Source organism: Prunus avium, chromosome 4, assembly GCF_965620075.1.
Source record: "Prunus avium chromosome 4, drPruAviu1.hap1.1, whole genome shotgun sequence".
Lineage (NCBI taxonomy): Eukaryota > Viridiplantae > Streptophyta > Magnoliopsida > Rosales > Rosaceae > Prunus > Prunus avium.
The window spans coordinates 9,715,674-9,787,762 of record NC_142287.1 but is presented as its reverse complement, the minus strand read 5'-3'; positions in this window follow the sequence as shown (position 1 = coordinate 9,787,762).

Below are 72,089 nucleotides of genomic sequence, written 5' to 3'. Positions count from 1 at the left end.
GCAATTTCTTACACCAATTGATTACGGATTGAGCCCAAAACTTGGGCAACATCATATTATGGTGGGAGGAGTCATTTGGTTAAGTTTGAGTGAAATCCGATCTCCAGAACTACCCAAAACAACAACCACTCCAGGTAGGAACGAACTGCCGTTGAACTTGAATTGTCCAATTTCTTACACCTATTGATTTCGGATCGAGGCCAAAACTTAGGCAACATCATAATATGGTGGGAGGAGTCATTTGGTTAAGTTTGAGTGAAATCCGATCTCTAGAACTACCCAAAACAACAACCACTCGAATGAGGAACGAACTGCCTTCGAACTTGAATTATCCAATTTCTTGAAACTATTGATTTCGGATCGAGCCCAAAACTTGGGCAACAACATAATATGGTGGGAGGAGTCATTTGGTTAATTTTGAGTGAAATCCGATCTCTAGAACTACGCAATACACCAACCACTCCAATTTGGAAAGAACTGCCTTTGAACTTGAATTGTCCAATTTCTTACACCTACTGATTTTGTATCGAGCCCAAAGCTTGGGCAACATCATAACGTGGAGGGAGGAGTCATTTGGCAAAGTTTGATTGAAATCCAATCTCTAGAACTACCCAAAACACCAACCACTCCAATTAGGAACGAACTGCCTTTGAACTTCAATTGTCCAATTTCTTACACCTATTGATTTCGGATCGAGCCCAAAACTTGGGCAACATCATAATAAGTTGGGAGGAGTCATTTGGTTAAGTTTGAGTGAAATCCAGCCTCTAGAACTGCCCAAAACACCAACCACTCCAATTAGGAACGAATTGCCTTTGAACTTGAATTGTCCAATTTCTTACAGTTATTGATTTCGTATCGAGCCCAAAACGTGGGCAACAGAATAATATGGTGGGAGGAGTCATTTGGTTCGTTTCGAGTGAAATCCGATCCCTTGAACTATGGAATACACCAACCACTCCGATTAGGAACGAACTGCCTTTGAACTTAAATTGTCCAATTTCTCAAAACCTATTGATTTCGGATCGAGCCCAAAACTTGGGCAACATCATAATGTGGTGGGAGGAGTCATTTGGTTAAGTTTGAGTGAAATCCAATCTCTAGAACTACCCAAAACACCAACCACTCCAATTAGGAATGAATTACCTTTGAACTTGAATTGTCCAATTTCTTACACCTATTGATTCCTGATCGAGGCCAAAACTTGGGCAACATCATAATATGGTGGGTGGAGTCATTTGGTTAGTTTTGAGTGAAATCCGATCTCTAGATCTGTGGAATACACCAACCACTCCGATTAGGAACGAACTGGCTTTGAAAATAAATTGTCCAATTTCTTACACCAATTGATTTCGGATCGAGCCCAAAACTTGGGCAACATCATAATATGGTGGGAGGAGTCATTTGGTTAGTTTTGAGTGAAATCCGATCTCTAGAACTATGGAATACACCAACCACTTCGATTCGGAACGAACTGCCTTTGAACTTAAACTCTCCAATTTCTTAAACCAGTTGATTTCGGATCGAGCCCAAAACTTGGGCAACATCATAATATGGTGGTAGGAGTGATTTGGTTAAGTTTGAGTGAAATCCGATCTCTAGAACTACCCAAAACACCAACCATTCAAATTACGAACGAACTGCCTTTGAAATTGAGTTGTCCAATTTCTTACACCTATTGATTTCGGATCCGAGCCCAAAACTTGGGCAACATCATAATATGGTGGGAGGAGTGATTTGGTTAATTTTGAGGGCAATCCGATCTCTAGAACTATGGAATATACCAACCACTCTGATTAGGAACGAACTGCCTCTGAACATAAATTGACCAATTTCTTACACCTATTGATTTCGAACCGTGCCCAAAACTTGGGCAACAACATAAAATGGTGGTTGCAGCCATTTGTTTAAGTTTGAGTGAAATCCGATCTCTAGAACTAACCAAAACACCAACCACTCCAATGAGGAACGAACTGCCTATGCACTTGAATTGTCCAATTTCTTACACCTATTGATTTCGGATCGAGCCCAAAATTTGGGCAACATCATAATATGGTGGGAAGAGTCTTTTGATTAATTTTGAGTGAAATCCGATCCCTAGAACTACCCAATACACCAACGACCCCAATTCGGAACGAATTGCGTTTGAACTTGAATTGTCCAATTTCGTACACCTATTGATTTCGGATCGAGCCCATAACTTGGGCAACATCATAATATGGTGGGCCGAGTCATTTGGTTAATTTTGAGTGAAATCCGATCTCTAGAACTATGGAATACACAAACCACTCCGATTAGGAACGAACTGCCTTTGAACATAAATTGTCCAATTTCTTACACCTACTGATTTCGAATCGAGCCCAAAACTTGGGCAACATCACAATGTGGTGGGAGGAGTCATTTGGTTGAGTTTGAGTGAAATCCGAATTCTAGAATTACCCAAAACACCAACCACTCCAATTAGGAACGAACTGCCTTTGAACTTGAATTGTCCAATTTCTTACACCTATGGATTTCGGATTGAGCCCAAAACTTGGGCAACATCATAATACGGTGGGAGGAGTCATTTGGTTAAGTTTGAGTGAAATCCGATCTCTAGAACTACCCAATTAGGAACGAACTGACTTCGAAATTGAATTGTCCAATTTCTTACACCTATTGATTTCGGATCGAGCCCAAAACTTGGGCAACTTCATAATATCGTGGGAGGAGTCATTTGTTTAGTTTTGAGTGAAATCCTATCTCTAGAACTATGGAATACACCAACCACTCCGATTCGGAACGAACTGCCTTTGAACATAAATTGTCCAATTTCTTACACCTACTGATTTCGGATCGAGCCCAAAACTTAGGCAACATCATAATATGGTGTGAGGAGTCATTTGGTTAGTTTTGAGTTAAATCCGATCTCTAGAACTATGGAGTACACCAACCACTCCGATTAGGAACGAATTGCCTCTGAACATAAATTGTCCAATTTCTTGCACCTATTGATTTCGGATCGAGCCCAAAACTTGGGCAACATCATAATATGGTGGGAGGAGTCATTTGGTAAAGTTTGAGCGAAATCCGATCTCTGGAACTACCCAAAACACCAACCACTCCAATTAGGAACGAACTCCCTTTGAACTTGAATTGTCCAATTTTTTACACCTATTGATTTTGGATTGAGCCCAAAACTTGGGCAACATCATAATGTGGTGGGAGGAGTCATTTGGTTAAGTTTGAGTGAAATCCGATCTCCAGAACTAACCAAAACAACAACCACTCCAATTAGGAACGAACTGCCTTTGAGCTTGAATTGTCCAATTTCTTACCCCTATTGATTTCAGATCGAGCCCAAAACTTGGGCAACATCACAATGTGGTGGGAGGAGTCATTTGGTTAAGTTTTGAGTGAAATCCGATCTCTAGAACTACCCAAAACACCAACCACTCCAATTAGGAACAAACTGCCTTTGAACTTGAATTGTCAATTTCTTACACCTATTGATTTCGGATCGATCCCAAAACTTGGGCAACATCATAATATGGTGGGAGGAGTCATTTGGTTAGTTTTGAGTGAAATCCGATCTCTAAAAATATGGAATACACCAACCACTCCGATAAGGAACGAACTTCCTTTGAACATAAATTGTCCAATTTCTTACACCTATTGATTTAGGATCGAGCCCAAAACTTGGGAAACATCATAACATGGTGGGAGGAGTCATTTGGTTAGTTTTGAGTGAAATCCGATCTCTTGAACTGTGGAATACACCAACCACTTCGATTAGGAACGAACTGCCTTTGAAAATAAATTGTCCAATTTCTTACACCGAATGATTTCGGATCGAGCCCAAAACTGGGGCGACATCATAATATGGTGGGAGGAGTCATTTGGTTAAGTTTGAGTGAAATCCGATCTCTAGAACTACCCAAAACACCAACCACGACAATTAGGAACGAACTGCCTTTGAACTTGAATTGTCCAATTTCTTACACCAATTGATTTCGTATCGATCCCAAAACTTGGGCAACATCATAATATGGTGGGATGAGTCATATGGTTAGTTTTGAGTGAAATCCGACCTCTAGAACTATGGAATACACCAACCACTCCGATTCGGAACGAAATTCCTTTGAACATAAATTGTCCAATTTCTTCCACCTAATGATTTCGGATCGAGCCCAAAACTTGGGCAACATCAAAATATGGTGTTAGGAGTCATTTGGTTAAGTTTGAGTGAAATCCGATCTCTAGAAATACCCAAAACACCAACCACTCCAATTAGGAACGAACTGCCTTTGAACTTGAATTGTCCAATTTCTTAGACTTATTGCTTTCGGATCGAGCCCAAAATTTGGGCAACATCATAATATGGTGGGAGGAGTCATTTGGTTAAGTTTGAGTGAAATCCGATCTCTAGAACTACCCAAAACACCAACCACTCCAATTCGGAACGAACATCCTTTGAACTTGAATTGTCCAATTTGTTACACCTATTGATTTCGGATCTAGCCCAAAACTTGGGCAACAACATAATATGGTGGGACGAGTCATTTGGTTAAGTTTGAGTGAAATCCGGTCTCTAGAACTACCCAAAACACCAACCATTCCAATGAGGAACGAACTGCCTTTGAACTTGAATTGTCCAATTTCTTACACCTATTGATTTCGGTTCGAACCCAAAACTTGGGCAACATCATAATATGGTGGGAGGAGTCATTTGGTTAGTTTTGAGTGAAATCCGATCTCTGCAACTATGGAATACACCAACCTCTCCGATTAGGAACGAACTTCCTTTGAACAGAAATTGTCCAATTTCTTACACCTATCCATTTTGGAACGAGCCCAAAACTTGGGCAACATCATAATATGGTGGGAGGAGTCATTTGGTTAAGTTTGAGTGAAATCCGATCTCTAGAACAACCCAAAACACCAACCACTACAATTAGGAACGAACTGTCTTTGAACTTGAATTGTCCAATTTCTAACACCTATTTATTTCGGATCGAGACCAGAACTGGGGCAACATCAAAATATGGTGGGAGGAGTCATTTGGTTAGTTTTGAGTGAAATCCGATCTCTTGAACTATGGAATACACCAACCACTCCGATTCGGAACGAACTGCCTTTGAACTTGAATTGTCCAATTCCTTACACCTATTGATTTCGGTTCGAACCCAAAACTTGGGCAACATCATAATATGGTGGGAGGAGTCATTTGGTTAGTTTTGAGTGAAATCCGATCTCTACAAATATGGAATACACCAACCACTCCGATAAGGAACGAACTGCCTTTGAACATAAATTGTCCAATTTCATACACCTATTTATTTTAGATCGAGCCCAGAACTGGGGCAACATCATAATATGGTGGGAGGAGTCATTTGGTTAATTTTGAGTGAAATCCAATCTCTTGCACTGTGGAATACACCAACCACTTCGATTAGGAACGAACTTCCTTTGAACATAAATTGTCCAATTTCTTACACCTATTGATTTCGGATCGTGCCCAAAACTTGGGCAACAACATAATATGGTGGGTGGAGTCATTTGGTTAAGTTTGAGTGAAATCCGATCTCTAGAACTACCAAAAACACCAACCACTCCAATTAGGAACGAACTGCCTTTGACCTTGAATTGTCCAATTTCTTACCCCTATTGATTTCGGATCGAGCCCAAAACTTGGATAACATCATTATATGGTGGGAGGAGTCATTTGGTTAAGTTTGAGTGAAATCCGATCTCTAGAACTACCCAAAACACCAACCACTCCAATTCGGAACGAACAGCCTTTGAACTTGAATTGTCCAATTTCTTACACCTATTGATTTCGGATCTAGCCCAAAACTTGGGCAACAACATAATATGGTGGGACGAGTCATTTGGTTAAGTTTGAGTGAAATCCGGTCTCTAGAACTACCCAAAACACCAACCATTCCAATGAGGAACGAACTGCCTTTGAACTTGAATTGTCCAATTTCTTACACCTATTGATTTCGGTTCGAACCCAAAACTTGGGCAACATCATAATATGGTGGGAGGAGTCATTTGGTTAGTTTTGAGTGAAATCCGATCTCTGCAACTATGGAATACACCAACCTCTCCGATTAGGAACGAACTTCCTTTGAACAGAAATTGTCCAATTTCTTACACCTATCCATTTTGGAACGAGCCCAAAACTTGGGCAACATCATAATATGGTGGGAGGAGTCATTTGGTTAAGTTTGAGTGAAATCCGATCTCTAGAACAACCCAAAACACCAACCACTACAATTAGGAACGAACTGTCTTTGAACTTGAATTGTCCAATTTCTAACACCTATTTATTTCGGATCGAGACCAGAACTGGGGCAACATCAAAATATGGTGGGAGGAGTCATTTGGTTAGTTTTGAGTGAAATCCGATCTCTTGAACTATGGAATACACCAACCACTCCGATTAGGAACGAACTGCCTTTGAACTTGAATTGTCCAATTTCTTACACCTATTGATTTCGGTTCGAACCCAAAACTTGGGCAACATCATAATATGGTGGGAGGAGTCATTTGGTTAGTTTTGAGTGAAATCCGATCTCTACAAATATGGAATACACCAACCACTCCGATAAGGAACGAACTGCCTTTGAACATAAATTGTCCAATTTCATACACCTATTTATTTTAGATCGAGCCCAGAACTGGGGCAACATCATAATATGGTGGGAGGAGTCATTTGGTTAATTTTGAGTGAAATCCAATCTCTTGCACTGTGGAATACACCAACCACTTCGATTAGGAACGAACTTCCTTTGAACATAAATTGTCCAATTTCTTACACCTATTGATTTCGGATCGTGCCCAAAACTTGGGCAACAACATAATATGGTGGGTGGAGTCATTTGGTTAAGTTTGAGTGAAATCCGATCTCTAGAACTACCAAAAACACCAACCACTCCAATTAGGAACGAACTGCCTTTGACCTTGAATTGTCCAATTTCTTACCCCTATTGATTTCGGATCGAGCCCAAAACTTGGATAACATCATTATATGGTGGCAGGAGTCATTTGGTTAAGTTTGAGTGAAATCCGATCTCTAGAACTACCCAAAACACCAACCACTCCAATTAGGAACGAACTGCCTTTGAACTTGAATTGTCCAATTTCTTACACCTAATGATTTCGGATCGAGCCCAACACTTGGGCAACATCATAATATGGTGGGAGTAGTCATTTGGTTAGTTTTGAGTGAAATCCGATCTCTGGAACTATGGAATACACCAACCACTCCGATTAGGAACGAACTGCCTTTGAACATAAATTGTCCAATTTCTTACACCTGTTGATTTCGGATCGAGCCCAAAACTTGGGCAACATCATAATATGGTGGGAGTAGTCATTTGGTTAGTTTTGAGTGAAATCCGATCTCTAGAACTATGGAATACACCAACCACTCCGATTAGGAACGAACTGCCTTTGAACTTGAATTGTCCAATTTCTTACCCCTATTGATTTCGGATCGAGCCCAAAACTTGGATAACATCATTATATGGTGGGAGGAGTCATTTGGTTAAGTTTGAGTGAAATCCGAACTCTAGAACTACCCAAAACACCAACCCCTCCAATTTGGAACGAACTGCCATTGAACTTGAATTGTGCAATTTCTTACACCAATTGATTTCGGATCGAGCCAAAAAATTGGGCAACGTCATAATATGGTAGGAGGAGTCATTTGGTTAAGTTTGAGAGAAATCCGATCTGTAGAACTACCCAGAACACCAACCACTCCAATTTGGAACGAACTGCCATTGAACTTGAATTGTGCAATTTCTTACACCAATTGATTTCGGATCGAGCCAAAAAATTGGGCAACGTCATAATATGGTAGGAGGAGTCATTTGGTTAAGTTTGAGAGAAATCCGATCTCTAGAACTACCCAAAACACCAACCACTACAATTAGGAACGAACTGTCTTTGAACTTGAATTGTCCAATTTCTAACACCTATTTATTTCGGATCGAGACCAGAACTGGGGCAACATCAAAATATGGTGGGAGGAGTCATTTGGTTAGTTTTGAGTGAAATCCTATCTCTTGAACTATGGAATACACCAACCACTCCGATTAGGAACGAACTGCCTTTGAACTTGAATTGTCCAATTTCTTACACCTATTGATTTCGGTTCGAACCCAAAACTTGGGCAACATCATAATATGGTGGGAGGAGTCATTTGGTTAGTTTTGAGTGAAATCCGATCTCTACAAATATGGAATACACCAACCACTCCGATAAGGAACGAACTGCCTTTGAACATAAATTGTCCAATTTCATACACCTATTTATTTTAGATCGAGCCCAGAACTGGGGCAACATCATAATATGGTGGGAGGAGTCATTTGGTTAATTTTGAGTGAAATCCAATCTCTTGCACTGTGGAATACACCAACCACTTCGATTAGGAACGAACTTCCTTTGAACATAAATTGTCCAATTTCTTACACCTATTGATTTCGGATCGTGCCCAAAACTTGGGCAACAACATAATATGGTGGGTGGAGTCATTTGGTTAAGTTTGAGTGAAATCCGATCTCTAGAACTACCAAAAACACCAACCACTCCAATTAGGAACGAACTGCCTTTGACCTTGAATTGTCCAATTTCTTACCCCTATTGATTTCGGATCGAGCCCAAAACTTGGATAACATCATTATATGGTGGGAGGAGTCATTTGGTTAAGTTTGAGTGAAATCCGATCTCTAGAACTACCCAAAACACCAACCACTCCAATTAGGAACGAACTGCCTTTGAACTTGAATTGTCCAATTTCTTACACCTAATGATTTCGGATCGAGCCCAACACTTGGGCAACATCATAATATGGTGGGAGTAGTCATTTGGTTAGTTTTGAGTGAAATCCGATCTCTGGAACTATGGAATACACCAACCACTCCGATTAGGAACGAACTGCCTTTGAACATAAATTGTCCAATTTCTTACACCTGTTGATTTCGGATCGAGCCCAAAACTTGGGTAACATCATAATATGGTGGGAGTAGTCATTTGGTTAGTTTTGAGTGAAATCCGATCTCTAGAACTATGGAATACACCAACCACTCCGATTAGGAACGAACTGCCTTTGAACTTGAATTGTCCAATTTCTTACCCCTATTGATTTCGGATCGAGCCCAAAACTTGGATAACATCATTATATGGTGGGAGGAGTCATTTGGTTAAGTTTGAGTGAAATCCGATCTCTAGAACTACCCAAAACACCAACCCCTCCAATTTGGAACGAACTGCCATTGAACTTGAATTGTGCAATTTCTTACACCAATTGATTTCGGATCGAGCCAAAAAATTGGGCAACGTCATAATATGGTAGGAGGAGTCATTTGGTTAAGTTTGAGAGAAATCCGATCTGTAGAACTACCCAGAACACCAACCACTCCAATTTGGAACGAACTGCCATTGAACTTGAATTGTGCAATTTCTTACACCAATTGATTTCGGATCGAGCCAAAAAATTGGGCAACGTCATAATATGGTAGGAGGAGTCATTTGGTTAAGTTTGAGAGAAATCCGATCTCTAGAACTACCCAAAACACCAACCACTCCAATTTGGAACGAACTGCCATTGAACTTGAATTGTGCAATTTCTTACACCAATTGATTTCGGATCGAGCCAAAAAATTGGGCAACGTCATAATATGGTAGGAGGAGTCATTTGGTTAAGTTTGAGAGAAATCCGATCTCTAGAACTACCCAAAACACCAACCACTCCAATTAGGAACGAACTGCCTTTGAACTTGAATTGTCCAATTTCTTACACCTATTGATTTCGGATCGATCCCAAAACTTGGGCAACATCATAATATGGTGGGAGGAGGCATTTGGTTAGTTTTGAGTGAAATCCGATCTCTACAAATATGGAATACACCAACCACTCCGATAAGGAACGAACTTCCTTTGAACATAAATTGTCCAATTTCTTCCACCTATTGATTTCGGATCGAGCCCAAAACTTGGGAACATCAAAATATGGTGTTAGGAGTCATTTGGTTAAATTTGAGTGAAATCCGATCTCTAGAACTACCCAAAACACCAACCACTCCAATTAGGAACGAACTGCCTTTGAACTTGAATTGTCCAATTTCTTACACCTAATGATTTCGGATCGAGCCCAACACTTGGGCAACATCATAAAATGGTGGGAGTAGTCATTTGGTTAGTTTTGAGTGAAATCCGATCTCTAGAACTATGGAATACACCAACCACTCCGATTAGGAACGAACTTCCTTTGAACATAAATTGTCCAGTTTCTTACACCTATTCATTTCGGATTGAGCCCAAAACTTGGGCAACATCATAATATGGTGGGAGGAGTCATTTGGTTAACTTTGAGTGAAATCCGATCTCTAGAACAACCCAAAACTCCAACCACTACAATTAGGAACGAACTGCCTTTGAACTTGAATTGTCCAATTTCTTACACCTATTTTGTTGGCGCTAAATCTGAACAGATAGAAATGAGTGCAACTTACAATCGAGGTGGACGATCGAGAGATCGATTGAATATTGGATGCCGATTCTTCCTGTCCTTGGATGCCGATCCTGAATAGAAAGAAGTCGAGATTCGTAAGGTCTATGGAACCGGTGTGGAATCAGCCTAAGACCCTCCGATGCTGAAGTAAGTTTGTTGTTCTAAGAGCTCTTGCTGTTGACCATATAGAAGTATAAGAGTCAAGCTGAAAAGTCTTACCCCTGTATTGTAGTGGAGGGGCCTATTTATAGAGGGCATTTAGTATGCTCGTAGTGCTCATTTTCGATGTGGGACTCGTGGGAGGGCCCTATGAGGTTGACACGAGTCCTTAGATATTTCAGGCGGGTGCTTCAAGGTTGATTCTGCAGAATCGGTAGGGGATACTGATTGTAGGCTGTGTTGGGCTTGTAATGATCTTTTGCTGCTTTGAGACAATATCATCAGTCGCCTATGCCGATTGTCCGAGGCCTTGGGTGCTTGGGCGAGTTTATGAGATCCACGTGTCATTGTACGAGTGGAGGGTCAGGTATGGTACAAACAGTAGTCCCCCAAGTTGCCGATTGAGAAGCTTCTCGGTTGGGGACTTGAATGTGTATTCGGCATTCTGACCCGGACACAATGGTCCCATAGTGCCGATGGTGGTATGTAGTCCCCCATGTGCCCAAGGGAGTGAGCTTGGATAAGAGACGGCATGATGTGCCGATTGTTGCAAGGGGTGAGTGAAGACGCATGAATATGCGGCTGCCGTTCGGAGGTGAGTGAGAACTCATCAATGTGCGCCTGTCGTTCGGCACGAGAGGTGAGTGAGAACTCATCAATGTGCGCCTGCCGTTCGGCACGAGAGGTGAGTGAGAACTCATCAATGTGCGACGGCCGTTCGGCACGAGAGGTGAGTGAAGACTCATCAATGTGCGCCTGCCGTTCGGCACGAGAGGTGAGTGAAGACTCATCAATGTGCGCCTGCCGTTCGGCACGAGAGGTGAGTGAGAACTCATCAATGTGCGACGGCTGTTCGGCACAAGAGGTGAGTGAAGACTCATCAATGTGCGCCTGCCGTTCGGCACGAGAGGTGAGTGAAGACTCATCAATGTGCGCCTGTCGTTCGTTAGTGGAGTTGTGCTCGAAGGTGGCTAGATCTGCCACGTTCGGGAAGTTGAAGCGTCTCTGAGGATTGGAAGCGTTGCAACTGACGTTTGGTCTCCCCCATGCATACGTGACACGTGTCGGCATGGCTGTGAAGAGCCGCGTCGTTTCGTATCCCGATGCTAAATCGGCTTTATAAATGTGAGGAGGAGACGAGAGTTCAAATACTTGAAAATTTTGAGAGCAAAGAGAGCTTGTGAGAGGCGATTTCCGGCAACCGTGCGAAGGCTGAGCAGGCGATTTCCGGCGAGGTTGAACAAGGCGGAGGCGATTTCCGGCTAGCTTGAGCCACCGTGTAAACAAGGTATGTTGCCGTGTTTTCACATTCCCTTAGATCAAAGTGTTGAATTTCAAGAATTTTTGTTTGAACAATGTATGAACGAGCATGAACGCGTATGAACACGCATGAACATAGTGTTTTTAGGAGGTAGAATAGGATTTGGATTCTAGCATAGCCCTTAGTGTACGTTCGTGTGTTGTTTGTAGATGTCAGATACCGAATCCGAGCGTACGCGTAGTCCGAGGGCATTCGAGGATGAGTCGTCCTCGGGGAGCTCTGCCGAAGAGAGTGGGAGTTCTGAATCTGCGAGCTCTTCGAGCTGTGAGATAGTGGAGGGGGCAGGAGAGCGTGCCGAGGCTGGGGGCACTTCAACGAGAGTGCCTGGGGGTGGTGAGCCTTCGACTTCGGGTCGTGAGGCCGATGAGGGTGGCGTCTCTGTTGCCGTTCCAGGGGAAGGGGTGCTGAGGGTCGTCAGGGGTAGGCAACGGATCCCGATGGCGAAGCCCACGAAACCTGTGTTCGGAGTAAATGACTTAGAGCCGAACACACTGACCGAATCCGAGTTGGCTAAGATTCGGACAGAGTACAATATTCCGGAATCGGTAGGGATGCGAATTCCGGAGCCCTTAGAGTCGCTTAGTGACAATGACAAGGGGGTGGTCTTCTTCACGGACGTGTTTAAGCATGGCCTTCGGCTGCCGTTAAGGCATTCGGTGCAGAAGATCCTAGCGGCGATCGGTTATGCACCAGGGCAGTATAACCCAAATTTTTGGATTACGCTGCTCGGGACGATCACGGCGTTCAGCTTGGGCGGTGAGGGGGAGCCAAGCTACGAACAGTTCGCCCAGCTGTACAGCTGTACAGTGATTGTCTCCGGTGATTGTGAATCGGCACCCGGAGTTATCGTTGAGAGGAGGATTCCTACGTCCTTCCAGACAGTCGGTAGGGTAGAACCTGCTGTTCGGCAGGGTTAATAATAATTTTTTTTTTTTTTTTTTTTTGGGTACTGACCGTTTGTATTTTGGTTTCAATGTCCTTGAAACGGCCGGCCGCACCGATCAGAGAGATTGAAGCAATCGAGAGGGTGAGAGCGAAGATTGCCGAAGAAGATCGGTTTTTTAAGGAGCTGCTCTACTTTCGGAATTTGTTCAAGGCAGGCCTGATCGGTAGGGCCGAACATGATCGGAGGGTGAAGGAGGAAGAGGAAGAAGAAAAAAGGCAGAGTAAGAGATGCCGTTCGGCAGGGTCTGTTTTTTCGATTTTCCTATGCTGCCGTTTCCTTTCTGACTTCGTGTTTTTTTTGTTTTGCAGTGGCAGGAGGGAGGCCTATGAGCGAGGCGACGAGGAGGCGTCTAGAGGGGCAAGGGACGCCAAAGACGAAGAAGGTTCAGTCCCCCGGGCCGAAGAAGAAGAGGACGGCAGGGCCAGTGGGAGGGACGTCGGCTGATGAGCAGACGGTGGCTGATCGCCGAAGGGAGAAGAGGGCGGCGGAGCCAGAGGTCGTTCGGGAGGCCCACCTCCAAATGACGGGCAAACGGCAGATCGAGGGTCCCATCGATGTGACGCCGTTGCCGAAACGGCCAAGGGGCCCGAACGAGGGGACATCGGTGCTGATCCCTGATGATGAAGTGGAGGGCGAGGAGGGACCGGTTAACATCGCGTGTCCTCGGAAGGCGGTGCCGTTCATCAACTGTATGATTGACGGTGCCCAGATGGAGCTGGCTGAGCTGGAGCAACTGTCAACGAAGACGTTGCGTGAACAAACCGGTCGGGCCTTCCGTCTCCAGGCAGCGGTAAGTGTAGAATTTGTGGCTTCTCAAGGATACTTCGATTCGGCATGTACTAATGTGTCCGTTGGTGTGGCAGGCTAATATGGACATGTGGCTCTGCGCGAAGCGAGCTGTGAATGCTGCCGAACGGTACCAAAAGAGATTTGAAGAGGGCCGTTCGAAGATCGCTGATGCCGGAAAGATGTTGCAGGAGGCGGACCAGCGCGCCGAGGAGAATGCGGCCAAAATTGCTGAACTGACGTCGAAGCTGGCGGCGACCGAGCTGGACGTGGTGGCTGCCCATGAGGCTAAGGTAGCGGTAGAGGTGGCGATGGATGCGGCCGAGCGGTCGCATGCCAGGGAGCTGGTAGAGGAGAAGGTGAAGGCCGTTGCTGACTACCGATCGTCGGAGGAGTTTACGCGTTTGGTGGATAAAGAGGTCATGGAGCAATGTGACGACTTTCTCTATCGAGTCAAACGGTACAATGCTGGCAAGAAGCTGAACCTGAACTTCCTTCGGGATCCACCACCGCTGCCGGAAGGGGTGACCGAAGAGATGGTGGAGGCCTACAAGGGCGAGGATGCCGAGGCCGAGGAAACCGATGACACCGAATCCAGTAGTGAGGAGGAAGGGAACCTCCCTGCGCCAAACGCAAGCAGTGCGCCGAATGCCGAAGCCTCGACCAATGCCGAGGATGCAAATGCCGGTCCTGGATGTGAAGGTGCAGCCGCTGATGCCGAACCCCAAGCCCCTTAGACTTCCCAGTGTTTGTAATTATTTTGAACATGCCGAATGGCGGTGTGTAAAGACAAATGGCCCTACTGTGGCCTTTTATTTATCAATGTTAAGTTTGCTTCGGGTTTATGTGCTATGTCCCTTAATTCTGTATGTGTGCATGTCGTATGTAGAATATTTTCGATATAATATTGCTGGATGGTAATGCCGTATGTATAGAATAGGGAGTCCGAAAATAAACCGATTACAAAAGTGGATGACCGAAGGTGACGACCAAAGGTACGACCTTTGTGTACAAAGGTGGTGACCGAAGGGGCGTTCACTTGTAGTAATATTTGAGATGTTCTACATTCCAAGGGTGGCCGAGGGTTTGACCATCGGTACCGCGCAAACGGTAAGTTCCTGGGCGGCAGATGGTGACAACTTCGTAGGGACCTTCCCAAGATGGAACAAGGGTGCCCTCGTTGGAGTCCTTGGTGGCGAGGGAGACTTTGCTTAAAACCCAGTCTCCCATTTTGAACGATCGGCGTCTAACGCGCGAGTCGTAGTAGCGAGAGGTGCGCTGTTTGTAGGCAGCGTTCCGAAGCTGAGCCTGGGAACGGTGTTCCTCAATGAGGTCCAGGTTGAGAGTGAGCTGGGCTTCGTTTTGCTCTGGCTCGTAAGATGCCGTTCGGCACGAGGGTGCGTTGATCTCGACTGGAACAACGGCTTCGGAACCAAAGGCAAGGGAAAATGGCGTCTCGCCAGTCGACCGTCGGTAGGAGGTATTGATGGCCCATAGTGCTTCCGGAAGGAGATCGGGCCATGCTCCTTTAGCCGTCCCAAGCTTTTTCTTCAGCGTCTTCTTGATGATCTTGTTGATGGCTTCGACTTGGCCGTTCGACTGTGGATGTGCTGGGGAGGCGAAGAACAGGTTGATGCCAAATCGGTGGCATAGGTGCCGGAACTGAGAGGAGTCGAATTGTTTTCCGTTGTCGGTGATTATCGCATTCGGGAGGCCGAATCGACAAATAATATTCTTCCATACGAAATGTTCAACCCTGGCTGCAGTGATTGTTGCCAAAGCTTCGGCTTCGGTCCATTTGGTAAAGTAGTCGACGGCGACGATGGCGAATTTGACCTGTCCCTTTCCCTGGGGCATAGGGCCGATGAGATCTAAACCCCATTGGGCAAAGGGCCATGGGCTAACAATCGGAGAGAGTGGTTCGGCAGGGAGCTTTGGAACGGAGCCGAAACGCTGGCATTGATCGCACTTCTGGACCAGGGTGGTGGCATCGGCATGGAGAGTCGGCCAGTAGTACCCTTGCCGAATGGTCTTGAAAGCCAATGATCGGGCGCCTGAATGGTCCCCACAGGCTCCCTCGTGAATCTCTCGTAGGATGTAGTTTCCTTGCTGCGGGGTCATGCACCGGAGTAATGGTAAGGAATGACCAAGCCGATAGAGAATCTGATTCAGAAGGAGGTATCGTGCCGATCGGCGGCGGATAGTCTTAGCTTCGGAGTTGTTGTCAGGCAACGTGCCGTTGGCGAGGTAGGCGTGGATAGGATCCATCCAACTTGGATCCTGCCGAACGGCATGTATCTGGAGGTCGGTGGTGCTGCGCCGAGTGAGGATCTCGATCGGCACATGGCGCCCTACGTTGTCGTCGATCGCCGATGCAAGGCGTGATAGAGCATCGGCGTGGCTGTTCTCAGATCTGGGGATCTGTTGAACTTGGTACGCGGTGAAGTGGTGGAGCAATCGGCGAGCGTGTGTCAAGTAGGCAACCATCGAAGTATCCTTGGCTTCAAATTCAGTCAGTATCTGGTTGACGACAAGTTGTGAGTCGCTACAGATCCTAAGTTGCTGAGCGCCCATTTCTTTAGCGAGCCGAAGGCCTGCCAACAGAGCTTCATATTCGGCTTCATTGTTGGAAGTCCGGAATTGGAATCGGATGGCATATTCGATGGTTGTCTGGTCAGGGGCCTTTAGTACCAAGCCAGCTCCGCTGCCCTGTCGGTTGGACGAACCGTCCACGTAGAGAGTCCAAAGGGGAATCGAGGGATTAAAGATTCCTTCGGCCGGGTGGGCGACTGGTACTGTCGAAGACGAATCGGAGGCGGCGTCCTTCGGATCTGGTCCTTCGGACGTGGTCAACTCAGAGATGAAATCGGCTACAGCCTGTCCTTTCTCGGTAGGACGAGGGTGGTAGTGGATGTCGAATTCACCGAGCTCGATGGCCCATTTTACGAGCCGACCTGACGTCTCCGGTCGCTGGAGTATCTGACGCAGAGGCTGATTGGTGAGGACGGTAACGCTGTGAGCCTGAAAGTATGGCCGAAGCTTATGCGCTGAAAGGACGAGAGCGTAGGCGAGTTTTTCTAGCTCGGGGTACCAAATCTCAGCGTCTTGCAAGGCATGGCTAGTATAGAAAATGGGGAGTTCTATGCCGTTCGGCTTGCGAATGAGCACAGAGCTAAGTGCCGTTGCCGAAACCGAGAGGTAGAGGATGAGTTCTTCGCCGGGAAGAGAAGTGGATAATAGGGGTGCTCTGCTCATGTAGGCCTTAAGATCTTGGAAGGCGCGATCGCATTCGGCAGTCCAGACAATCTGTCCTTTGCTTCCTTTGAGGGCTTTGAAAAATGGAGCGCACCGATCGGTAGCCTTGGATATGAACCGGGCCAGAGCGGCGACACGCCCAGTCAGACTCTGAATATCCTTCTGTGTCTTCGGGACCTGCATGTCGAGTAATGCCTTGATTTTTTCAGGGTTGGCCTCGATTCCTCGTTGGCTGATCATGAAGCCGAGAAATTTGCCCGAGGAAACGCCGAAGGCACACTTGCTCGGGTTGAGGCGAATGTTGTACTTTTTTAAGACGCCAAACATGAGCGAGAGGTTGTGGAGATGAGAATCGGCCGTTTTGCTTTTGACCAGCATATCGTCCACATAGACTTCCATCGTGGTGCCAATGAGGTCGGAAAAAATTTTGTTGACCAATCGCTGGTATGTTGCCCCAGCGTTCTTTAAGCCGAACGGCATGACTTTGTAGCAGTAAAGTCCCTTGTCGGTGATGAATGCCGTGTGTTCGCGATCGGCTGGGCTCATGAATATCTGGTTGTAGCCTGAGTATGCATCCATGAAGCTGAGAAGTTCATGGCCTGCCGTGGCATCTACCATCTGATCGATCCGTGGCAGAGGAAAGCTGTCCTTTGGGCAAGCCTTGTTTAAATCGGTATAGTCTTGACACATTCTCCAGGCGCCGTTCGATTTTTTGACTAAAACCGAATTTGCCAGCCAAATTGGGTAGGTTACTTCCTGGATGAAGCCAATGGTCCTCAGTTTGTCTACTTCGAGCCTCATTGCTTCATACCGTTCGGCATCATAGGCCCGCCGTTTCTGCCTGATGGGTTTGAAAGTGGGGCAGATGCTGAGCTTGTGACTGATGACGCTCGGGGCGATACCAGGCATATCGTCGTATGACCAGGCAAAGACTTCTGCATTGGTGCGCAGGAAGGTGATAAAATCGGCCCTCAGTGCCGAACTCAAGGTGGTACCGATTCGAACTTGTCTGTCCGGTTGTGCTTCGGAGAGGGTGACTGATTCTAAATCTTCGGCGGGTTGCGCTTGTGGGGTTACGGCCTCATCTCGGGGGTCATCTGGTTTGTCCGTTCCCCTGCCGTTCGGTATGCCCAAGCTGGTGGCGACCGAGTATGTTTCGCGAAGCGCAGCCCTTGCCGATTCCTTGGTTGCCGAAACGTAACACGTCCGTGCACTCAATTGGTCCCCTCGCACTTGGCCGACGCCAGCGTGTGTGGGGAACTTGAGGAGGAGCATGTGTGGTGACAGCATGGCCTTCATTTTCGTGAGCGCCGTTCGGCCGATGATAGCGTTGTATGCCGTTGGACAGTCGACCACTAGAAAATGAGTGTAGAGGACCGTTCGTCTGGGGATCGGTTCAACCACGTCGCCAGAGAAGCTCAGGAGAGGGGTGATATCCTTGTTCAGATGCCGAGGGTCCACGCCGAGGGCGTTGAAAGCGTCGGCGAATAGCACATTGACTGAACTGCCGGTGTCTATGAGGATTCGGCCTACGTCGAAATCTGAGATATCGGCCCGTATGATCATGGGATCGGAATGGGGGAAGATGATGCCTCGCTCCTCTTCCTCAGAAAAGGTGATAGGTTCCCAACCGTTTCGTTGAATTTTGTCATTGCGTCCTCCCGCTACGCTGAGGATCTGTGGATGCCGAACGGCACGAACGTAGTTTTTGACAGATCGGTTGCTGGCTTCGGCAATGGGCGCTCCTCCACTGATCATATTGATCTGCCGACTCAATGATTTATCCGTTGCTGGCTTGGTGTTTAAATACTGATCCAGCTTTCCGTCATTGATGAGGCGTTCAACAATTTTGCGAAGCGCGATGCATGATTCCGTATCGTGGCCGTTGTACTGGTGGTACCGACAGAAGACACCGGTGTCTTTTTCGCTCTGGCGAGGGAGTTTCCGATTGTTCGGCTTCGGTATCATATCCCCTTCGGTCAGGAGAACATGCTCATAGGTAGTGTTGAGCAAAGTGAAGATTTCGTCTGGCCGATTCCCCTTGTGGTTGCCCTTCTTGTTGTTATCCTGCCGATCCCGGAAGTTGTCGTTCGGTAGGGGGCATGGTTTGCTGAGTGGAAAAAGCGGGGACAGGGGGTGCCGTTCGGTAGGGGGCATGGTTTGCCGATCGATCGACCGGGAATCGGTCGTAGTTTTGCGTTGGAGGCTGATCGGTCGACGCCGTTTTGTTTATTGGGGTCAAAGCCGATCCCTTGGAGTTGAAGTGCTCGGCCTTGGCGTGGATAGCCGCCTGTTTCATTAATTCAGAGTAAGTGGTCCAGTTGCTGCTGTGGACCAAATAACGAAACTGAGACGACCGAAGACCGCTTTTGAAGGCACCGAAGGCCGCCCTGTCGTCATTTTCCGGACATCTGGAGTACTCATGGCTGAACCTAGCCGCATATTCCCTCAACGGCTCGTCGTCCTGCTGCCGAACGGTATAGAAGTCATCGGCGGAATATAGGCGATCGGTTTGAATCATAAAATGGTTGAGGAAGGTTTGCTTCAACTGATTAAAATTGTCAACCGTATCTGGCTCCATCCGATAGAACCAATTCAGGGTGGCTCCGGTCAGGGTGGAGGGGAATAGCAAACATTGGCCTTCGTCCGTCAGTCCCTTGCAACCCAGAGCTGATTGGAAGGTATGAATATGGGTAACGGGATCTTCCACCCCCGAATAGAACGATATGCGGAGTGCTTGGACCTCCTTCTCGTGTCTGAATGTCCGGATTCGATTGGTGAACGGCCCTGGCTGTACCGTTCCCCATGTTGGTGTCCGAGCCTGGTCTTGTTCCTTCTCAATGCGATTCATCTTCTGTAGGAGGAGACGAATAGTCGGATCGGTAGATGGAAGATCGTCACCAAAGGGCTCGACCGCTCGGTTCCCTGTGCGTTGGGCAGTATTGTGACCTCGCCTTCCGTGATCTGCCGTTCGGCTGGGGCTTCTCTCGTAATTTCCTTTTCGCCGATCGTTGTCCTGGTTTGATCGGTGGCTATGGCGTTGCGCTGAGGGCCCCACTGATGAGATTGTGGTTCCTGGAGATGTTGGAACATAATCTGATTCGTCCGTCTCTTCCAGGCCGATCGCGCTGTACCTCTGGCGTAGGGGGGATTTTGGTCCAAGTACCCCCAGGCGTGGATCGTCTAGCTTCGCCCGGACCTGGATGGGTGAGGACTGCCGTTCCCTGCGCCGATCATTGATCCTCTCGCGGCAATCAGAATAAACGCGATATTCGGGATGGCGCTCCTTTGGAGTGGGCACGAACAGTCTTCGGGAAATAGTCAGTCCGTTCGCGGCCTGCTGCTTCCCTCTATCCTGGAAAGTGGGCTTTCGTACGCTTTTAAACGATTTCTCCTGCCGAAGCTGTGTGGTTGGTTCCCGATCGTTCTGCAACTGGGCGGAGAGTGTTTGTTGTTGATGTAGCTGCCTCTGGGTGTCATCCAGTTTAGAGGCGAGAACATTGTTGTGCTCCTGCATTCTCGCCATATCCTGCTGTAGGGTCTCCATGCGAGCCTCCAGGGTGGTCGGTCGAGCAGGTGTCTGAAGCAAGGGAGTTGGACTTGGCTCGCCACCGAGGCCGAGGATGGGGCCATCGGTAGGGAGGGCCGAAGATGGATTCATTTTTTGGTCTCAGAGTTCTTTGTTTTGAGATATGGGTTGATCGATAAGCGATTCCCACAGACGGCGCCAATCTGTTGGCGCTAAATCTGAACAGATAGAAATGAGTGCAACTTACAATCGAGGTGGACGATCGAGAGATCGATTGAATATTGGATGCCGATTCTTCTTGTCCTTGGATGCCGATCCTGAATAGAAAGAAGTCGAGATTCGTAAGGTCTATGGAACCGGTGTGGAACCAGCCTAAGACCCTCCGATGCTGAAGTAAGTTTGTTGTTCTAAGAGCTCTTGCTGTTGACCATATAGAAGTATAAGAGTCAAGCTGAAAAGTCTTACCCCTGTATTGTAGTGGAGGGGCCTATTTATAGAGGGCATTTAGTATGCTCTTAGTGCTCATTTTCGATGCGGGACTCGTGGGAGGGCCCTATGAGGTTGACACGAGTCCTTAGATATTTCAGGCGGGTGCTTCGAGGTTGATTCTGCAGAATCGGCAGGGGATACCGATTGTAGGCTGTGTTGGGCTTGTAATGATCTTTTGCTGCTTTGAGACAATATCATCAGTAGCCTATGCCGATTGTCCGAGGCCTTGGGTGCTTGGGCGAGTTTATGAGATCCACGTGTCGTTGTATGAGTGGAGGGTCAGGTATGGTACAAACATATTTATTTCGGATCGAGCCCAGAATTGGGGCAACATCATAATATGGTGGGAGGAATCATTTGGTTAGTTTTGAGTGAAATCCGATCTCTTGAACTATGGAATACACCAACCACTCCGATTAGGAACGAACTGCCTTTAAACATAAATTGTCCAATTTCTTACACCTATTGATTTCGGATCGAGCCCAAAACTTGGGCTACAACATAATATGGTGGGAGGAGTCATTTCGTTAAGTTTGAGTAAAATCCGATCTCTAGAACTACCCAAAACACCAACCACTCCAATTAGGAACGAACTGCCTTTGAGCTTGAATTGTCCAATTTCTTACACCTAATGATTTCGGATTGAGCCCAAAACTTGGGCAACATCATAATATGGTGGGAGGAGTCATTTGGTTAGTTTTGAGTGAAATCCGATCTCTAGAACTATGGAATACACCAACCACTCCGATTAGGAACGAACTGCCTACGAACATAAATTGTCCAATTTCTTACACCTATTGATTTCGGATCGAGCCCAAAACTTGGGCAACATCATAATATGGTGGGAGGAGTCATTTCGTTAAGTTTGAGTGAAATCCGATCTCTAGAACTACCCAAAACACCAACCACTCCAATTAGGAATGAATTGCCATTGAACTTGAATTGTCCAATTTCTTACACCTATTGATTTCGGATAGAGCCAAAAAATTGGGCAACATCATAATGTGGTAGGAGGAGTCATTTGGCTAAGTTTGAGAGAAATCCGATCTCTAGAACTACCCAAACCACCAACCACTCCAATTAGCAACGAACTACCTTTGAACTTGAATTGTCCAATTTCTTACACCTATTGATTTCGGATCGATCCCAAAACTTGGGCAACATCATAATGTGGTGGGAGGAGTGATTTGGTTAGTTTTGAGTGAAATCCGATCTCTTGAACTATGGAATACACCAACCACTCCGATTACGAATGATCTGCCTTTAAACATAAATTGTCCAATTTCTTACACCTATTGATTTCGGATAGAGCCCAAAACTTGGGCAACAACATAATATGGTGGGAGGAGTCATTTTGTTAAGTTTGAGTGAAATCCGATCTCTAGAACTACCCAAAACACCAACCACTCCAATTAGGAACGAACTGCCTTTGAACTTGAATTGTCCAATTTCTTACACCTAATGATTTCGGATCGAGCCCAAAACTTGGGCAACATCATAATATGGTGGCAGGAGTCATTTGGTTAGTTTTGAGTGAAATCCGATCTATAGAACTATGGAATACACCAACCACTCCGATTAGGAACGAACTGCCATTGTACTTGAATTGTCCAATTTCTTACACCTATTGATTTCGGATCGAGCCAAAAAATTGGGCAACATCATAATATGTTAGGAGTAGTCATTTGGTTAATTTTGAGAGAAATCCGATCTCTAGAACTACCCAAAACACCAACCATTCCAATTAGGAACGAACTGCCTTTGAACTTGAATTGTCCAATTTCTTACACCTATTGATTTCGGATCGAACCCAAAACTTGGGCAACATCATAATATGGTGGGAGTAGTCATTTGGTTAGTTTTGAGTGAAATCCGATCTCTTGAACTATGGAATACACCAACCACTCCTAATAGGAACGAACTGCCTTTGAACATAAACTGTCCAATTTCTGACACCTATTGATTTCGGATCGAGCCCAAAACTTGGGCAACATCATAATATGGAGGGAGGAGGCATTTGGTTAGTTTTGAGTGAAATCCGATCTCTAGAACTACTCAAAACACCAACCACTCCAATTAGGAACGAAATGCCTTTGAACTTGAATTGTCCAATTTCTTACACCTATTGATTACGGATCGAACCCAAAACTTGGGCAACATCATAATATGGTGGGAGGAGTCATTTGGTTAGTTTTGAGTGAAATCCAATCCTTAGAACTACCCAAAACACCAACCACTCCAATTAGGAACAAACTGCCTTTGAACTTGAATAGTCCAATTTCTTACATCTATTGATCTCGGATCGAGCCCAAAACTTGGCCAACGTCGTAATGTGGTGGGAGTTGTCATTTGGTTAGTTTTGAGTGAAATCCGATCTCTAGAACTGTGGAATACACCAACCACTCCGATTAGGAACGAACTGCCTTTGAACATAAATTGTCCAATTTCTTACACCTATTGATTTCGGATCGAGCCCATAACTTGGGAAACATCATAATATGGTGGGAGGAGTCATTTGGTTAGTTTTGAGTGAAATCCGATCTCTAGAACTACGGAGTACACCAACCACTCCGACTTGCAACGAACTGCCTTTGAACATAAACTGTCCAATTTCTTAAACCTATTGATTTTGTATCGAGCCCAAAACTTGGGCAACACTATAATATGGTGGGTGGAGTCATTTAGTTAATTTTGAGTGAAATCCGATCTCTAGAACTACCCAATACACCAACCACCCCAATTAGGAACAAACTGCCTTTGAAATTGAATTGTCCAATTTCTTACACCTATTGATTTCGGATCGAGCCCAAAACTTGGGCAACATCATAATATGGTGGGAGGAGTTATTTGGTTAAGTTTGAGTGAAATCTGCTCTCTAGAACTACCCAAAACACCAACCACTCCAATTAGGAACGAACTGCCTTTGAACTTGAATTGTCCAATTTCTTACACCTATTGATTTCGTATCGAGTCCAAAACATGGGCAACGTCATAATATGGTGGGTGGAGTCATTTGGTTAAGTTTGAGAGAAATCCGATCTCTAGAACTACCCAAAACACCAACCACTCCAATTAGGAACGAACTGCCTGTGAACTTGAATTGTCCAATTTCTTACACCTATTGATTTCGGATCAAGCCCAAAACAAGGGCAACATCATAATATGGTGGGAGGAGTCATTTGGTTAATTTTGAGTGAAATTCGATCTCTAGAACTACCCAACACACCAACCACCCCAATGTGGAACGAACTGCCTTAGAACTTGAATTGTCCAATGTCTTACACCTATTGATTTCGGATCGAGCCCAAAACTTGGGCAACATCATAATACGGTGGGAGGAGTCATTTGGTTAATTTTGAGTGAAATCCGATCTGTAGAATTACCCAATAGACCAACCACCCCAATTAGGAACGAACTGCCTTTGAACTTGAATTGTCCAATTTCTTACACCTATTGATTTCGGATCGAGCCCAAAACTTGGGCAACATCATAATATGGTGGGAGGAGTCATTCGGTTAGTTTTGAGAGAAATCCGATCTCTAGAGGTGTGGAATACACCAACCACTCCGATTAGGAACGAACTGTCTTTGAACATAAATTGTCCAATTTCTTACACCTATTGATTTCGGATCGATCCCATAACTTGGGAAACATCATAATATGGTGGGAGGAGTCATTTGGTTAGTTTTGAGTGAAATCTGATCTCTAGAGCTACCGAAAACCCCAACCACTCCAATTAGGAACGAACTGCATTTGAACTTGAATTGTCCAATTTCTTACACCTATTGATTTCGGATCGGGCCCAAAACTTGGGCAACATCAAAATATTGTGGGAAGAGCCATTTGGCTAAGTTTGAGTGAAATCCGATCTCTAGAACTACCCAATACACCAACCCACCCAATTAGGAACGAACTTCCTTTGAACTTGAACTGTCCAATTTCTTAAACCTAATGATTTCGGATCGAGCCCAAAACTTGGGTAACAACATAATATGGTGGGAGGAGTAATTTGGATAAGTTTGAGTGAAATCCGATCTCTAGAACTACCCAAAACCCCAACCACTCCAATTTGGAACGAACTGCCTTTGAACTTGAATTCTCCAATTTCTTACACCTATTGATTTCGGATCGTGCCCAAAACTTGGGCAACATCATAATATGGTGGGAGGAGTCATTTGGTTAAGTTTGAGTGAAATCCGATCTCTAAAACTACCCAAAACACCAACCACTCCAATTAGGAACGAACTGCCTTTGAACTTGAATTCTCCAATTTTTTGAACCTATTGATTTCGGAACAAGCCCAAAACTTCGGCAACATCATAATATGGTGGGAGGAGTCATTTGGTTAGTTTTGAGTGAAATCCGATCTCTAGAACTATGGAGTACACCAATCACTCCGATTAGGAACGAACTGCCTTTGAACATAAATTGTCCAATTTCTAACACCTATTGATTTCGGATCGATTCCAAAACTTGGGCAACATCATAATATGGTGGGAGGAGTCATTTGGCTAAGTTTGAGTGAAATCCGATCCCTAGAACTACCCAAAACACCAACAACTCCAATTTGGAACGAACTGCCTTTGAACTTGAATAGTCCAATTTCTTACACCTATTGATTTCGGATCGAGCGCAAAACTTGGGCAATATCAAAATATGGTGGAAGGAGTCATTTGGTTTGGTTTGAGTGAAATCCATTCTCTAGAACTACCCAAAACAACAACCAATCCAATTAGAAATGAACTGCCTTTGAACTTGAATTGTCCAATTTCTTACACCTAATGATTTCGGATCGAGCCCAAAACGTGGGCAACACCATAATATGGTGGGAGAAGTCATTTGGTTACGTTTGAGTGAAATCCGATCTCTAGAACTACCCAAAACACCCACCACTCCAATTAGGAACAAACTGCCATTGAAATTGAATTGTCCAATTTCTTACACCTATTGATTTCGGATCGAGCCCAAAACTTGGGCAACATCATAATATGGTGGGAGGAGTCATTTGGTTAAGTTTGAGTGAAAACCTCTCTCTTGAACTACCAAAAACACCAACCACTCCAATCAAGAAAGAACTGCCTTTGCACTTGAATTGTCCAATTTCTTACACCTATTGATTTCGGATCGAGCCCAAAACTTGGGCAACATCATAATATGGTGGGAGGAGTCATTTGGGTAGTTTTGAGTGAAATCCGATCTCTAGAAGTATGGAATACACCGACCACACCGATTAGGAACGAACTGCCTTTGAAGTTGAATTATCCAATTTCTTACACCTAATGATTTCGGATCGGGCCCAAAATTTGGGCAACATCATAATATGGTGGGAGAAGTCATTTGGTAAAGTTTGAGTGAAATCCAATCTCTAGAACTACCAAAAACACCAACCACTCCAATCAAGAAAGAACTGCCTTTGCACTTGAATTGTCCAATTTCTTACACCTATTGATTTCGGATCGAGCCCAAAACTTGGGCAACAACATAATATGGTGGGAGGAGTCATTTGGTTATTTTTGAGTGAAATCAGATCTCCAGAACTACCCAATACACCAACCACCCCAATTTCGAAAGAACTGCCTTTAAACTTGAATTGTCCAATTTCATACTCCTATTGATTTCGGATCGAGCCCAAAACTTGGGCAACATCATACTATGGTGGGTGGAGTCATTTATTTAGTTTTGAGTGAAATCCAATCTCTACAACTTTGGAATACACTAACCATTCCGATTAGGAACGAACTGCCTTTGAACATAAATTGTCCAATTTCTTACACCTATTGATTACGGATCGAGCCCAAAACTTGGGCAACATCATAATATGGTGGGAGGAGTCATTTGGTTACTTTTGAGTGAAATCCGATCTCTAGAACTACCCAAAACACCAACCACTCCAATTAGGAACGAACTGCTTTTGAACTTGAATTGTCCAATTTCTTACACCTATTGATTACGGATCGAGCCCAAAACTTGGGCAATATCATAATATGGTGGGAGGAGTCATTTGGTTAGTTTTGAGTGAAATCCAATCTCTAGAACTACCCAAAACACCAACCACTCCAATTAGGAACGAACTGCCTTTGAACTTGAATTGTCCAATTTCTTACCCCTATTGATTTCGGATCGATCGCAAAACTTGGGCAACATCAAAATATGGTGGAAGGAGTCATTTGGTTTAGTTTGAGTGAAATCCAATCTCTAGAACTGCCCAAAACACCAACCACTCCAATTAGAAAAAAACTGTCTTTGAACTTGAATTGTCCAATTTCTTACACCTACTGATTTCGGATCGAGCCCAAAACTTGGGCAACATCATAATATGGTGGGAGGAGTCATTTGGTTAATTTTGAGTGAAATCCGATCTCTAGAACTACCCAATACAGCAACAACTCCAATTAGGAACGAACTGCCTTTGAACATAAATTGTCCAATTTCTTACACCTATTGATTACGGATCGAGCCCAAAACTTGGGCAACATCATAATATGGTGGGAGGAGTCATTTGGTTAGTTTTGATTGAAATCCAATCTATAGAACTACCCAAAACACCAACCACTCCAATTAGGAACGAACTGCCTTTGAACTTGAATTGTCCAATTTCTTACACCTATTGATTACGGATCGAGCCCAAAACTTGGGCAACATCATAATATGGTGGGAGGAGTCATTTGGTTAGTTTTGAGTGAAATCCAATCTCTAGAACTAACCAAACCACCTACCACTCCAATTAGGAACGAACTGTCTTTGAACTTGAATTGTCCAATTTCTTACACCTATTGATTTCTTATCGAGCCCAAAACTTGGGCAACATCACAATATGGTGGGAGGAGTCATTTGGTTTGTTTTGAGTGAAATCCGATCTCTAGAACTATGGAATACACCAACCACTCCGATTAGGAACGAACTGCCTTTGAACATAAATAGTCCAATTTCTTACACCTATTGATTTCGGATCGATCCCAAAACTTGGGCAACAACATAATATGGTGGGAGTAGTCATTTGGTTAAGTTTGAGTGAAATCCGATCTCTAGAACTACCCAAAACACCAACCACTCCAATTAGGAACGAATTGCCTTTGAACCCGAATTGTCCAATTTCTTACATCTATTGACTTCGGATCGAGCCCAAAACTTGGGCAACATCGTAGTATGGTGGGAGGAGCCATTTGGTTAGTTTTAAGTGAAATCCGATCCCTAGAACTACCCAATACACCAACCACCCAAATTAGGATCGAACTGCCTTTGAACTTGAATTTTTCAATTTCTTACACCTACTGATATCGGATCGAGCCAAAAACTTGGGCAACATCATAATATGGTGGGAGGAGTCATTTGGTTAAATTTGAACGAAATCCAATCTCTAGATCTACCCAATACACCAACCACCCAAATTAGGAACGAACTGCCTTTGAACTTGAATTGTCCAATTTCTTACACCTATAGATTTCGGATCGAGCCCAAAACTTGGGCAACATCATAATATGGTGGGAGGAGTCATTTGGTTAAGTTTGAGTGAAATCCAATCTCTAGAACTACCCAAAACACCAACCACTCCAATTTCCGAACACCCTTTGAACTTGAATTGTCCAATTTCTTACACCTATTGATTTCGGATCGAGCCCAAAACTTGGGCAACAACATAATATGGTGGGTGGAGTCATTTGATTAATTTTGAGTGAAATCCGATCTCTAGAACTACCCAATACACCAACCACCCCAATTAGGAACAAACTGCCTTTGAAATTGAATTGTCCAATTTCTTACACCTATTGATTTCGGATCGAGCCCAAAACTTGGGCAACATCATAATATGGTGGGAGGAGTTATTTGGTTAAGTTTGAGTGAAATCTGCTCTCTAGAACTACCCAAAACACCAACCACTCCAATTAGGAACGAACTGCCTTTGAACTTGAATTGTCCAATTTCTTACACCTATTGATTTCGGATCGATACCAAAACTTGGGCAACAACATAATATGGTGGGAGGAGTCATTTGGTTAATTTTGAGTGAAATCCGATCTCTAGAACTACCCAATACACTAACCACCCCAATTTGGAACGAACTGCCTTTGAACTTGAATTGTCCATTTTCTTACACCTATTGATTTCTGATCGAGCCCAAAACTTGGGCAATATCATAATATGGTGGGAGGAGTCATTTGGTTAAGTTTGAGTGAAATCCGATCGCTTGAACTACCCAATAGGTGTAAGAAATTAGACAATTCGATTTCACTCAAAACTCACCAAATGACTTCTCCCACCGTATTATGATGTTTCCCAAGTTTTGGGCTCGACCCGAAATCAATAGGTGTAAGAACTTGGACAATTCAAGTTCCAACGTAGTTCGTTCCAAATCAGAGTGGGTGGTGTATTGCATAGTTCTAGCAATTGGATTTCACTCAAAACTCACCAAATGACTTCTCCCACCATATTATGTTGCTGCCCAAGTTTTGGGCTCGATCCGATATCAATAGAGGTAAGAAATTGGACAATTCAACTTGAAAGGCAGTTCGTTCCAAATTGGAGTGGTTGGTGTATTGCATAGTTCTAGCGATTGGATTTCACTCATAACCCACCAAATGACTCCTCCCACGATATTATGATGTTTCCCAAGTTTTGGGCTCGATCCGAAATCAATCGGTGTAAGAAATTGGGCAATTTCAGTTCCAACGCAATTCGTTCCAAATTGGAGTGGTTGGTGTATTGCAAAGTTCTAGCAATTGGATTTTACACAAAACTCACCAAATGAATTCTCCCACCATATTATCATGTTTCCCAAGATTTGGGCTCGATCCGATATCAATAGGTGTAAGAAATTGGGCAATTCAAGTTCCAACGCCGTTTGTTCCAAATTGGAGTGGTTGGTGTATTGCATAGTTCTAGCGATTGGATTTCACTCAAAACTCACCAAATGACTCCTCCCACCATATTATGGTGTTGCCCAAGTTTTGGGCTTGATCCGAAATCAATAGGTGTAAGAGATTGGGCAATTCAAGTTCCAACGCAGTTCGTTACAAATTGGAGTGGTTGGTGTATTGCATAGTTCCAGCAATTAGATTTCACTCAAAAGTCACCAAATGACTCCTCCCACCGTATTATGATGTTTCCCAACTTTTGGGCTCGATCCGATATCAATAGGTGTAAGAAATTGGACAATTCAAGTTCCAACGCAGTTCGTTACAAATTGGAGTGGTTGGTGTATTGCATACTTCCAGCGATTGGATTTCACTCAAAAGTCACCAAATGACTCCTCCCACCGTATTATGATGTTTCCCAACTTTTGGGCTCGATCCGATATCAGTAGGTGTATGAAATTGGACAATTCAAGTTCCAACGCAGTTCGTTCCAAATTGGAGTGGTTGGTGTATTGCATAGTTCCAGTGATTGGATTTCACTCAAAACTCGCCAAAAGACTCCTCCCACCATATTATGATGTTGCCCAAGTTTTGGGCTTGATCCGATATGAATAGAGGTAAGAAATTGGACAATTCAACTTGAAAGGCAGTTCGTTCCAAATTGGAGTGGTTGGTGTATTGCATAGTTCTAGCGATTGGATTTCACTTAAAACTCACCAAATGACTCCTCCCACCGTATTATGATATTTCCCAAGTTTTGGGCTCGATCCGATATCAATAGGTGTAAGAAATTGGACAATTCAAGTTCCAACGCAGTTCGTTCCAAATTGGAATGGTTGGTGTATTGCATAGTTCCAGCGATTGGATTTCACTCAAAACTCACCAAATGACTCCTTCCACCATATTATGATGTTTCCCAATATTTGGGCTCGATCCGATATCAATAGGTGTAAGAAATTGGGCAATTCAAGTTCCAACACAGTTTGTTCCGTATTGGAGTGGTTGGTGTATTGCATACTTCCAGCGATTGGATTTCACTCAAAAGTCACCAATTGAATCCTCCCACCGTATTATGATGTTTCCCAACTTTTGGGCTCGATCCGATATCAATAGGTGTAAGAAATTGGATAATTCACGTTCCAACGCAGTTCGTTACAAATTGGAGTGGTTGGTGTATTGCATACTTCCAGCGATTGGATTTCACTCAAAAGTCACCAAATGACTCCTCCCACCGTATTATGATGTTTCCCAACTTTTGGGCTCGATTCGATATCAATGGGTGTAAGAAATTGGACAATTCAAGTTCCAACGCAGTTCGTTCCAAATTGGAGTGGTTGGTGTATTGCATAGTTCCAGCGATTGGATTTCACTCAAAAATCACCAAATAACTCCTCCCAGCATATTATGATGTTTCTCAAGTTTTGGGCTCGATCCGATATCAATAGTTGTAAGAAATTGGACAATTCAATTTGAAAGGCAGTTCTATCCAAATTCGAGTGGTTGGTGTATTGCATAGTTCTGCTGATTGGATTTCACTCAAAACTCACCAAATGACTCCTCCCACCATATTATGATGTTGCCCTAGTTTTGGGCCCGATCCGAAATCGATATGTGTAAGAAATTGGACAATTCCATTTGGAAGGCAGTTCGTTCCAAATTGGAGTGGGTGGTGTATTGCATAGTTCTAGCGATTGGATTTCACACAACACTCACCAAATGAATCCTCCCACCATATTACGTTGTTGCCCAAGATTTGGCCTCGTTCCGATATCAATAGGTGTAAGAAATTGGACAATTCAAGTTCCAACGCAGTTCGTTCCAAATTGGAGTGGTTGGAGTATTGCATAGTTCTAGCGATTGCATTTCACTCAAAACTCACCAAATGACTTCTCCCACCATATTATGATGCTGCCCAAGTTTTGGGCTCGATCCGATATCAATACAGGTAAGAAATTGGTCAATTCAACTTGAAAGGCAGTTCGTTCCAAATTGGAGTGGTTGGTCCGAGTCACCTTATCTTGATTTTGTAGAAGCCAAATATCTAAGTCAAAAGTTAGTTACTTTAACCCAGGAAAAATGGGAAAAAGACGATGCCTCCAAAGTCGTCAGTACGCACCCCCCAGTTGAAACCATAGTAATTAATCACAGGAATGCCAAAATTATTGCAAGTCCATACAAAGTTGCTGAGTCAAAAGATGAACCAGTCAAAAAGGTCATAGAACAAAATAATTATGCCAACACAAGCCTAATAGTAATAGGTAAACAATTAGATAAGATAGAAACAAAAGTTGATAAGTTAATTCCACAGGAAGTTGCCCTTAAGTCAAAGAAAGAAAAGCCTTTAATTCACTTTAACCTAAAGCCTGAGTCTGCACTTAAAGTCAGTCTAGCAATGCGTAAAATAGAGGAAATGTTTCAGGAATTAACCCCAGTTAAACCTAAGCCAAACAAGGATAAAGACAAAGGTAAAGATGAAGAAACTTCAATTAAAGTTTTAAGTTTTGATGTCAATTCCGATAGTGAGTCAATTATGTCTTTAGAATCAAGCCAAAGTCTAGAGTCTAAAACTAGCAATATTTCAAAAATTGAGCGAGCCTTTAGTAACCTACAAGTCAATCAAGATGCCCAAAGTCTTAAAGTTAGTCGTCTAATAGGGAAAGTTAATCCTACAAGTCTTACCAAAAATTGGTATCCTAAGCCTACGCCTCCAGATGTCCAATTCAAAGAAAGAACCCAAAGCCAGTTCTCAGTGTCTTCAGATAAATTATACGAATGGAATATAGATGGTTTGTCCGAACAGGAGATACTTAACAAATTACAGCATATGTCTATGGTAGCTAATAGTTATGCCACTAATCACCAGTTAAGGCAGTCAGAAATAGTTTCCCTTTTAGCAACAGGTTTTACAGGAACATTACGTTTTTGGTGGGATAAACATCTCACAGAAGAAGCCAAATTAGGAATAATTCATGCCTTTATGAAAAATGAAGATGGTTACCCTATTTTAGATGAAAGAATAGGTACCAGCATAGAAGACGGAGTCAATGTCCTTTTATATACAATAATTGAACATTTCATAGGTACGCCCAGTAGTACAACAGCTAGAATTCATGATCAGTTAAGCAATCTACGATGCCCTAAACTAAGTGATTTTAGATGGTATAAAGATGTTTTCATTTCTAGAGTCATGATTAGAGATGATAGTAATCAAGCCTTTTGGAAAGAAAAGTTTATTAACGGTCTTCCCAATTTATTTGCCCATAAGATTAGAACAGTCCTAAGCAATGAGTCAAGTCAAATTAATTATGATGAGTTAACCTACGGTAATATAATTAGTACAATTAATCAAGTCGGTATGAAAATGTGCGTAGATTTAAAAATAGGAAAATCAATCCAAGCCGATAGTAAAAATGCTAAGTATGAATTAGGATCTTCAGTTAGAGGTTAAACTAGTTAAAAAAGAAATTTTAGAGTTAAAACAAATAAGCCAAAAGTTAGAAACTGAGAATTATGCAATTAAACAGGATTTAATTAATTTATTAGAATCCAAAGCAGAAAGTAGTAATCCATTTGGTAAGTCTAGTTCTGAGTCAGAACCTGAGTTGTCTGATAAGGAAGAAAAAGTCATTAATTTAATTAAGCAAATTAATTTTAGGAAATGGTATTCCAGAGTCAGTATTTTTATTAATGAATTTGAATTAAATACAATTGCATTATTTGATTCAGGAGCCGATTTAAATTGTATTCAGGAAGGTCTAATTCCAACCCAGTTTTATAGGAAATCTAAAGAAGTTCTAGGCACAGCGTCCGGAAAAGCCCTTAAGTTAAAATATGAATTACCAAAAGCCCATGTATGCCAAAATAAAATATGCTTTAAGACATCCTTTGTCCTGATCCAGAATATCACGGATGAAGTAATTTTAGGTTTACCCTTTATCTCTTTACTTTACCCCGTTCAGGTAGAATATGATGGAGTCACTTCAAGCCAATTAGGTGAAAAGGTTAAATTGGAGTTTTTAACTAAGCCTGAATTACATAGTCTTAAGTCTTTACAAAAGTCAGCTATTTCTAAGTCAGTTAAATTAATTCAAAGCAAAACAAGCCAAGTTAACTTTTTAAAGGAAGAAATCAAGTTTAAAAGGGTAGAACAACAGTTAGCCAACAAGTCACTTCAGTTAGAAATAGGTAAATTTGAAGATAAATTAAAAAATGAAGTTTGTTCTGATATGCCTAACGCCTTTTGGCACCGTAAGCAACATGTCGTTTCTTTACCCTATGTCAAATCCTTTAATGAAAAGAATATTCCTACCAAAGCCCGTCCAATTCAAATGAGCCAAGAATTAATGGAATTATGCAAAGCCGAGGTCACGGATTTAATTAACAAAGGAATAGTTAGAAAAAGTAAGTCTCCCTGGTCTTGTCCAGCTTTTTATGTTTAGAAAAATGCCGAATTAGAACGAGGAGCCCCACGCCTAGTTATCAACTATAAGCCCCTTAATTCAGTCTTAGAATGGATTAGGTATCCAATCCCTAATAAAAGAGATTTAGTTAACAGGTTAGAGAAGGCCGTTATCTTTAGTAAATTTGATATGAAAAGTGGTTTTTGGCAAATTCAAATTAAGGAATCAGATAGATATAAGACTGCATTTGTTACCTCTTTCGGTCATTATGAATGGAATGTTATGCCTTTTGGATTAAAAAATGCCCCTAGTGAATTCCAGAATATTATGAATGAAATCTTTAATGCTTACAGTCATTTTTCCATAGTATATATAGACGATGTTCTTATTTTCTCTGAGTCAATTGAGCAACATTGGAAGCATTTACATAAATTTCTTCAGATAGTCAAAACTAATGGTTTAGTTGTTTCAGCCAAGAAAATCAAGTTATTTGAGGTCAATGTCAGGTTTTTAGGTTTCAACATAAGCCAAAGTCAGATAAGCCCAATCAATCGAGTCATCCAGCTTGCTGATAAGTTTCCAGACCAAATTCTAGAAAAAAGTCAACTTCAAAGGTTTTTAGGATCTTTAAATTATATTTCTGATTTTTATCAAAACCTAAGAAAATTATGTAAGCCCCTGTTTGATCGTCTCCAGAGCAATCCTCCTGCCTGGACTCCAAGCCATACAGAAATAGTTAAGCAAATTAAGATTCATGTCAAATCTCTTCCATGCCTAGGTATTCCCTCAGTTCATGCTTTTAAAATTGTTGAAACAGATGCCTCTGAAACAGGTTATGGTGGTATTTTAAAACAAAGAATAAGCCCTGAGTGTCTTGAACAAATTGTTCGTTTTCATTCCGGAGTCTGGAGTCAAGCCCAAGTTAATTATAGTACTATTAAAAAAGAAATTTTATCTATTGTATTATGCATAAGCAAATTTCAAGATGATTTATTAAATCAAAAGTTTTTAGTTCGTGTTGATTGTAAGTCTGCAAAACATGTTTTAGAAAAAGATGTTAAAAATATAGCTAGTAAGCAGATTTTTGCACGATGGCAAGCAATTCTGAGTGTTTTTGATTTTCAGTTAGAATATTTGAGAGGTAGTGAAAACAGTATCCCTGATTTTCTTACAAGAGAATTTCTACAGGATAAACAGGCAGAGCCATGTCAAGCAAAGAAAAATATAAGCAGAAAGACAAGCAAAAAATGCAATACAGTCAGACAAGCCAACCAAGCCCAGGCCCAAGCCAAGCCAGAGTCCTTCCAGCTACCCTAATGCCTATGCCAGTCAAACAAGAAGCCAATGCCCAACTTGTGCCCTTTCCAGGTTATATGCCAATTCCAGTTAGAAATAGTTTTAACCCTCTAAGCCAACCTTCTCTACGCCCTAATTATCAAGCAGCATTAACTTCCCAATATGACCCTTTTATTGTTCATCCTCCTATGCCTTCCCAAAGTTAAAGTCCTCAAAGCCCAGTTCAAAGGTCCAAATATTTTCCTAAAAGCAATAGTAATCTTTTTTCTATTGAACCTTATTTAGAAACTTTGAATGACCCAATCAAAATAGCCAAGAAGTTTTTCCCTCCTAATCTTCATTATTTTCAAAGTCATCCTTCCAAGACTTTAAGATTTTATAGGGATATACTTTATGAAACTCAGTCAGCAGATATTAAGCCCATCAAAGATAAGCAAACAGATGCCACAATTTTTCATTCCCTTTACATACGTCAAATCATTATGCCAGAACATTGGAGCAAAAATGTCTATGATCAGTTGCCACTTCAATCAGGCCTTACTTATAATTACGGAGATTACATTGATGCCTTTTATACAATTTTATTTCATCAGCACGAAGATTTCAGTCATTCATGGTTTATGAATTTTGATGCCAAGTTCAAGCCCTATTTTCCTTGTTGGTTTCTCCAATGGTGGAACATCAATGGACCCTGTCGGGAAATCATTCCAGAAGGCCTACGACCCACATTTAATTATTTTAGTCAAAAGCACCAATTAACTAAGCAAGAAAAATTCTTTCCCATGCTTCTTCATTTCTTTGCCAAATACAAGATTCCATGGATTCTAAAATGGAGTTATCAAGCCAATTGGGATTCTAAGCATTTAATCCGCCATTGTGTAGTCAAATGGTGGGACAAAGTCATTTTAAATAATATTATTAATGAAGTCCATGCAAGTTATCCACCTATCCAGATGCCAGTCGCTCAAGCCAAAGAAGCCTCTCCAAGCAGTTCAAATGCCTCCCTCAAAGGGAAATCTAAGAAAGAATTAACTGAATTAGCAGAGCAACTCCTTGCTCAAGTTTCTCAAATGAAGGATGAAGATGAAGACGATGCCAGTCCAAAGTCTGAATCTTCTTCAAGCCAGATGCCCAGTCAACAATTTAGTCAGAAGCCTAAGCCTAGATGGTCCGATTATGTGCCTGATAGTCAAGATCCTTATGATCTCTCTGAAGATTGAAGCCCTCAACGTCAAAGATGCCTCTGCCAAAGTTAAAGTAGCCGAATGCAGAGTTAAAGTCCTTTCACCCATGTGAAAGCAGATGCCTTTCTGTTTCTCCAGAGTTAAAGCAACGATGCCCATGCCTCTCAATTCAAAGATGTGCCCTTCAATTCAAAGATGCCCTGACAAGTTAAAGGTTTTTCATAGATGCCCATGCCTTTCAATTCAAAGATGCCCATGCCCTTCAATTCAAAGTAGCCGAAAGCAAATGTTAAAGTCCTTTCACCCACGTGAAAGCAGATGCCTTTCCTTTCCTTCCAGTCAAAGTTGTCCGACAAAGTTTAAGTTAAATGTTTTTCACTTAAGTTAAAGTCAAAAGTTATTTTGTCTTCTCTTGAAAGCCAAGGCTATAAGTTAGGAGTTTTCTTTCTCAGTTTCCTCAAGCTTTGTTTAGTTAACATTATAAGTTTCTTGCAGTTTTCAAAGTTCTGTCAGAGTTTGTAGACCTGAGGCAACTACAATAGTTGTAAGTGAGAGTGGAGTGTGAGTGTCCTGCGTGACATTGCTTGCTTTCATACACATGCAAAGTTTTCATACACATGCAAAGTCTTCAAGTCATTAAATATACATAAGCCAAATCCAACTCTAAGTCTTCCGTCTATTACTAGTTAAAAATCCTTTTTAATCTAGTTCTTCTAGTTGGATTTGGCTTATGTATTTTTAATGACTTGAAGACTTTGCATGTGTATGAAAACTTTGTATGTGTATTTAATGGAGTGAAGACTTGGAAGAAGAAGGGAACTAGTTAGTTACGGAAGTTGATAGAGAGGATGACTAAATAATTGACTTGGTAGATGACTTGGGCAACTAACAAATAAAAAATAGAGAAATAATGAATAAAATAAATTATTGAATGGATGCAAATTGAAACTAATAAATTAATCATAAACTCAAAAGAAAATTAACGTAGGTGAATAAAAAATTATGAGAGCACTAAATTTAATTAAAATGAGAATACAAATTAATGAAAATAATTGAATTAACATAAATTAGAATTTGAAGGACTATGAAATAAACACAGGAAATAATATTAATTGAAAATATTATTAACTGTGGAAGCTTTGAAAACAAAATAAGAACTTACAGAAATCTTAGTTCAATGAAAGCAAGCAATGTCACGCAGGACACTCACACTCCACTCTCACTTACAACTATTGTAGTTGCCTCAGGTCTACAAACTCTGAGAGAACTTTGAAAACTGAAAGAAACTTATAATGTTTACTAAACAAAGCTTGCCGAAAACTGAAATGAAAACTTCTAACTTATAGCCTTGGCTTACAAGAGAAGACAAAATAACTTTTGAACTAACTTTGACTTTAACTTAAGTGAAAAACATTTAACTTAAACTTTGTCGGGGCATCTTTGAATTGAAAGGCATTCTCTGAAAAGGCTACTTTGAATTGAAGGGCATGGGCATCTTTGAATTGAAAGGCATGGGCATTTTTGAAAATCTTTAACTTGTCAGGGCATCTTTGAATTGAAGGGCACATCTTTGAATTGAAAGGCATGGGCATCTTTGCTTTAACTCTGGAGAAACAGAAAGGCATCTGCATTCACATGGGTGAAAGGACTTTAACTCTGCTTTCGGCTACTTTAACTTTGGCAGAGGCATCTTTGACTTGGAAGGCTTCAATCTTCAGAGAGATCATATGGATCTTGACTGTCGGGCACATAATCGGACCATCTAGGCTTAGGCTTCTGACTAAATTGTTGACTGGGCATCTGGCTTGAAGAAGATTCAGACTTTGGACTGGCATCGTCTTCATCTTCATCCTTCATTTGAGAAACTTGAGCAAGGAGTTGCTCTGCTAATTCAGTTAATTCTTTCTTAGATTTCCCTTTGAGGGAGGCATTTGAACTGCTTGGAGAGGCTTCTTTGGCTTGAGCGACTGGCATCTGGATAGGTGGATAACTTGCATGGACTTCATTAATAATATTATTTAAGATGACTTTGTCCCACCATTTGACTACACAATGGCGGATTAAATGCTTAGAATCCCAATTGGCTTGATAACTCCATTTTAGAATCCATGGAATCTTGTATTTGGCAAAGAAATGAAGAAGCATGGGAAAGAATTTTTCTTGCTTAGTTAATTGGTGCTTTTGACTAAAATAATTAAATGTGGGTCGAAGGCCTTCTGGAATGATTTCCCAACAGGGTCCATTGATGTTCCACCATTGGAGAAACCAGCAAGGAAAATAGGGCTTGAACTTGGCATCAAAATTCATAAACCATGAATGACTGAAATCTTCGTGCTGATGAAATAAAACTGTATAAAAGGCATCAATGTAATCTCCGTAATTATAAGTAAGGCCTGATTGAAGTGGCAACTGGTCATAGACATTTTTGCTCCAATGTTCTGGCTTAATGATTTGACGTATGTAAAGGGAATGAAAAATTGTGGCATCTGTTTGCTTATCTTTGATGGGCTTAATATCTGCTGACTGAGTTTCATAAAGTATATCCCTATAAAATCTTAAAGTCTTTGAGGGATGACTTTGAAAATAATGAAGATTAGGAGGGAAAAACTTCTTGGCTATTTTGATTGGGTCATTCAAATCTTCTAAATAAGGTTCAATAGAAAAAAGATTACTATTACTTCTAGGAAAATATTTGGACCTTTGAACTGGGCTTTGAGGACTTTGGCTCTGGGAAGGCATAGGAGGATGAAGGCACAAGTTGGGCATTGGCTTCTTGTTTGACTGGCGTAGGCATCAAGGTAGCTGGAAGGATTCTGGGTTGACTCTGGCCTGGGCTTGGTTGGCTTGTCTGACTATATTGCATTATTCCTTTATTTTTCTTTTCTTTTTCTTTGCTTGACATGGCTCTGCTTGTTTGTCCTGTAAAAATTCTCTTGTAAGAAAATCTGGAATACTGTTTTCACTACCTCTCAAATATTCTAACTCAAAATCAAAAACACTCAGAATTGCTTGCCATCTTGCAAAAATTTGTTTACTAGCTATATTTTTAACATCTTTTTCTAAAACTTGTTTTGCAGACTTACAATCAACACGAACTAAAAACTTTTGGTTTAATAAATCATCTTGAAATTTGCTTATGCATAAAACAATAGATAAAATTTCTTTTTTAATAGTACTATAATTATTCTGAGCTTGATTCCAGACACCGGAATGAAAACGGACAATTTGCTCTGGGGAATTAGGATTAATTCTTTGCTTAAGAATACCACCATAACCTATATCAGAGGCATCTGTTTCAACAATTTTAAAAGAATTGACTGAAGGAATACCTAAGCATGGGAGAGACTTGACATGAAGCTTAATTTGCTTAATTATTTCTGTATGACTTGGAGTCCAGGCAGGAGGATTGCTCTGGAGACGATCAAATAGAGGCTTGCATAATTTTCTCAGATTTTGATAAAAATCAGAAATATAATTTAAAGAACCTAGAAACCTTTGAAGTTGACTTTTTTCTAGAATTTGGTCTGGAAACTTATCAGCAAACTGGATGACTCGATTGATTGGGCTTATCTGACTTTGGCTTATGTTGAAACCTAAAAACCTGACATTGACCTGAAATAACTTGATTTTCTTGGCTGAAACAACTAAACCATTAGATTTAACTATCTAGAAAAACTTATGCAAATGCTTCCAATGCTGCTCTATTGACTCAGAGAAAATAAGAACATCATCTATATATACTATGGAGAAATGACTGTAGGCATTAAAGATTTCATTCATAATATTCTGGAATTCTCTAGGGGCATTTTTTAATCCAAAAGGCATAACATTCCATTCATAATGACCGAAAGGGGTAACAAATGCAGTCTTATATCTATCTGATTCTTTAATTTGAATTTGCCAAAAACCGCTTTTCATATCAAATTCACTAAAGATAACGGCTTTTTCTAATCTATTAACTAAATCTCTTTTATTAGGGATTGGGTACCTAATCCATTCTAAAACTGAATTAAGAGGCTTATAATTTATAACTAATCGTGGGGCTCCTCTTTCTAACTCGGCATTTTTCTGAACATAAAAAGCTGGACAAGACCATGGTGACTTACTTTTCCTAACTATTCCTTTGTTAACTAAATCCGTGACTTCGGCTTTGCATAATTCCATTAACTCTTGGCTCATTTGAATTGGACGGGCTTTGGTAGGAATATTCTTTTCACTAAATGACTTGACATAAGGTAAAGAAACGACATGTTGCTTACGGTGCCAAAAGGCATTGGGCATATCAGAACAAACTTCATTTTTTAACTTATCTTCAAATTTACTAATCTGTAATTGAAGTGACTTGTCGGCTAACTGTTGTTCTACCCTTTTAAACTTAATTTCTTCTTTAAGAAAATTAACTTGCTTATTTTTACTATGAATTAACTTAACTGACTTAGAAATAGCTGACTTTTGTAATGACTTAAGACTATGTAATTCTGGCTTAGTTAAAAATTCAAATTTAACTTTTTCTCCTAATTGGCTTGAAGTGACTCCATCATATTCTACCTGAAAGGGGTAAAGCAAGGAAATAAAGGGTAAACCTAAAATTACTTCATCCGTGATATTCTGGATCAGGACAAAGGATGTCTTAAAGCATATTTTATTTTGGCATACATGGGCTTTGGGTAATTCGTATTTTAACTTTAAGGCTTTTCCGGACGCTGTTCCTAAAACTTCTTTTGACTTCTTGTAATACCGGGTTGGTACTAGACCTTCCTGAATACAATTTAAATCGGCTCCTGAATCAAATAAAGCAATTGTATTTAATTCAAACTCATTAATAAAAATACTAACTCTGGAGTACCATTTCCTAAAATTAATTTGCTTAATTAAATTAATAACTTTTTCTTCTTTGTCGGACAACTCGGGCTCAGACTCAGAACTAGACTTACCAAATGGATTACTAGTTTCTGCTTTGGATTCTAATAAATTAATTAAATCCTGTTTAATTGCATAATTCTCAGTTTCTAACTTTTGGCTTATTTGTTTTAACTCTAAAATTTCTTTTTTAACTAGTTTAACTTCTAACTGAAGATCCTGGAGGGTGACTTCCTTCTTTCTATTAAATCTTTCTAAAGTGGCATTAAGACTTATCTTAGGAGGCATAGGGGAACTAGACTCTTCTTGACTTATGATTTTCCTAAGTTTCTTTAGGTATTCAGACTTTAACTCTGGATCCTGAACTTTACTAATTAAATCAATTAATAATTCTTCTTGTTCCTCTTGCTTAGTTAAAACACAAATTGATTTATTTAAAATTCTACAACATTTATCCTTGCATCCTAATTGAACTTTTGGCTCACTAGACTTGGAACTATCTGAACTGTAGGCATGTGAACTGTCTGTAGGCATAGGATCTGACTCAGTATTGGCTAACTCTAAGACTTTATTTAACTTAGCTTCTTCCTCGGATGCTAACTTTAATTGTTTAATTGCCTCTTTAACTTTGCACTCATTAGCATAATGACCTTGCTTTTTGCATTTGTAACATCTAACTTTGCTTTTATTTGTGCTTTTCTTAAAGTAATTCTTTTTACCTTGTCGAGGGCTTTTCCTAAAACCTTTTGAATAACCTTTTGACCATCGGTTTTTCCTAGGGGTAAACTTTCTTTTACTATAAAACTTATCATTATCACTGAAAGAATTTCTTTTGCGAGAATAATGGCGTCTTTTACTAAAGCGTCTATCATGGCCTCTTTTTACTTGTCTAGACGGCGGGACCGGTGCTAGACCATATTGCTCACAAAAATTACCTAATTCATACTTAGCATTTTTACTATCGGCTTGGATTGATTTTCCTATTTTTAAATCTACACACATTTTCATACCAACTTGATTAATTGTACTAATTATATTACCATAGGTTAATTCATCGTAATTAATTTGGCCTGACTCATTGCTTAAGACTGTTCTAATTTTATGGGCAAATAAATTAGGAAGACCATTAATAAACTTTTCTTTCCAAAAGGCTTGATTACTGTCATCTCTAAGCATGACTCTGGAAATGAAAACATCTTTATACCATCTAAAATCGCTTAGCTTAGGGCATCTTAAATTACTTAACTGATCATGAATTCTAGCTGCTGTACTACTGGGCGTACCTATGAAATGCTCAATTATGGTATATAAAAGGACATTGACTCCGTCTTCTATGCTTGTTCCTATTCTTTCATCTAAAATAGGGTAATTATTTTCATCTGTTTTAAAGGCATGAATTATTGTAAGCTTGGCGGCTTCTGTGAGATGTTTATCCCACCAGAAACGAAGTGTTCCTGTAAAACCTGTTTCTAAAAGGGAAACTATTTCTGACTGTCTTAACTGATGATTAGTGGCATAACTATTGGCTACCATAGACATATGTTGTAACTTATTAAGTATTTCCTATTCGGATAAACCATCTATATTCCATTCGTATAATTTATCTGAAGACACTGAGAACTGGCTTTGGGTTCTTTCTTCGAATTGGACATCTGGAGACGTAGGCTTAGGATACCAATTTTTGGTAAGACTTGTAGGATTAACTTTCCCTATTAGATGACTAACTTTAAGACTTTGGGCATCTTGATTGACTTGTAGGTTACTAAAGGCTCGCTCAATTTTTGAAATATTGCTAGTTTTAGACTCTAGACTTTGGCTTGATTCTAAAGACATAATTGACTCACTATCGGAATTGACATCAAAACTTAAAACTTTAATTGAAGTTTCTTCATCTTTACCTTTGTCTTTATCCTTGTTTGGCTTAGGTTTAACTGGGGTTAATTCCTGAAACATTTCCTCTATTTTACGCATTGTTGGACTGACTTTAAGTGCAGACTCAGGCTTTAGGTTAAAGTGAATTAAAGGCTTTTCTTTCTTTGACTTAAGGGCAACTTCCTGTGGAATTAACTTATCAACTTTTGTTTCTATCTTATCTAATTGTTTACCTATTACTATTAGGCTTGTGTTGGCATAATTATTTTGTTCTATGACCTTTTTGACTGGTTCATCTTTTGACTCAGCAACTTTGTATGGACTTGCAATAATTTTGGCATTCCTGTGATTAATTACTATGGTTTCAACTGGGGGGTGCGTACTGACGACTTTGGAGGCATCGGCTTTTTCCCATTTTTCCTGGGTTAAAGTAACTAACTTTTGACTTAGATATTTGGCTTCTACAAAATCAAGATAAGGTGACTCGGACCTAGTGGCTTTGAGATATTCTTTCCACTCATTGAAAATTTCTTTTCTTTGACCTTGGGGAAAAAAATCATGATACTTGGCTTTTCTTTCGGCATTTTCAGGGGCTTGGAAATGGGCATCTAATTTTGACCAATGAATTTTAAATGGCTTATGAAGGACTCTTAATTGGGCATCACAATTATAAACATCAAAAGTAGAATCTTGCATATCTGACCTAGTGGGTGATTCTGGTTGTATTGGCTCAGGAGGTGCAGTAGGGGCTTTGTTGTAACTTGGTTGAACTACTTGCTTGGCCTTTCTTAATTCATTAATTTTAAAATCTATTAAAGCTTTGTCGGCTTCTAAATCTCTTTCTGTAATTGAAGAGGACTCTGCGGATGAATGTCTAACAGGAAACTTAAAAGATTGACTAGGCGTAGGTAACTGTTCTAATTGGACTGTTGACTTTACTGGCCTATCAAAACTAATTTTAACCGTACCATCTAAATATGGTTGAATATAATCTAAATCATTTAAACTACGTTGGATTGGCTTAGGGGGGCATTCTGTGGTTAAAAACCAATCTTTAGGTAAACTAACATCTGACCATCTAATCATTTGAGGAACTTTGATATTTGCACAAGACATATGACTTTGAATTAAAAGCGTTTGGTTCTTCGGGCTTTTGCTTAAGGCTTGGAAATTCATATTAGTACCTGTGACTTTATAATAAATTCTATAAATTAAAGCTAAAGGCTGGGTACCTGGTAAAACATTATAACCATGAGTTTTAATATTTAAAGTTAAAACCTTTAAAATATGAGGATCACTAAGGCTTACTGTAAAATCTGGATAACAATCAAAATGAACTGGACCATGGCATAGACTTGACTCAATAATTCCTAAGACTCCTTCTGGTATCAGAGCCGTAAGAGTTGAAAGAGTTGAGTCTAAGTCTGCTACTCATATCGCCCAAGTGGCTGATTTAAGTTTTCTGAGTTAGCAAGTCTCCCAAGTTTCTTTTAATTTAGTAAGCCTCCAAAGTTTCTTCTAAGCCTATTCTTAGTTATCTAGTTCCTTAGGTTCTATCTCTCAAAAGTCCGTAAGGTGAGACCTTTTTACCAAACAGTAAGTCCCAGGTAGAGGCATGAGCGGTTAGGCACGAGAAGGTGAGAGAGAGAAAACCCATAGGTTCTTAGGTACCTTAGAGTCAATCTTAGGAGTTACCCAAGAGTCTTTCTATTTTGGAAGTCATGTAAGAGTCTTTCTAATTTAGTTAATTTAAATTTTCCACGTAAGCAAAATGAGTCGTTTATTTCGAACCAATTCAATTAATTCTTCTAGTTCAAGTACCAGTCTAAGCCAAGTACCAGATATAATTAACGAAGAACAATTAGAATTTGAGTCTTCTAGTTCAGAATTACAGTGTAATGATTGGAATATTCCCAACGTCTCTAGCAAAGAAATTTATAAGCAAAAATGGTCAATCAATGCATTCAAGAGTACTACGCATGTTAAAACAGTAGAACAAGTCTATGCCTTAGGAAAAGAACATAAAACATGTCAGTTACTTAATTTAGATGCAATTAAAACCCATAGAAAAGAAGGTAAATTTTTTTTACATATAGGTCTAGTTCAAGTTGCAGTTAACCCCCAAAACTTGGGCAATATCGTAATATGGTGGGAGGAGTCTTTTGGTTAAGTTTGAGTGAAATCCAATCTCTAGAACTACCCAAAACACCAACCACTCCAATTGGGAACGAACTGCCTTTCAACTTGAATTGTCCAATTTCTTACACGTATTGATTTTGCATCGAGCCCAAAACTTGGGCAACATCATAATACGGTCGGAGGAGTCATTTGGTTGTGTTTGAGTGAAATCCAATCTCTAGAACTACCCAATACACCAACCACCCAAATTAGGAACGAACTGCCTTTGAACTTGAATTGTCCAATTTCTTACACCTATTGATTTCGGATCGAGCCCAAAACTTGGGCAACATCATAATATGGTGGGAGGAGTCATTTGGTTAAGTTTGAGTGAAATCCGATCTCTAGAACTACCCAATACACAAACCACCCCAATTAGGAACGAACTGCCTCTGAACTTGAATTGTCCAATTTCTTACACCTATTGATTTCGGATAGAGCCCAAAACTTGGGAAACATCATAATATGGTGGGAGGAGTCATTTGGTTAAATTTGAGTGAAATCCGATCTCTAGAACTACCCAAAACACCAACCACTCCAATTAGGTATGAACTGCCTTTCAACTTGAATTGTCCAATTTCTTACACCTATTGATTTCGGATCGAGCCCAAAATTTGGGCAACATAATAATACGGCGGGAGGAGTCATTTGGTTAAGTTTGAGTGAAATCCGATCTCTAGAACTACCCAATACACCACCCACCCCAATTAGGAACGAACTGCCTTTGAACATGAATTGTCCAATTTCTTACACCTATTGATTTCGGATCGAGCCCAAAACTTGGACAACATCATAATATGGTGGGAGGAGTGATTTGGTTAAATTTGAGTGAAATCAGATTTCTAGAACTACCCAAGACACCAACCACTCCAATTAGGAACGAACTGCCTTTGAACTTGAATTGTACAATTTCTTACACCTATTGATTTCGGATCGAGCCCAAAATTTGGGCAACATCATAATACGGTTGGAGAAGTCATTTGGTTAAGTTTGAGGGAAATCTGATCTCTAGAACTACCCAAAACACCAACCACTCCAATTACGAACAAACTGCCTTTGAACTTGAATTGTCCAATTTCTTACACATATTGATTTCGGATCGAGCCCAAAACTTGGGCAACATCATAATATGGTGGGAGGAGTCATTTGGTTAGTTTTGAGTGAAATCCGTTCCCTAGAACTATTGAATACACCAACCACTCCTATTAGGAACGAACTGCCTTTGAACCTAAATTGTCCAATTTCTTACACCTATTGATTTAGGATCGAGCCCAAAACTTGGGCAACATCATAATATGGTGGGAGGAGTCATTTGGTTAAGTTTGAGTGAAATATGATCTCTAGAACTACCCAAACCACCAACCACTCCAATTAGGAACAAACTGCCTTTGAACTTGAATTGTCCAATTTCTTACACCTATTCGTTTCGGATCCAGCCCAAAAGTTGGGCAACACCATAATATGGTGGGAGGAGTCATTTGGTTAAGTTTGAGTGAAATCCGATTTCTAGAACTTCCCAAAACACCAACCACTCCAATTTGGAACGAACTGCCTTTGACCTTGAATTGTCCAATTTCTTACAACTATTGGTTTCGGATCGAGCCCAAAACTTGGGCAACACCATAATATGGTGGGGGGAGTCATTTGGTTAAGTTTGAGTGAAATCCGATCTCTAGAACTACCCAAAACACCAACCACTCAAATTAGGAATGAACTGCCTTTGAACTTGAATTGTCCAATTTCTTACACCTATTGATTTCGGATCGTGCCCAAAACTTGGGCAACATCATAATATGGTGGGAGGAGTCATTTGGTTAAGTTTGAGTGAAATCCAATCTCTAGAACTACCCAAAACACCAACCACCCCAATTAGGAACGAACTGCCTCGGAACTTGAATTGTCCAATTTCTTACACGTATTAATTTCGGATCGAGCCCAAAACTTCGGCAACATCGTCATATGGTGGGAGGAGTCATTTGGTTAGTTTTGAGTAAAATCCGATCTCTAGAATTACCCAAAACACCAACCACTCCAATTAGGAACAAACTGCCTTTGAACTTGAATTGTCCAATTTCTTACACCTATTGATTTCGGATCGAGCCCAAAACTTGGTTAACATCATAATATGGTGGGAGGAGTCATTTGGTTAGTTTTGAGTGAAATCCGATCTCTAGAACTACGGAATACACCAACCACTCCGATTAGGAACGAACTGCCTTCGAACATAAATTATCCAATTTCTTACACCTATTGATTTCGGATCGAGCCCAAAACTTGGGCAACATCACAATATGGTGGAAGGAGTCATTTGGTTAAGTTTGAGTGAAATCCAATCTCTAGAACTACCCAAAACACCAACCACTCCAATTAAGAACGAACTACCTTTCAACTTGAATTGTCCAATTTCTTACACCTATTGATTTCGGATCGAGCCCAAAACTTAGCCAACATCATAATATGGTGGGAGGAGTCATTTGGTTAAGTTTGAGTGAAATCCAATCTCTAGAACTACCCAAAACACCAACCACTCCAATTAAGAACGAACTGCCTTTCAACTTGAATTGTCCAATTTCTTACACCTATTGATTTCGGATCGAGCCCGATACTTGGACAACATCATAATATGGTGGGAGGAGTCATTTGGTTAAGTTTGAGTGAAATCCAATCTCTAGAACTACCCAAAACTCCAACCACTCCAATTAGGAACAAACTGCCATTGAACTTTAATTGTCCAATTTCTTACACCTATTGATTTCGGATCGAGCCCAAAACTTGGGCAACATCATAATATGGTGGGAGGAGTCATTTGGTTAGTTTTGAGTGAAATCCGATCTCTAGAACTATGGAATACACCAACCACTCCGATTAGGAACGAACTGCCTTTAAACATAAATTGTCCAATTTCTTACACCTACTGATTTAGGATATATCCCAAAACTTGGGGAACATCATAATATGGTGGGACGAGTCGTTTGGTTAAGTTTGAGTGAAATCTGATCTCTAGAACTACCCAAAACACCAACCACTACAATTAGGAACAAACTGCCTTTGAACTTGAATTGTCCAATTTCTTACACCTATTGATTTCGGATCGATCCCAAAACTTGGGCAACATCATAATATGGTGGGAGGAGTCATTTGGTTAGTTTTGAGTGAAATCCGATCTCTAGAACTATGGAATACACCAACCACTCCGATTAGGAACGAACTGCCTTTGAACATAAATTGTCCAATTTCTTACACCTACTGATTTAGGATCAATCCCAAAACTTGGGCAACATCATAATATGGTGGGAGGAGTCATTTGGTTACTTTTGAGTGAAATCCGATCTCTAGAACTGGGGACTACACCAAACACTCCGATTAGGAACGAACTGCCTTTGAACATAAATGGCCCAATTTCTTACACCTACTGATTTCGGATCGAGCCCAAAACTTGGGCAACACCATAATATGGTGGGAGGAGTCATTCGGTCAAGTTTGAGTGAAATCCGATCTCTAGAACTACCCAAAACACCAACCACTCCAATTAGGAACGAACTCCCTTTGAACTTGAATTTTCCAATTTTTACACCCACTGATTTCGGTTCGAGCCCAAAGCTTGGGCAACATCATAATATGGTGGGGGGAGTCATTTGGTTAGTTTTGAGTGAAATCCGATCTCTAGAACTACCCAAAACACCAACCACTTCAATTAGGAACGAACTGCCTTTGAACTTGAATTGTCCAATTTCTTACACCTATTGATTTCGGATCGAGCCCAAAACTGGGGCAACATCATAATATGGTGGGAAGAGTCATTTGGTTAGTTTAGAGTGAAATCCGATCCCTAGAACCATGGAATACACCAACCACTCCGATTAGGAACGAACAACCTTTGAACATAAATTGTCCAATTTCTTACACCTATTGATTTCGGATCGAGCCCAAAACTTGGGCAACATCAAAATATGGTGGGAGGTGTCATTTGGTTAAGTTTGAGTGAAATCCGATCTCTAGAACTACCCAAAACACCAACCACTCCAATTAGGAACGAACTGCCGTTGAACTTGAATTGTCCAATTTCTTACACCTATTGATTTCGAATCGAGCCCAAAACTTGGGCAACATCATAATATGGGGGGAGGAGTAAGTTGGTTAAGTTTGAGTGAAATCCGATCTGTAGAACTACCCAACACCTCAACCACTCCAATGAGGAACGAACTGCCTTTGAAGTTGAATTGTCCAATTTCTTACACCTTTTGATTTCGGATCGAGCCCAAAACTAGGGCAACAACATAATATGGTGGGAGGAGTCATTTGGTTAGGTTTGAGTGAAATCCGACCTCTACAACTACCCAAAAAACCAACCACTCCTATTATGAACGAACTGCCTTTGCACTTGAATTGACCAATTTCTTACACCTATTGATTTCGGATCGAGCCCAAAACTTGGGCAACATCATAATATGGTGGCAGGAGTCATTTGGTTAAGTTTGAGTGGAATCCGATCTCTACAACTACTCAAAACACCAACCACTCCAATTAGAAACGTACTGCCTTTGAACTTGAATTGTCCAATTTCTTACACCTGTTGATTTCGGATCGAGTCCAAAACTTGGCCAACATTATAATATGTTGGGAGGAGTGATTTGGTTAAGTTTGAGTGAAATCCAATCTCTAGAACTACCTAAAACACCAACCACACTATTTTGGAACGAACTGCCTTTGAACTTGAATTGTCCAATTTCTTACACCTATTGATTTCAGATCGAGCCCAAACCTTGAGCAACATCATAATATGTTGGGAGGACTCATTTGGTTAGTTTTGAGTGAAATCCGATCACTAGAACTACCCAAAACACCAACCACTCCAATTAGGAACGAACTGCCTTTGAACTTGAATTGTCCAATTTCTTACACCTATTGATTACGGATCGAGCCCAAAACTTAGGCAACATCATAATATGGTGGGGGGAGTCATTTGGTTAGTTTTGAGTGAAATCCAATCTCTAGAACTGTGGAATACACAAACCACTCTGATTAAGAACGAACTGCCTTTGAACATAAATTGTCCAATTTCTTATACATTTTGATTTCGGATCGAACCCAAAACTTTGGCAACACCATAATATGGTGGGAGGAGTCATTTGGATAAGTTTGAGTGAAATCCAATCTCTTGAACTACCCAAAACACCAACCACTCCAATTAGGAACAAACTGCCTTTGAACTTGAATTGTCCCATTTTTACACCTATTGATTTCGGATCGAGCCCAAAACTTGGGCAACATCATAATATGGTGGGAGGAGTCATATGGTTAGTTTTAAGTGAAATCCGATCTCTAGAGCTACCCAAAACCCCAACCACACCAATTAGGAACGTACTGCCTTTGAACTTGAATTGTCCAATTTTTCCACCTATTGATTTCGGAACGAGTCCAAAACTTTGGCAATATCATAATATGGTGGGAGGAGTCATTTGGATATGTTTGAGTGAAATCCGATCCTTAGAACTACCCAAAACACCAACCACTCCAATTAGGAACGAACTGCCTTTGAATTTGAATTGTCCAATTTCTTACACCTATTGATTTCGGATCGAGCCCAAAACTTGGGCAACATCATAATATGGTGGCAGGAGTCATTTGGTTAAGTTTGAGTGGAATCCGATCTCTACAACTACTCAAAACACCAACCACTCCAATTAGAAACGTACTGCCTTTGAACTTGAATTGTCCAATTTCTTACACCTGTTGATTTCGGATCGAGTCCAAAACTTGGCCAACATTATAATATGTTGGGAGGAGTGATTTGGTTAAGTTTGAGTGAAATCCAATCTCTAGAACTACCTAAAACACCAACCACACTATTTTGGAACGAACTGCCTTTGAACTTGAATTGTCCAATTTCTTACACCTATTGATTTCAGATCGAGCCCAAACCTTGAGCAACATCATAATATGTTGGGAGGACTCATTTGGTTAGTTTTGAGTGAAATCCGATCACTAGAACTACCCAAAACACCAACCACTCCAATTAGGAACGAACTGCCTTTGAACTTGAATTGTCCAATTTCTTACACCTATTGATTACGGATCGAGCCCAAAACTTGGGCAACATCATAATATGGTGGGGGGAGTCATTTGGTTAGTTTTGAGTGAAATCCAATCTCTAGAACTGTGGAATACACAAACCACTCTGATTAAGAACGAACTGCCTTTGAACATAAATTGTCCAATTTCTTATACATTTTGATTTCGGATCGAACCCAAAACTTTGGCAACACCATAATATGGTGGGAGGAGTCATTTGGATAAGTTTGAGTGAAATCCAATCTCTTGAACTACCCAAAACACCAACCACTCCAATTAGGAACAAACTGCCTTTGAACTTGAATTGTCCCATTTTTACACCTATTGATTTCGGATCGAGCCCAAAACTTGGGCAACATCATAATATGGTGGGAGGAGTCATATGGTTAGTTTTAAGTGAAATCCGATCTCTAGAGCTACCCAAAACCCCAACCACACCAATTAGGAACGTACTGCCTTTGAACTTGAATTGTCCAATTTTTCCACCTATTGATTTCGGAACGAGTCCAAAACTTTGGCAATATCATAATATGGTGGGAGGAGTCATTTGGATATGTTTGAGTGAAATCCGATCCTTAGAACTACCCAAAACACCAACCACTCCAATTAGGAACGAACTGCCTTTGAATTTGAATTGTCCAATTTCTTACACCTATTGATTTCGGATCGAGCCCAAAACTTGGGCAACATCATAATATGGTGGCAGGAGTCATTTGGTTAAGTTTGAGTGGAATCCGATCTCTACAACTACTCAAAACACCAACCACTCCAATTAGAAACGTACTGCCTTTGAACTTGAATTGTCCAATTTCTTACACCTGTTGATTTCGGATCGAGTCCAAAACTTGGCCAACATTATAATATGTTGGGAGGAGTGATTTGGTTAAGTTTGAGTGAAATCCAATCTCTAGAACTACCTAAAACACCAACCACACTATTTTGGAACGAACTGCCTTTGAACTTGAATTGTCCAATTTCTTACACCTATTGATTTCGGATCGAGCCCAAAACTTGGGCAACATCATAATTTGGTGGGAGGAGTCATTTGGTTAGTTTTGAGTGAAATCCGATCTCTAGAACTACGCAAAAAACCAACCACTCCAATTAGGAACGAACTGCCTTTGAACTTGAATTGTCCAATTTCTTACACCTATTGATTTCGGATCGAGCCCAAAAGTTGGGCAACATCATAATATGGTGGGAGATGTCATTTGGTTAGTTTTGAGTGAAATCCGATCTCTAGAACTACGGAATACACCAACCACTCCGATGAGGAACGAACTGCCTTTGAACAAAAATTGTCCAATTTCTTAAACCTATTGATTTCGGATTGAGCCCAAAACTTGGGCAACATCATGATATGGTGGGAGGAGTCATTTGGTTAAGTTTGGGTGAAATCCGATCTCTAGAACTGCCCAAAACACCAACCACTACAATTAGGAATGAACTGCCTTTGAACTTGAATTGTCCAATTTCTTACACCTATTGATTTTGGATCGAGCCCAAAACTTGGGAAACATCATAATATAGTGGGAGGAGTCATTTGGTTAGTTTTGAGTGAAATCCGATCTCTAGAACTGTGGAATACACCAACCACTCCGATTAGGAATGAACTGGCTTTGAACATAAATTGTCCAATTTCTTAAACCTATTGATTTCGAACCGAGCCGAAAACTTGGGCAACATCATAATATGGATGGGAGGAGTCATTTGGTTAAGTTTGAGTGAAATTCAATCTCTAGAACCTCCCAAAACACCAACCACTCCAATTAGGAACGAACTACCATTGAACTACAATTGTCCAATTTCTTACACCTATTGATTTCGGATCGAGCCCAAAAGTTGGGCAACATCATAATATGGTGGGAGAAGTCATTTGGTTAGTTTTGAGTGAAATCCAATCTCTAGAATTGTGGAATACACCACCCACTCCGATTAGGAACGAACTGGCTTTGAACATAAATTGTCCAATTTCTTAAACCTATTGATTTCGAATCGAGCCGAAAACTTGGGCAACATCATAATATGGATGGGAGGAGTCATTCGGTTAAGTTTAAGTGAAATCCAATCTCTAGAACTTCCCAAAACACCAACCACTCCAATTAGGAACGAACTACCTTTGAACTATAATTGTCCAATTTCTTACACCTATTGATTTCGGATCGAGCCCAAAACTTGGGCAACATCATAATATGGTGGGAGGAGTCATTTGGTTAGTTTTGAGTGAAATCCGATCTCTAGCACTATGGAATACACCAACCACTCCGATGAGGAACGAACTGCCACTGAACATAAATTGTCCAATTTCTTCAACCTATTGATTTCGTATCGAGCCCAAAACTTGGGCAACAACATAATATGGTGGGAGGAGTCATTTGGTTAAGTTTGAGTGAAATCCGATCTCTAGAACTGCCCAAAACACCAACCACTCCAATTAGGAACGAACTGCCTTTGAACAAGAATTGTCCAATTTCTTACACCTATTGATTTCGGATCGAGCCCAAAACTTGGGCAACATCATAATATGGTGGGAGGAGTCATTTGGTTAGTTTTGAGTGAAATCCGATCTCTAGAACTATGGAATACACCAACCACTCCAGTGAGGAACGAACTGCCCTTGAACATAAATTGTCCAATTTCATAAACCTATTGATATCGGATCGAGCCCAAAACTTGGGCAACATCATAATATGGTGGGAGGAGTCATTTGGTTAAGTTTGAGTGAAATCCGATCTCTGGAACTACCCAATACACCAACCACCCCAATTAGGAACGAACTGCCTTTGAACGTGAATTGTCCAATTTCTTACACCTATTGAATTCGGATAGACCCCAAAACTTGGGCAACAACATAATATGGTGGGAGAAGTCATTTGGTTAAGTTTGAGTGAAATCCAATCTCTAGAACTACCCAAAACAGCAACCACACCAATTTGGAACGAACTGCCTTTGAACTAGAATTGTCCAAACTCTTACACCTATTGATTTCGGATCGAGCCCAAAACTTGGGCAACATCATAATATGGTGGGAGGAGTCATTGGGTTAGTTTTGAGTGAAATCCGATCTCTAGAACTATGGAATACACCAGCCACTCCGATGCGGAACGAACTGCCATTGAACATAAATTGTCCAATTTGTTCAACCTATTGATTTCGGATCGAGCCCAAAACTTGGGCAACAGCATGATATGGTGGGAGGAGTCATTTGGTTAAATTTGAGTGAAATCGGATCTCTAGAACTGCCCAAAACACCAACCACCCCAATTTGGAACGAACTGCCTTTGAACTTGAATTGTCCAATTTCTTACACCTATTGATTTCGGATCGAGCCCAAAAGTTGGGCAACATCGTCATATGGTGGGAGAAGTCATTTGGTTAGTTTTGAGTGAAATCCGATCTCTAGAATTGTGGAATACACCACCCACTCCGATTAGGAACGAACTGGCTTTGAACATAAATTGTCCAATTTCTTAAACCTATTGATTTCGAATCAAGCCGAAAACTTGGGCAACGTCATAATATGGTGGGAGGAGTCATACGGTTAGTTTTGAGTGAAATCCGATCTCTAGAGCTACCCAAAACCCCAACCACACCAATTAGGAACGTACTGCCTCTGAACTTGAATTGTCCAATTTTTCCACCTATTGATTTCGGATCGAGCCCAAAACTTTTGCAACATCAAAATATGGTGGGGGGAGTCATTTGGTTAGTTTTGAGTGAAACACGATCTCTAGAACTGTGGAATACACCAACCACTCCGATTAGGAATGAACTGCCTTTAAACATAAATTGTCCAATTTCTTATACCTATTGATTTCGGATCGAGCCCAAAACTTGGGCAACAACAAAATATGGTGGGAGGAGTCATTTGGTTAAGTTTGACTGAAATCCGATATCTAGAACTACCCAAAACAACAACCACTCCAATTAGGAACGTACTGCCTTTGAACTTGAATTGTCCAATTTCTTCAACCTATTGATTTCGGATCGAGCCCAACACTTGGGCAACATCATAATATGGTGGGAGGAGTCATTTGGTTAAGTTTGAGTGAAATCCGATCTCTAGAACTACCCAAAACACCAACCACACCAATTTGGAACGAACTGCCTTTGAACTTGAATTGTCCAATTTCTTACACCTATTGATTTCGGATCGAGCCCAAAACTTGGGCAACATCATGATATGGTGGGAGGAGTCATTTGGTTAAGTTTGGGTGAAATCCGATCTCTAGAACTGCCCAAAACACCAACCACTACAATTAGGAACGAACTGCCTTTGAACTTGAATTGTCCAATTTCTTACACCTATTGATTTTGGATCGAGCCCAAAACTTGGGAAACATCATAATATAGTGGGAGGAGTCATTTGGTTAGTTTTGAGTGAAATCCGATCTCTAGAACTGTGGAATACACCAACCACTCCGATTAGGAATGAACTGGCTTTGAACATAAATTGTCCAATTTCTTAAACCTATTGATTTCGAACCGAGCCGAAAACTTGGGCAACATCATAATATGGATGGGAGGAGTCATTTGGTTAAGTTTGAGTGAAATTCAATCTCTAGAACTTCCCAAAACACCAACCACTCCAATTAGGAACGAACTACCATTGAACTACAATTGTCCAATTTCTTACACCTATTGATTTCGGATCGAGCCCAAAAGTTGGGCAACATCATAATATGGTGGGAGAAGTCATTTGGTTAGTTTTGAGTGAAATCCAATCTCTAGAATTGTGGAATACACCACCCACTCCGATTAGGAACGAACTGGCTTTGAACATAAATTGTCCAATTTCTTAAACCTATTGATTTCGAATCGAGCCGAAAACTTGGGCAACATCATAATATGGATGGGAGGAGTCATTCGGTTAAGTTTAAGTGAAATCCAATCTCTAGAACTTCCCAAAACACCAACCACTCCAATTAGGAACGAACTACCTTTGAACTATAATTGTCCAATTTCTTACACCTATTGATTTCGGATCGAGCCCAAAACTTGGGCAACATCATAATATGGTGGGAGGAGTCATTTGGTTAGTTTTGAGTGAAATCCGATCTCTAGCACTATGGAATACACCAACCACTCCGATGAGGAACGAACTGCCACTGAACATAAATTGTCCAATTTCTTCAACCTATTGATTTCGTATCGAGCCCAAAACTTGGGCAACAACATAATATGGTGGGAGGAGTCATTTGGTTAAGTTTGAGTGAAATCCGATCTCTAGAACTGCCCAAAACACCAACCACTCCAATTAGGAACGAACTGCCTTTGAACAAGAATTGTCCAATTTCTTACACCTATTGATTTCGGATCGAGCCCAAAACTAGGGCAACATCATAATATGGTGGGAGGAGTCATTTGGTTAGTTTTGAGTGAAATCCGATCTCTAGAACTATGGAATACACCAACCAATCCAGTGAGGAACGAACTGCCCTTGAACATAAATTGTCCAATTTCATAAACCTATTGATATCGGATCGAGCCCAAAACTTGGGCAACATCATAATATGGTGGGAGGAGTCATTTGGTTAAGTTTGAGTGAAATCCGATCTCTGGAACTACCCAATACACCAACCACCCCAATTAGGAACGAACTGCCTTTGAACGTGAATTGTCCAATTTCTTACACCTATTGAATTCGGATAGACCCCAAAACTTGGGCAACAACATAATATGGTGGGAGAAGTCATTTGGTTAAGTTTGAGTGAAATCCAATCTCTAGAACTACCCAAAACAGCAACCACACCAATTTGGAACGAACTGCCTTTGAACTAGAATTGTCCAAACTCTTACACCTATTGATTTCGGATCGAGCCCAAAACTTGGGCAACATCATAATATGGTGGGAGGAGTCATTGGGTTAGTTTTGAGTGAAATCCGATCTCTAGAACTATGGAATACACCAGCCACTCCGATGCGGAACGAACTGCCATTGAACATAAATTGTCCAATTTGTTCAACCTATTGAATTCGGATCGAGCCCAAAACTTGGGCAACAGCATGATATGGTGGGAGGAGTCATTTGGTTAAATTTGAGTGAAATCGGATCTCTAGAACTGCCCAAAACACCAACCACCCCAATTTGGAACGAACTGCCTTTGAACTTGAATTGTCCAATTTCTTACACCTATTGATTTCGGATCGAGCCCAAAAGTTGGGCAACATCGTCATATGGTGGGAGAAGTCATTTGGTTAGTTTTGAGTGAAATCCGATCTCTAGAATTGTGGAATACACCACCCACTCCGATTAGGAACGAACTGGCTTTGAACATAAATTGTCCAATTTCTTAAACCTATTGATTTCGAATCAAGCCGAAAACTTGGGCAACGTCATAATATGGTGGGAGGAGTCATACGGTTAGTTTTGAGTGAAATCCGATCTCTAGAGCTACCCAAAACCCCAACCACACCAATTAGGAACGTACTGCCTCTGAACTTGAATTGTCCAATTTTTCCACCTATTGATTTCGGATCGAGCCCAAAACTTTTGCAACATCAAAATATGGTGGGGGGAGTCATTTGGTTAGTTTTGAGTGAAACACGATCTCTAGAACTGTGGAATACACCAACCACTCCGATTAGGAATGAACTGCCTTTAAACATAAATTGTCCAATTTCTTATACCTATTGATTTCGGATCGAGCCCAAAACTTGGGCAACAACAAAATATGGTGGGAGGAGTCATTTGGTTAAGTTTGACTGAAATCCGATATCTAGAACTACCCAAAACACCAACCACTCCAATTAGGAACGTACTGCCTTTGAACTTGAATTGTCCAATTTCTTCAACCTATTGATTTCGGATCGAGCCCAACACTTGGGCAACATCATAATATGGTGGGAGGAGTCATTTGGTTAAGTTTGAGTGAAATCCGATCTCTAGAACTACCCAAAACACCAACCACACCAATTTGGAACGAACTGCCTTTGAACTTGAATTGTCCAATTTCTTACACCTATTGATTTCGGATCGAGCCCAAAACTTGGGCAACATCATAATATGGTGGGAGGAGTCATTTGGTTAGTTTTGAGTGAAATCCGATCTCTAGAACTATGGAATACACCAACCACTCCGATGAGGAAAGAACTGCCTTTGAACTTGAATTGTCCAATTTCTTACACCTATTGAATTTGGATCGACCCCAAAACTTGGGCAACATCATAATATGGTGGGAGGAGTCATTTGGTTAAGTTTGAGGGAAATTCAATCTCTAGAACTACCCAAAACACCAACCACCCCAATTTGGAACGAACTGCCTTTGAACTTGAATTGTCCAATTTCTTACACCTATTGATTTCGGATCGAGCCCAAAAGTTGGGCAACATCGTCATATGGTGGGAGAAGTCATTTGGTTAGTTTTGAGTGAAATCCGATCTCTAGAACAATGGAATACACCACCCACTCCGATTTGGAACGAACTGCCTTCGAAAATAAATTGTCCAATTTCTTACACCTATTGATTTCGGATCGAGCCCAAAACTTGGCCGACATCATAATATGGTCGAAGGAGTCATTTGGTTAAGTTTGAGTGAAATCCGATCTCTAGAATTACCCAAAACGTCAACCATTCAAAATAGGAACGAACTGCCTTTGAAATTGAATTGTCCAATTTCTTACACCTGTTGATTTCGGATCCGAGCCCAAAACTTGGGAACCATCGTAATACGGTGGGAGTTGTCATTTGGTTAATTTTGAGGGAAATCCGATCTCTAGACCTTTGGAATACACCAACCACTCCGATTAGGAACGAACTGCCTCTGAACAGAAATTGACCAATTTCTTACACCTATTGATTTCGAATCGACCCCAAAACTTGGGCAACTTCATAAAATGGTGGGTGGAGTCATTTGGCTAAGTTTGAGTGAAATCCGATCTCTAGAACAACCGAAAACACCAACCACTCCAATTAGGAACGAACTGCCTTTGAACTTGAATTGTCCAATTTCTTACACCTATTGATTTCGGATCGAGCCCAAAACTTGGGCAACATCATAATATGGTGGGAGGAGTCTTTTGATTAATTTTGAGTGAAATCTGATCTCTAGAACTACTCAATACACCAACGACCCCAATTCGGAACGAACTGCTGTTGAACTTGAACTGTGCAATTTCTTACACCTATTGATTTCGGATCGACCCCAAAACTTGGGCAACATCATAATATGGTGGGAGGAGTCATTTGATTAATTTTGAGTGAAATCCGATCTCTAGAACTACCCAATACACCAACGACCACAATTCGGAATGAACTGCCTTTGAACTTGAATTGTCCAATTTCGTACACCTATTGATTTCGGATCGAGCCCACAACTTGGGCAACATCATAATATGGTGGGAGGAGTCATTTGGTTAAGTTTCAGGGATATCCGATCCCTAGAACTTCCCAAAACACCAACCACTCCAATTAGGAACAAACTGCCTTTGAACTTGAATTTTCCAACTTCTTACACCTATTGATTTCGGATCGAGCCGAAAACTTGGGCAACATCATAGTATGGTGGGAGGAGTCATTTATTTAGTTTTGACTGAAATCCGTTCTCTAGAACTATGGAATACACCGACCACTCCGATTAGGAACGAACTGCCTTTGAACATAAATTGTCCAATTTCTTACACCTATTGATTTCAAATCGAGCCCAAAACTTGGGCAACATCATAAAATGGTGGGAGGAGTCATTTGGTTAAGTTTGAGTGACATCCGATCTCTAGAACTACCCAAAACCCCAACCACTCCAATTAGGAACGAACTGCCTTTGAACTTGAATTGTCCAATTTCTTACACCTATTGATTTCAGATCGAGCCCAAAACTTGGGCAACATCATAATATGGTGGGAGGAGTCATTTGGTTAAGTTTGAGTGAAATCCGATCTCTAGAACTACCCAAAACAACAAGCACTCCAATTAGGAAAGAACTGCCTTTGAACTTGAATTGTCCAATTTCTTACACCTATTGATTTCGGATCGAGCCCAAAACTTGGGCAACATCATAATATGGTGGGAGGAGTCATTTGGTTAAGTTTAAGTGAAATCCGATCTCTAGAACTCCCCAAAACTCCAACCACTCCAATTAGGAACGAACTGCCTTTGAACTTGAATTGTGCAATTTCTTACACCTATTGATTTCGAATCGAGCCCAAAACTTGGGCAACATCAAACTATGGTGGGAGGAGTCATTTGATTAATTTTGAGTGAAATCCGATCTCTAGACCTACCCAATACACCAACGACCCCAATTCGGAACGCACTGCCTTTGAACTTGAATTGTCCAATTTCTTACACCTGTTGACTTCGGATCGAGCCCAAAACTTGGGAAACATCATAATATGGTGGGAGGAGTCATTTGGTTAAGTTTGAGTGAAATCTGATCTCTAGAACTACCTAAAACAACAAGCACTCCAATTAGGAAAGAACTGCCTTTGAACTTGAATTGTCCAATTTCTTACACCTATTGATTTCGGATCGAGCCCAAAACTTGGGCAACATCGTAATATGGTGGGAGGAGTCATTTGGTTAAGTTTAAGTGCAATCCGATCTCTAGAACTACCCAAAACTCCAACCACTCCAATTAGGAACGAACTGCCTTTGAACTTTAATTGTGCAATTTCTTACACCTATTGATTTTGGATCGAGCCCAAAACTTGGGCAACATCATAATATGGTGGGAGGAGTCATTTGGCTAAGTTTGAGTGAAATCCGATCTGTAGAACTACCCAAAACACCAAGGACTCCAATTAGGAACGAACTGCCTTTCAACTTGAATTGTCCAATTTCTTACACCTATTGATTTCGAATCGAGCCCAAAACCTCCGCAACATCTTAATGTGGTGGGAGAAGTCATTTGGTTAATTTTGAGTGAAATACTATCTCTAGAACTATGGAATACACTAACCACTCGGATTAGGAACGAACTGCCTTGGAACATAAATTGTCAAATTTCTTGCACCTATTGATTTCGAATCGAGCCCAAAACTTGGGCAACATCATAAAATGGGGGGAGGAGTCATTTGGTTAAGTTTGAGTGAAATCCGATCTCTAGAACTACCCAAAACCCCAACCACTCCAATTAGGAACGAACTGCCTTTGAACTTGAATTGTCCAATTTCTTACACCTATTGATTTCTGATCGAGCCCGAAACTTGGGAAACATCATAATATGGTGGGAGGAGTCATTTGGTTAAGTATGAGTGAAATCCGATCGCTAGAACTATCCAAAACACCAACCACTCTAATTAGGAACGAACTGCCATTGAACTTCAAATTGTCCAATTTCTTACACCTATTGATTTCCGATCGAGCCCAAAAGTTGGGCAACATCATAATATGGTAGGGGGAGTCATTTGGTTAAGTTTGAGTGAAATCAGATCTCTAAAACTGTGGAATACACCAACCACTTCAATTAGGAACGAACTTCCTTCGAACTTGAATTGTCCAATTTCTTACACCTATTGATTTTTTATCGAGCCCAAAACTTGGGCAACATAATAATATGGTGGGAGGAGTCATTTGGTTAAGTTTGAGTGAAATCCGATCTCTAGAACTATCCAAAACACCGACCACTCTAATTAGGAACGAACTGCCATTGAACTTCAAATTGTCCAATTTCTTACACCTATTGATTTCCGATCGAGCCCAAAAGTTGGGCAACATCATAATATGGTAGGGGGAGTCATTTGGTTAAGTTTGAGAGAAATCCGACCTCAAGAACTACCCAAATCCGACCTCAAGAACTACCCAAAACTTGGGCAACATCATAATATGGGGGGAGGAGTCATTTGGTTAGTTTTGAGTGAAATCCTATCCCAAGAACTATGGAATACACCAACCACTCCGATTAGGAACGAACTGCCTTTGAACATAAATTGCCCAATTTCTTACACCTATTGATTTCGGATCGAGCCCAAAACTTGGGCAACAACATAACATGGTGGTAGGGGTCATTTGGTTAAGTTTGAGTGAAATCCGATCTCTAGAACTACCCAAAATAACAACCACTCCGAATAGGAACGAACTGCCTTTGAACATAAATTGTCCAATGTCTTACACCTATTGATTTCTGATCGAGCCCAAAACTTGGGAAACATCATAATATGGTGGGAGGAGTCATTTGGTTCAGTTTGAGTGAAATCCGATCTCCAGAACTACCCAAAATAACAACCACTCCAATTAGGAACGAACTGCCTTTGAACTTGAATTGTCCAATTTCTTACACCTATTGATTTCTGATCGAGCCCAAAACTTGGGAAACATCATAATATGGTGGGAGGAGTCATTTGGTTCAGTTTGAGTGAAATCCGATCTCCAGAACTACCCAAAATAACAACCACTCCTATTAGGAACGAACTGCCTTTGAACATAAATTGTCCAATTTCTTATACCTATTGATTTCCGATCGAGCCCAAAACTTGGGCAACATCATAATATGGTGGGAGGAGTCATATGGTTAAGTTTGAGTGAAATCCGATCTCTAGAACTACCCAAAACACCAACCACTCCAATTAGGAACGAACTGCCATTGAACTTGAATCGTCAAATTTCTTACACCGATTGATTTCGGATCGAGCCCAAAGCTTGGGCAACATCCTAATATGGTGGGAGGAGTCGTTTGGTTAAGTTTGATTGAAATCCGACCTCTAGAACTACCCAACACACGAACCACCCCAATTAGGAACGAACTGCATTTGAACATGAATTGTCCAATTTCTCGCACCTATTGATTTCGGATCGAGCCCAAAACTTGGGCAACATCATAATATGGTAGGAGGAGTCATTTAGTTAAGTTTGAGTGAAATCCGATCTCTAGAACTACCCAAAACACCAACCACTCCAATTACGAACGAACTGCCTTTGAACTTGAATTGTCCAATTTTTTACACCTACTGATTTCGGATCGAGCAGAAAACATGGGCAACATCATAATATGGTGGGAGGAGTCATTTGGTAATGTTTGAGTGAAATCCGATCTCTAGAACTACCCAAAACACCAACCACTCCAATTACGAACGAACTGCCTTTGAACTTGAATTGTCCAATTTTTTACACCTATTGATTTCGGATCGAGCAGAAAACATGGGTAACATCATAATATGGTGGGAAGAGTCATTTGGTTGAGTTTGAGTGAAATCCGATCTCTAGAATTACCCAAAACACCAACCACTCCGATTAGGAACGAACTGCCTTCGAGCTTGAATTGTCCAATTTCTTACACCTATTGATTTCAAATCGAGCCCAAAACGTGGGCAACATCGTAATATGGTGGGAGGAATCATTTGGTTAGTTTTGAGTGAAATCCGATATCTAGAATTGTGGAATACACCAACCACTCCGATTAGGAACGAACTGGCTTTGAACCTAAATTGTCCAATTTCTTACACCTATTGATTTCAGATCGAGAGCAAAACTTGGGCAACATCATAATATGGTGGGAGGAGTCATTTGGTTAGGTTTGAGTGAAATCCGATCTCTAGAACTACCCAAAACACCAACCACTCCAATTAGGAACGAACTGCCTTTGAACTTGAATTGTCCAATTTTTACACCAATTGATTTCAGATCGAGCCCAAACATTGGGCAACATCATAATATGGTGGGAGGAGTCATTTGGTGTGTTTTGAATGAAATCCGATCTCTAAAACTATGGAACACACCAACCACTCCGATTAGGAACGAACTGCCTTTGAACTTGAATTGTCCAATTGCTTACACCTTTTGATTTCGGATTCAGCCCAAAACTGGGGCAACATCAGAATATGGTGGGAGGAGTCATTTGGTTAAGTTTGAGTGAAATCCGATCTCTAGAACTACCCAAAACACCAACCACTCCATTTAGGAACGAACTGCCTTTGAACTTGAATTGTCCAATTTCTTACACCTATTGATTTCGGATCGAGCCCAAAACATGGGCGACATCATAATATGGTAGGAGGAGTCATTTGGTTAAGTTTGAGTGAAATCCGATCTCTAGAACTATGGAATACACCAACCAATCCGATTAGGAACGAACTGCCTTTGAGCATAAATTGTCCAATTTCTAACACCTATTGATTTCGGATCGAGCCCACAACTGGGGCAGCATCATAATACGGTGGGAGGAGTCATTTGGTTAAGTTTGAGTGAAATCCGATCTCTAGAACTACCGAATACACCAACCACCCCAATTAGGAACGAACTGCCTTTGAACTTGAATTGTCCAATTTCTTACACCTATTAATTTTGGATCGAGCCCCAAACTTGGGCAACATCATAATATGGTGGAAGAAGTCATTTGGTTAAGTTTGAGTGAAATCCGATCTCTAGAACTACCAAAAACACCAACCACTCCAATTAGGAACGAACTACCTTTGAACTTGAATTGTCCAATTTCTTACACCTATTGATTTCGGATCGAGCCCAAAACATGGGCAACATCATAATATGGTAGGAGGAGTCATTTGGTTAAGTTTGAATGAAATCCGATCTCTAGAACTACCCAAAACACCAACCACTCCAATTAGGAACGAACTTCCTTTGAACATGAATTGTCCAATTTCTTACACCTACTGATTTCGGATCGAGCCCAAAACTTGGGCAACATCAAAATATGGTGGGAGGCGTCATTTGGTTAGTTTTGAGTGAAATCCGATCTCTAGAACTGTGGAATACACCAACCACTCCAATTTGGAACGAACTGCCTTTGAACTTGAATTGTCGAATTTCTTACACCTATTGATTTCGTATCGAGCCCAAAACACCAACCACTCAAATTAGGAACGAACTGCCTTTGAACTTGAATTGTCCAATTTCTTACACTTATTGATTTCGGATCGAGCCCAAAACTTGGGCAACATCGTAATATGGTGGAAGAAATCGTGTGGTTAAGTTTGAGTGTAATCCGATCTCTAGAACTACCCAAAACAACAACCACTCCAATTAGGAACGAACTGCCTTTGAACTTGAATTGTCCAATTACTTACACTTATTGATTTCGGATCGAGCCCAAAAGTTGGGCAACATCATAATATGGTGGGAGGAGTCATTTGGTTAAGTTTGAGTGAAATCCGATCTCTAGAACTACCCAAAACACCAACCACTCCAATGAGGAACGAACTGGCTTTGAACGTGAATTGTCCAATTTCTTACACCTATTGATTTCGGATCGAGCCCACAACTGGGGCAGCATCATAATACGGTGGGAGGAGTCATTTGGTTAAGTTTGAGTGAAATCCGATCTCTAGAACTACCGAATACACCAACCACCCCAATTAGGAACGAACTGCCTTTGAACTTGAATTGTCCAATTTCTTACACCTATTAATTTTGGATCGAGCCCCAAACTTGGGCAACATCATAATATGGTGGAAGAAGTCATTTGGTTAAGTTTGAGTGAAATCCGATCTCTAGAACTACCAAAAACACCAACCACTCCAATTAGGAACGAACTACCTTTGAACTTGAATTGTCCAATTTCTTACACCTATTGATTTCGGATCGAGCCCAAAACATGGGCAACATCATAATATGGTAGGAGGAGTCATTTGGTTAAGTTTGAATGAAATCCGATCTCTAGAACTACCCAAAACACCAACCACTCCAATTAGGAACGAACTTCCTTTGAACATGAATTGTCCAATTTCTTACACCTACTGATTTCGGATCGAGCCCAAAACTTGGGCAACATCAAAATATGGTGGGAGGCGTCATTTGGTTAGTTTTGAGTGAAATCCGATCTCTAGAACTGTGGAATACACCAACCACTCCGATTAGGAACGAACTGCCTTTGAACTTGAATTGTCCAATTACATACACCTATCGATTTCGGATCGTTCCCAAAATTGGGGCAACATCATAATGTGGTGGGAGGAGTCATTTGGTTAAGTTTGAGTGAAATCCGATCTCTAGAACTACCGAAAACACCAACCACTCCAATGAGGAACGAACTGGCTTTGAACGTGAATTGTCCAATTTCTTACACCTATTGATTTCGTATCGAGCCCAAAACACCAACCACTCCAATTAGGAACGAACTGCCTTTGAACTTGAATTGTCCAATTTCTTACACTTATTGATTTCGGATCGAGCCCAAAACTTGGGCAACATCGTAATATGGTGGAAGAAATCGTGTGGTTATGTTTGAGTGAAATCCGATCTCTAGAACTACCCAAAACAACAACCACTCCAATTAGGAACGAACTGCCTTTGAACTTGAATTGTCCAATTACTTACACTTATTGATTTCGGATCGAGCCCAAAAGTTGGGCAACATCATAATATGGTGGGAGGAGTCATTTGGTTAAGTTTGAGTGAAATCCGATCTCTAGAACTACCCAAAACACCAACCACTCCAATGAGGAACGAACTGGCTTTGAACGTGAATTGTCCAATTTCTTACACCTATTGATTTCGTATCGAGCCCAAAACTGGGGCAGCATCATAACATGGTGGGAGGAGTCATTTGGTTAGTTTTAATTGAAATCCGATCTCTAGAACTACCCAAAACAGCAAACACTCCAATTTGGAACGAACTACCTTTGAACTTGAATTGTCCAATTTCTTACACCTATTGATATTGGATCGAGCCCAAAACTTGGGCAACATCATAATGTGGTGGGAGGAGTGATTTGGTTAGTTTTGAGTGAAATCCGATGTGTAAAACTATGGAATACACCAACCACTCTGATTTGGAACGAACTGCATTTGAACATAAATTGTCCAATTTCTTAAACCTATTGATTTCGGATCGAGCCCAAAATTTGGGCAACATCATAATATGGTGGTAGGAGTCATTTGGTTAAGTTTGAGTGAAATCCGATCTGTAGAACTACCCAAAACACCAACCACTCCAATTAGGAACGAACTGCCTTTGAACGTGAATTGTCCGATTTCTTACACCTATTGATTTCGGATCGAGCCTAAAACTGGGGCAGCATCATAACATGCTGGGAGGAGTCATTTGGTTAAGTTTGAGTGAAATCCGATCTCTAGAACTACCCAAAACACCAACCACTCCAATTAGGAACGAACTGCCTTTGAACTTGAATTGTCCAATTTGTTACACCTATTGATTTCGGATCGAGCCCAAAACTTGGGCAACATCTTAATGTGGTGGGAGGAGTCATTTGGTTGAGTTTGAGTGAAATCCGATTTCTAGAACTACCCAAACACCAACCACTCCAATTAGGAACGAACTGCCTTCGAACTTGAATTGTCCAATTTCTTACACCTATTGATTTTGGATCGAGCCCAAAACTTGGGCAACGTCATAATATGGTGGGAGGAGTCATTTGGTTAAGTTTGAGTGAAATCCGATCTCTAGAACTACCCAATACACCAACCACTCCAATTTGGAACGAACTGCCTTTGAACTTGAATTGTCCAATTTCTTACACCTATTGATTTCGGATCGAGCCCAAAACTTGGGCAACATCATAATGTGGTGGGAGGAGTCATTTGGTTAGTGTTGAGTGAAATCCGATGTGTAGAACTAGGGAATACACCAACCACTCTGATTAGGAACGAACTGCATTTGAACATAAATTGTCAAATTTCTTAAACCTATTGATTTCGGATCGAGCCCAAAATTTGGGCAACATCATACTATGGTGGGAGGAGTCATGTGGTTATGTTTGAGTGAAATCCGATCTCTAGAACTACCCAAAACACCAACCACTCCAATAAGGAACGAACTGCCTTTGAACTTGAATTGTCCAATTTCTTACAGCTATTGATTTCGGATCGAGCCCAAAACTTGGGCAACATCATAATATGGTGGGAGGAGTCATTTGGTTAAGTTTGAGGGAAACCAGATCTCTAGAACTACCCAAAACACCAACCACTCCAATTAGGAACGAACTGCCTTTGAACTTGAATTGTCCAATTTCTTACACCTATTGATTTCGGATCGAGCCCAAAACTTGGGCAACATCATAATATGGTGGGAGGAGTCATTTGGTTAAGTTTGAGTGAAACCAGATCTCTAGAACTACCCAAAACACCAACCACTCCAATTAGGAACGAACTGCCTTTGAACTTGAATTGTCCAATTTCTTACACCTATTGATTTCGGATCGAGCCCAAAACTTGGGCAACATCATAATACGGTGGGATGAGTCATTTGGTTAAGTACGAGTGAAATCCGATCTCTAGAACTACCCAATACACCAACCACCCCAATTAGGAACGAACTGCCTTTGAACCTGAATTGTCCAATTTCTTACACCTATTGATTTCGGATCGAGCCCAAAACTTGGGCAACACCATAATATGGTTGGAGGAGTCATTTGGTTAAGTTTGAGTGAAATTCGATTTCTAGAACTACCCAAAACACCAACCACTCCAATTGGGAACAAACTGCCTTTGAACTTGAATTGTCCTATTTCTTACAGCTATTGATTTCGGATCGAGCCCAAAACTTGGGCAACATCATAATATGGTGGGAGGATTCATTTGGTTAAGTTTGAGTGAAATCGAATCTCTAGAACTACCCAAAACACCAACCACTACAATTGGGACTTGCCTTTGAACTGGAATTGTCTAATCTCTTACACCTATTGATTTTCGATCGAGCCCAAAACTTGGGCAACAACATAATACGGTGGGAGGAGTCATTTGGTTAAGTTTGAGTGAAATCCGATCTCTTGCACTACCCAATACACCAACCACCCAAATTAGGAACGAACTGCCTTTGAACTTGAATTGTCCAATTTCTTACACCTATTGATTTTGGATCGAGCCCAAAACTTGGGCAACGTCATAATATGGTGGGAGGAGTCATTTGGTTAAGTTTGAGTGAAATCCGATCTCTAGAACTACCCAAAACACCAACCACTCCAATTAGGAATGAACTGCCTTTGAACTTGAATTGTCCAATTTCTTACACCTATTAATTTCGGATCGAGCCCAAAACTTGGGCAACATCATAATGTGGTGGGAGGAGTCATTTGGTTGAGTTTGAGTGAAATCCGATTTCTAGAACTACCCAACACACCAACCACTCCAATTAGGAACGAACTGCCTTTGCACTTGAATTGTCCAATTTCTTACACCTTCTTCGGATCCAGCACAAAACTTGGGCAACATCATAATATGGTGGGAGGTGTCATTTGGTTAAGTTTGAGCGAAATCCGATCTCTAGAACTGCACAAAACACCAACCACTCCAATTAGGAACGAACTGCCTTCGAACTTGAATTATCCAATTTTTACACCTATTGATTTCGGATCAAGCCCAAAACTTGGGCAACATCATAATTTCGTGGGAGGAGTCATTTGTTTAGTTTTGAGTGAAATCCGATCTCTAGAACTATGGAATACACCAACCACTCCGATTAGGAAAGAACTGCCTTTGAACATAAATTGTCCAATTTCTTACACCTATTGATTTCGGATCGAGCCCAAAACTTGGGCAACATCATAATATGGAGGGAGGTGTCATTTGGTTAAGTTTGAGTGAAATCCGATCTCTAGAACTACCCAGTACACCAACCACCCAAATTAGGAACGAACTGCCTTTGAACTTGAATTGTCCAATTTCTTACACCTATTGATTTCGAATCGAGCCCAAACCTTGGGCAACATCATAATATGGTGGGAGGAGTCATTTGGTTAAGTTTGAGTGAAATCCGATCTCTAGAACTACCCAAAACACCAACCACTCCAATTAGGAATGAACAGCCTTTGAACTTGAATTGTCCAATTTCTTACACCTATTGATTTCGGATCGAGCCCAAAACTTGGGCAACATCATAATGTGGTGGGAGGAGTCATTTGGTTGAGTTTGAGTGAAATCCGAATTCTAGAACAACCCAAAACACCAACCACTCCAATTAGGAACGAACTGCCTTTGCACTTGAATTGTCCAATTTCTTACACCTATTGATTTCGGATTGAGCCCAAAACTTGGGCAACATCATAATATGGTGGGAGGTGTCATTTGGTTAAGTTTGAGCGAAATCCGATCTCTAGAACTACACAAAACACCAACTACTCCAATTATGAACGAACTGCCTTCGAACTTGAATTATCCAATTTTTACACCTATTGATTTCGGATGAAGCCCAAAACTTGGGCAACATCATAATATCGTGGGAGGAGTCATTTGGTTAGTTTGGAGTGAAATCCGATCTCTAGACCTATGGAATACACCAACCACTCCGATTAGGAACGAACTGGCTTTGAACATAAATTGTCCAATTTCTTACACCTATTGATTTCGGATCGAGCCCAAAACTTGGGCAACATCATAATATGGAGGGAGGTGTCATTTGGTTAAGTTTGAGTGAAATCCGATCTCTAGAACTACACGAAACACCAACCACTCCAATTAGGAACGAACTGCCTTCGAACTTGAATTATCCAATTTTTACACCTATCGATTTCGGATCAAGCCCAAAACTTGGGCAACATCATAATATCGCGGGAGGAGTCATTTGGTTTGTTTTGAGTGAAATCCGATCTCTAGAACTATGGAATACACCAACCACTCCGATTAGGAACGAACTGCCTGTGAACATAAATTGTCCAATTTCTTACACCTATTGATTTCGGATCAAGCCCAAAACTTGGGCAACAACATAATATGGAGGGAGGTGTCATTTGGTTAAGTTTGAGTGAAATCCGATCTGTAGAACTACCCAATACACCAACCACCCAAATTAGGAACGAACTGCCTTTGAATTTGAATTGTCCAATTTCTTACACCTATTGATTTCGGATCGAGCCCAAACCTTGGGCAACATCATAATATGGGGGGAGGAGTCATTTTGTTAAGTTTGAGTGAAATCCGATCTCTAGAACTACCCAAAACACCAACCACTCCAATTAGGAATGAACTGCCTTTGAACTTGAATTGTCCAATTTCTTACACCTATTGATTTCGGATCAAGCCCAAAACTTGGGCAACATCATAATGTGGTGGGAGGAGTCATGTGGTTGAGTTTGAGTGAAATCCGATTTCTAGAACTACCCAAAACACCAACCACTCCAATTAGGAACGAACTGCCTTTGCCCTTGAATTGTCCAATTTCTTACACCTATTGATTTCGGATCGAGCCCAAAACTTGGGCAACATCATAATATGGTGGGAGGTGGCATTTGGTCAAGTTTGAGTGAAATCCGATCTCTAGAACTACACAAAACACCAACCACTCCAATTAGGAACGAACTGCCTTCGAACTTGAATTATCCAATTTTTACACCTATTGATTTCGGATCAAGCCCAAAACTTGGGCAACACCATAATATGGAGGGAGGTGTCATTTGGTTAAGTTTGAGTGAAATCCGATCTTTAGAACTACCCAATACACTAAACCACCCAAATTAGGAACGAACTGCCTTTGAACTTGAATTGTCCAATTTCGTACACCTATTGATTTCGGATCGAGCCCAAAACTTGGACAACAACATAAT